Genomic DNA, 72089 nt, shown 5'->3' on the forward strand with positions numbered 1-72089 from the left:
GGTGAGTTTCAATTGTTTACGTTTTGGTTCGTTTTATTTGAAATTAGAAATATTTAACGCGATTTCCGAGAAAATTAAAGTTCTTAAACACGATTTTACTAAAAGATTAAGTACTCATATGCCCAATATCCAAACTCGTTTACCCAACGACCGTAAGAAATGGGAAAATCCCAATTTTACGACTTTTATCCGAAATCTATTTTATCAAGGGAAAAGGTTTAAATATAGTTTAAATCACTTTTAAACATTTCTAAACTATCAAAAATAATTACATTTCTTCAAAATAAAATAAGATTATATTTTATCAGATAAATTTTATTTCAAATAAATTAATATAAAATTAAAATAGATTAAAATATTACTTTTAAAATATAATAAAGGTCTTCAAATTTACGGGATGTTACAATCATCCCTCCTTTTAAGAAGTTTCGTCCCCGAAACTTAGAAGAAGGAACATTGTATATATGTAGGTCTATCTCCTTAAAATCATGTAAACAAAATCTTCAAAATATGGACGTATGAAGTATAAGTGTCTTTTCAATGGAACGGAAAATCCTCGTTTACTGTTCAAGAACATCAACATTCCAAATCAAAGACATAAAAATATATATTTTTACACCAACAAATGAGAAAACCAATTATCGGACGTCTCCAATAACGAGCTTTACCACTCATTGACGTTAAAACCAGTGGAAAACATTAAAACATTTTCAAAATCTTTAGTTCGAAACTCTATAATAAGGATAATAACTCCACTAGCTATGACCAAACTCTAACTACGACTTTTAAACAACTAAGCAAGGACTACTAACGCGGAGAGTATTTAAGAGAAGGAGAGGAACACTCGAAAGGATAGCTAAAACTCACAAGAATTAGATAAAGGAAAGAGGATTACCTCACGAGAAAAGTTCGGGATATTTAGCTAACATAGAAGATTCAGGCTCCCAAGTTTCTTCTTCGACATTTCCACAACGCCAAAGGATACGAACTAGGGGCACAACTTTGTTTCTAAGTTGCTTGTTTGCTCTTTCGAGGATTCGGATTGGCCTTTCTTCCAAAGTCAAGTTAGGCTCCAAATCTGGGATTTCTTCTTGAATGACATGGCTCGGATCACTAATGTACTTCCTCAACTGAGATACATGGAAGACATCATGAACCTTGCTCAAATTCGGGGGCAACTCCAAACGGTAAGCAACGGGGCCAATCTTCTCAAGCACACGGAAAGGTCCAATGTATTTGGGACTCAGCTTTCCTTTCACACCAAACCGTTTCACCTCTTTCATAGTTGATACCTTAAGGAACACTCGATCATCAACCTCAAAGGTAAGTGGTCGACGACGGACATCGGCATAAGATTTCTGTCGGTCTTGAGCGGTTTTCATACGCTCTCGAATGATCTGAACCTGATTGTTGGTCTCAGTCACCAAATCGGGTCCCAACACATGAGCATCTTGGACTTGATCCCAACAAACAGGACTACGGCACTTCCTACCGTACAAAGCTTCATAAGGTGACATCTTGATAGAGGAATGATAGCTATTATTGTAGGATAATTCGACAAGAGGTAAACATTTCTCCCAAGAAGTGTGGAAGTCTAAAGCACAAGCACGGAGGATGTCCTCTAAAGTCTGGATAGTCCTCTCAGTCTGTCCATCTGTAGCGGCATGAAAAGCGGTACTCATCAGTAGCTTACTACCCATGGCTTCTTGCAAAGCAGTCCAGAAACGGGAAGAGAATCTAGGGTCACGATCTGAAACTATATCCTTAGGCACTCCATGGTAGCGTACTATCTCCTTCTCGTAGGCACCAGCTAGGACATCTAATCTCCATGTCTCCTTGATAGGTATAAACCTAGCACATTTGGTCAATCGATCTACAACCACCCAAACCGCATCTTTTCCGCTAGCAGTCTTAGGTAAAGCCATCACAAGGTCCATGGAAATGGATTCCCATTTCCAAAGGGGAACATCCAAAGGTTGTAGCAAACCCCCGGGTCTCTGATGCTCAATCTTCACTTTCGACAGGTAAGACACTTGCTAATATACTCTAGGACATCAATCTTTATCCTAGGCCACCAAAACTGTAATCTCAAGTCTTTATACATCTTGTCACCACCAGGATGAATAGAGTAAGGAGAAAGGTGAGCTTCATCAAGGATCTTCTTCCTCAACTCGGCTACTCTCGGAACATACATCCTACCTTGGTAACGAAGGTATCCATCGCTATCCACCACACAATCCTTAGCTTGGCCAAATTGGATTTTTGCTTGAATGGACTTGAAAGTAGCATCCTCAGGTAGGCAAGTACGGATCTCACGGTAAAAGCCGGGTTCTGCACTCAAGGCACTAAGATAGTCAAAGCCCTTCCCAACAAGGCTTATCCCTAGCTTTTGAAATTCCGTGGTAAGTTCATCAGGTAACACACGGATAGTGCTCAAAGAGTGACTAGTCTTCCTACTCAAAGCATCGGCCACCAAATTTGCTTTCCCTTCATGATTAATCAACTCGGCATCATATTCATTCACCAACTCTAGCCATCTTCTTTGCCTCATATTCAATTCTTTCTGGGTAAAGATACACCTCAAACTCTTATGATCGGTATAAATGCGGCAATGAACTCCAATAAGGTAATGCCTCCATGTCTTCAAGGCATGTACCACGGCGGCTAATTCAAGATCATGAGCAAGATGAAGCGAGGAAAGGAGGTATGAACGGTAACGCTTATGGTCAAAGAAGAAAGGAAATTAGACAACAAGGAAACGCCAGGTACTCAAATCTCAAACAACAACATCAACCTAAGCGGTTCCGAAAACTTCTTAGCAACAAAACTTATAACCACATCACTCCCAAGGATTTTCTCAAAACGCTCATGTTACTTCATCCTAATCTATTCCCTGAAACAGGGTACTCCACTATAAGTGTGATTTCACCACTCCAAATCCTCAAACATCCACAAACAACTTCCACAAGATCAAGGTCAAAGTTCCAACAAAGTTATACTCATATCCAACTAGTGTCAACCATGGGTTTCTCAAAATAGTAAAATCTTCAATCAAGGGTCCTAATTCCAATCTCTAAATTCCCACATTTTAACACCATAAATTAAAACTATGTCCTTCAACTTAACAATTGGCGTCAACCATACCATTATCCTTTCTAGTTACTAAAACAAGTGCTAAGATTTCCCAACAATGTAGCTTAGTCTCACTCTCATTCCATGCCTCAAGTAGTAATCCAAAGTGATTACGAAAGCCAATCGTAAATTCAACTTACTTACTCTCTCAATCTTACACCTTCGATTCCACCACTCAATTCCACCTAAGTCTTTCCAACATCACAACCTCTTAAAACCAGGGTTATGGGTTAACCACAAGCAATCTCCTCAAAAGTCGAATTTTCCAAACCAAGGTCAACGTTCCTCAAAAGAAAGAGTACTATCAAAAAGGCGTTAAGGTAGGATAAGCAAGGAACAAAGGACAAGTTAGGAGGGTACAAGAGTAACTTTCAAGGAAAGAGAAAAGAGAGTTTAGAAGGAGAATAAGCAACAAGAGATAAAGAATAAGACAAGGTACACAAAGAATGAGAAAAATCTTCGAGGAAGTAGGAGCATTCTTCAAAGGTAAACAAATCTTCAGTCCTCGGCAATAGGCACCAAATCTTGATCTTCACGTTGGTAGGTTTACGGTTATTGATACAAGGCACAACAAATATTACATGGCAATCAACAAACATGTTAGAACCTAACAAAGAGCAAACACACAGAGACTACAACATAAGGTCCTAAGTCTACCCATCCTACCCATCTCTCAAGTTTATTATTTTAAGGTCAAGTTATTTATATTGGGGTGCACAAACGTGCGTCGGGAGCAAATATGCTCTGATACCAACTGTGACATCCTCATTTATTGCGGAAAAATAAACACGTAATTCTAGATAAAAACTGCATGGATATGTTTGTAATAGGTTCATTTGGGTAAAAACCTGTAATTTTTAAAACCGAAAACGAAACCTGAACCTGTTATAAAAATATCCACATGGGAAGGTGTCAAACATGCAAGGTCTAAAATGAATCTCATAAATAAAACATCGCTAAAGTCGCGAAACAAAGTTATACAACCCAAATATGAAAAAGGGAGACATATGTCCCTAAAAAGTATATGACATAAAAAGTGTTTAAGGGTCACAATAAAATAAAGTCAATCTAGGTCCCAAGGTTACTTTGCTCGCTAGCTCGTCCATGTACCCCATATATGCATCACCTACCTGTCAATCGCATTTTATACAAATACGAAAGCCACGGTCAGTGGGGAGTAACTCGAGTTCTCCCGACCCACGAAATGTCATAATTAATATAACATGTAAACATAAGAATATGAATATGAATAACACATAGCCTTAGCATATAGATGCTAGACAATCGTACTCATCATGTGAACAACAATATAACAACACATAGTCCTAGCATATGAATACTAGACCGACTCATACTACACTATCATGTGAATCACATAACATCCAGGAATCCAAACTCTATCAACCATAGGCAGCTTGCATCTCACCTTCTATGATTCATAGAATCATCAAACAAGAAAGGACAATATATCTAGAGACAGGCATAAGTTCTTAGGACGGTCAATAGTCACTCAGAACTCGAGTCTATACCACGAGGTAAGGTAAACACCCTAGTCCTAAACTGCATGAGACCTAGCGACATGCGGAAAGTACCGCATCCAAGACCCATGATCACACACATGAGTACCCCTAAGGAGTCCACCAAAGGGTTGGCTAGTACTTAAGCTGACCACATACTTCTAAGAGTACGTTAGGAGGTCATGCCCTAACTTGGATATAAGCCCACCAAGCTAAGACACAAAGGCTATTAAGCTGTGAACATACACTCGTCAAAGACTATAAGGGCCTATCTATGACGAAGGCCGAAATACTCACCTAGGACCTAGTCCCAGCTTGAATACTTTAGCCCACACCACACAAGAGAAGTAGGACACCCAATTAACCATAAGAGGGGCAAAGAGTCCAAACTTGCACACACACAAATGATCATACACACCCTAGCATATGAAAGACTACGCAAGAGCATATTCAGCTGACAATCCAACAATATCTCCAATATCAATAATAATCCAAATTCCAGTTAACCAACAGTACCATAATCCATGAGAACAAGCTAAAATGGCAAAGAGGCAATAAGACTCAAGCATAAGGCATCCAAAGCATCCAACAACCAACATGTGAAATGATAATTACAAATATCAAGGCATAAACATAAAACATCCAATAACAACCAATCTCACCTCAAAGACAAACCCTCGACCCGAGTCCCGCGACGGATCATCGGTCAAATCGAGGCTGACCGGTTTAAACTTAGTTTGACCAAACTCGTTCGGTCAATCTGGCCCAGCTCAGAGTCTTGGCCTACTTTGACCCAAATCACAAAATTCATCACAATATCATTCTCATGCCATTTCCAATTTCTATCATGTGAAAGACTATCAACATAAGAAAATATATTCCAACTTACAAAATAACTAATTCCACAAAATTCTCGCATAATAAAATAGCATAAATAACCGTCTCACACAAGGGTAAACTTTTCTATAAATTTTAATCGATAAAACGACGCCATTTACTCATACGGACTCCGAATTGAGTGATTCAAGTGGCTAAACCACGTAATTTTTCGATGCCGTTCAATCTGTCATATTTTTGGAAACATTGGAAATCGTCTCGGTCCGGTACTGACGCGTTCCAGCCAATACGCGGACTTGTTACAACACATAATTCCTCATCCAAATTTGTTCCAAACAATAATATACAAATGGGTAACATAAATTAAACATAAGCATACTCATCTTACTCCATTCATTCATTTATCAACAAGATCGTCTCAAACAACAACAAACAACAACAACAACAACAACAACAAACAACAACAAACAACAAATACAACTACTAATGTGACATTAATTCGTCGAGTAACTCGGAATAGTTACCTTAAGCTAGCAAAGAGACAAGTAATAACTTGAGAAAGCTTCTAAAACCCAAAATTATGCATCATCTTCTACAATATATGAGTCTCCTAACTCATCTTCATATTCTTCACCTATAAGAACAACAAAAACACAATTATTAAGCTTAAATTCGAAAACCCTAAAAGATGAGCCTTAAACAAAAATTGGGGGAAATGAAAATAAAGCTTACTAGTAGATGAGGATTGAAGAGAGGATTCCGAATATATAATTTTTATGCGATTTGGTGGAGAAATGAAGAAGTTATGGTGGATTTAGGGATTGTAAAGAGGATTTTTGAGATGAATTTGGTGTTTGGAAGAAGGAAGTGATAGAATGAGAATTGAGGAAATGAAAGATGAAGAGGAGACCCATGGAGGATGGAGGGTGCATGGTTTGGGGTAGGGTGTTTGAGTGAGTTTCAATTGTTTACGTTTTGGTTCGTTTCGACAGAAATTAGAAATATTCGTCGAACGCGATTTCCGAGAAAATTAAAGTTCTTAAACACGATTTTACTAAAAGATTAAGTACTCATATGCCCAATATCCAAACTCGTTTACCCAACGACCGTAAGAAATGGGAAAATCCCAATTTTACGACTTTTATCCGAAATCTATTTTATCAAGGGAAAAGGTTTAAATATAGTTTAAATCACTTTTAAACATTTCTAAACTATCAAAAATAATTACATTTCTTCAAAATAAAATAAGATTATATTTTATCAGATAAATTTTATTTCAAATAAATTAATATAAAATTAAAATAGATTAAAATATTACTTTTAAAATATAATAAAGGTCTTCACATTTACGGGATGTTACATGTATGTTATTTGTATCGTTATCAATTGTTAAATCTCAACTTGACCTAATTAATATGTAGGATGCATGTTAATTGAATTAAACATTCATAGGTCATACAAAATCCGACATAGGATTTTAAAATAAACTTCTTTAAAGAATTTAAATGAATTCATCTCATCTTATGACGATTTATCGCTAGTTGAATCGTGCGTGCTTAGCATCCGATTTATTGCACTCGATGACTGGAATAGTCAACGTTGACCACCCCCTTGGGCTGTGTGTATGGTCGTGTGATGCCTTGTTTTTCGTGCCAAGTTTGGCTCGTTCTTTTGTTTTATTCATTTATTTCGGTTTTATTTCAATTGTTATTGTTATTTAATCGTTATAATTATTGTAATTCATTTCAAGCAATGTAATTTGTACTTTAAAATATGGGTCTAGTAAGTCCTTTATTTTAAGTCAAAATGGTTTTACAAAACCTTTACTTTAGTTGGTTAAATTGAAGTATTTAATCAATTAAATCGAAGTAAGCGCGCAAAACGATGATGAGGCCAAGGACGAAGTCCATGTGAGCCATGAACTCACCATTGGCACGTTTTTTAAGGCCTAAGTAGGCTATTTTGTAATGTGAGTCAATTGTCATGTTTAGCAATTGTATTTAAATCGAGTTGTATCTTTAATTCAATTGTTTGCAAATCGCCAACGGCTTCTCCATTCCCATCTAAACCATGTTTGTGAATGCTTGTTAGTATAGTTCAAACCAACCTCACATGCTAAATCAGTTGGACAAAGTAGATTAGATGCATTAAACGATTAGAAACAAAGCTCACATGTTAGGATCAAAATGGTGTTTTGCATTCTCCTACAACGAATCGTAGTCTTGTCCAATTAGCCATCGTAGTCCTTAATAGAGGTCGTTATTGCAACAGGCGGGGGTGGGTGTTTTATTAACGAACTTCCCATCACGTACTTTTGACAACGAACTCAAATCTCATTTATGGTTCCCAAATTTCCTTAAATTTGGTGGCGACTCCAAACGATTTTCAAACCCGTGGATATCCGAATCCCCACATCTACAAGAACCACCCACAATAGCCTGCTTTAAACGAAGACTATACATAATTTTTTCGTCTATGCAGAAGTCGAACCCGCACCTTGTGTCGTAACACAATGCTCTACCATTTTGAGCTAATAGACGCCATATTAAGAAAGTATGATGGTCAATATAACACAGTGCTCTACCATCCTAAATTTGAAACCCATACTGGTTGTTCGCCTAACAAAAAGTACAATAGCAATCAAACATAAAATATGGTGTTTAAAGTTGAATGTAGCAGCAGTAAAATCAGGGGATTGTAAGTAAGAACTCAGAATTATACTTAGCAATCACCAGATATCTTTGACTTAGTTTGTGTATAATGTGCTAGGCTTTAACACACATGAATAAGCAACCATTTTTCCTCTAACTAAATTTCACTATCGCCATCATCATTTCACACAAAAGCCCTATCAACCATTTTGTCTCCTTCAATCATGAACAAGCAACCCGCCAACAGAAACCTTCATTTCCTCTCAATCAACCATGGTAAATTGGTAACACCCAGTGGAAATTGAATCCAACCTGAACTGAACCGAAATGAAATCGAAAATAAAGGTCCATCGAAATAACCTAATCCAAAAGAACCTGAACTGAAACTGATCCGAATAACCTGTTTGCCACCTCTATTTATAGCTGGGGTGAGACTTGATAAAGATAAAGCTAGGAAAAAAGTTAGTACACCATTGTCTCTGCACATTGCTAAAAAGGTTATTATGCTTTAATTGTGACAATGTTGTCCACAGTGTAAACACAACTTCAGTAGCAGGTGCGCTATTTGAATCAAATCAATAGTGCATCAATATTCTTGTTTTGTCATTCAAAATAAAGGCACTACAGTTTGGTAGCACTAAATGAAGAACAATTAACTCCACCAGAAAACAAATACTTTTCATACCATTAACAACGTTTCCCTTTCTTTCCCCCTCTCCTCTAACCGCGATATGATGTCCCTCAACTGAGCACTATCAACCCTCCCCGGAGGTATAGTCTGAATCGCCGGCAAAAAGGCTAAAACTTCCACCAGTGACGAACCTCAGTTTGGTTAAAATAAAAAAACACAAGAAAAACAAGAGGTGCAACAATGGCGTCCGAGTTGACTCAGCAACAGCACACACAAATGGCGATAATTATAGGCCCCGGTCCTGTAATACTACGGTTTTATGTGATGTTGGGTACTCTATCGAGTAAGGCTTACTCTGTCAAGTAAGTGAGTTTTGCGTACGAAACAGTGTTCTGTCTGATGGGTAATCAATCAAGTAGGGGGAACTCGATCGAGTAGGGGCCACTCGATCGAGTAATTCACTTACTCGATCGAGTAAGTCGGTTTTTACGGGTTATTTGCCGGGTTTTGATAGCAACGCGAGAAGGATATAAAAACACTTTTCGTTAGTTTCTTTTCACTTTTTACCCTATTCTAAGTTTCACAAAGATAAAACAAAGTTACGTTGCTCTTCTCTCTCTCATTGCTATCAAATCCCAAGGCTTGTGTCGTCAGAATCCAAAGTTCTTTACGCCGTTGAGACCGTCGTATTGTGGGTATGGTCCTAGTACAGTTTTTATGTTGTTTCGTTGACTTTAGTTTAAGTCCTAATTGGGTGATTTTGGAGTTTTAGGAGTATTGTTGGTACTAGTTTGTGATTGTATGATTATGTGTTGATAGGAGGTGATTTCGTAGAGGAGCACTTTTGATCTGCTGTTGTGACGATTTGTGGTGATTGCTTTCCAGGTAGGGTTTCCTACTCAGTTATTGTTTACATGATTATGAGATGGTTGTTGGTTGTTGGTTAATGGCGTTTGTCTATATCGTAATTGAATTGGTATCGTTGATATTGTAATTGGTTGTGGTTGTTTGTCTGTGGTTCGCGAGGTGCGCCCTCGGCTGAGTGGAGTCACTTGCGGGAGTGGCTTCACGCCCTTGATTCGCCCCTTGTAGAACCCGCCACAAGAGAGGATGCGCACATTAAGGAACATGGGTTTGCGCTCGGTATTGATGAGCGGGGCTTAGGTGGGAACGGCTACGGTCCCCCACTGGCGGTGTGGATTACTGGTTGTGGCCATAATCTGGCAGGACTAGACCTTCAGCCTAGTCAGGTGATTGGTGATGTGACGGTGTTGGAAGACTGTGTGTATTTTTGTTATTGCCTTATCTTATATTGTGTAATCAGTAACTGACCCCGTTTAATTGTTTTAAAAACCGTGGTGATCCATTCGGGGATGGTGAGCAATTATTGAGCAGGTATGATATGGATGCGCGAGGGATAGCTGAGATTGAGTTATCACGAGTCATTTAGAGTCTTCCGCTGTGTTACCAAACTTTACATTTGACTTAGTTGGTTTTTGGTTTTTGAACAGATGTATCTTACTTTACAGTTTTTGGGTTTTAATGTATTCACCTAAACTATTTGTTTAAAGTACGTTCTTTTATGGCCTATTTGATATTCATTTACTCGGGTAATAACCGAGATGGTAGCACTCTCATGCATTAGGTGGTCTTGGTAAGACACCTTGGTGTATGGGGCTGTTACAGGTCCAAGTCAGTTCGAGACTTTTATCTCACACTTAATATCAACCAACAATGACCAACGATCTGAAGCCGAGTTACTCTACAAATAATTGATCGATCAAATCTACAAATAACACTAATTTTGCAACAAATCCAAATCCGATACACAATGCAATTGAATTACACATAAAATCAATCACAAAAAAACAAAATTGATTATATATATAGAGAGAAGTATACCTCTCTTTACCATCAGCATCACAAATCTGAGCTTTAACAACTTTATCATCGACACGAATGCTACGAGTTGCGAACTCAACTCCAATATTTAGATTCTAAACTGGACTCGTTACACGTAAATCTCGATAAAAGGTTCGATTTTCCGACTAAAGTCGGCCCATTAAGACTAGTTTGAATAAGTAAGAGAAAGAATGGAATCACACTGATGGTATAGTAAGTATTGGGACGAAGAGAGAAATAAGAATAGCAGGGGTAAAATCTAGGTCATTGATTTTATTTAATCTCACGGTCCAAATTTGTGAGCACAAACTAGACTCACAAAAACAACTCTATATATAAGTCATAGGACGGAAAGTTCTTCCATTTCGATAATGGAGTAAGCTGTGGAAGCTTTTTGGCAGAATTCTCAATTGATCATGGCTTCCCAAACGTTTCTCTCTCTTCTCATATGTTTCGTCGCGCAACTGGTCTTTTCTTCATCCGGTGAGCCATTAGATGCAATTCAATCTCAATTTCTCATTTCTCAATTGTCCATTTGCTTGTTAACTTATTAATTTTTATCATTGCGCTAGCTAGGGTTTTCAATCAAGTCTCAAAATGAATTTATTGAATGAAAAATTGAAATGGTCTTGGATCATCCTCTTACCCTTGGTTTTTACCTTTCAATCAAGGGTTTAATAGACATACACGCTTCGCGATTGTACTGGTAAAGGTGTGTGTACTGAAGAGGCGAGTCTAGTAAAGCTGTCAAGGTAGATGGATATGATGTTATTGGGTACGGTGAAAATAGGGGAGGCATCTGGACGTTTTTGTAGAAGAAAATAAATTCAACGCTGGAAAAATGGTCCGTAATTATTGCACTGTTAAGATGTTTCATTACAGATGGTCAGTATGAGTCAATGTGTAACTTCTGAAAATTGACAAAGTGGTTGTACAAAGAATGGATTGTTGTATGCCAGTAAGGTAAGGGAGTATAAGAGTATTCGAAGTGCCTCACTTGGTAGTTAATATAGAAGAGCAATATTCGAGGTTTTCTCTTGGTTTAATGCAAATTAGTTTTTTTTGGCTTCTATTCAGGTGAGAAGGTCTTTTTATAGAAATCTGCGAAACTTGTTGTCTTTGGTGATTTTGGATGTAAACAAGAGTAGAACATACGAAGTGAAGGGGTGGGGGGTAATTTAGATTGAAAACTGAAGGGAGACGAACTAAAAGTGCAATAAAATAACTTACAAATTTGAAAATTAACTAAAAAATTTCAGAATTTTGGCCAAAAATAAAGGGTGAAAGTCTGTGTCGTTTAGAAATATTAACTGGTTAGAGTGCCAGACCTGCGTCACAGTCAAAATGGAGTGTTGAACTAGCATACATGTAGAACAACTTTTTGTGTAGTTTCAAGTCTACTTCATTTTATCAACTGTATCCATTGGCAAAGCAATGTATTTAGCTTCTTTAAGGGCTAAGGCCACTGGCCACTACACCTTGCTTCTTTAAGGGTTAAGGCCACTACACCTTTAAGAAATCTAAATCACGAACAATGCTAGGATTGTTTTTGTTTATACCTTTTTCCGAGCAGGAGTTCTCTTCTAGTGCTGCTTTAAAAAGAAAAAGAAAAAAAAAAGAAGCTAGAGTTGACTTATATGCATGTTACTCCCTCCGTTATTCATTAGATGATGTTTTAGCTTTTTTGATTTTTTGCTTTATAAATGTCATTTTAGCCTTTCATTGTAAAAGCTCTCCACTTTCCAATGCTTTGTTACATTAAACCTCTTATGCCGGCCAATAGAATTCCTGAATGAAAAGGCAAGTGGTAGCAATGCACTAATTCACATGGACACTTGCACACAAAATCAATAAAGAAAACAAAACAAACAGATAATAAATGAAACCCTTAATTTGTGTGCATAAACGTAGAATGTCAATTAATCAATAACGGAGGGAGTATGTCATATGAAGATGTTAATCAGTGTTAGATGTCTGTGTGTTAGATTTGAGCATATCATGAAATGTTTTGAGTTTCCAGCTTGAAATGATGTATTTAAGTGTTGTCGGGTCCAAGTTTGGATGTATTTGGCTTGAATACGTGAGAAAGGAGAAACAAGAGTCAAATAACGCTGGAAGTCTATACAACAACAATTACAACAACACATTACCATACTGCCTAATGGGGTCTCTCAAATGGCGGAGTAATGGGGTCAGATGTAAAGAGCGTTGCAGCCTTACCTTTATGTTTACAACACATAGAGGCTATTTGTAGATGACTTACATTATTGAAGTTAAATATGCATAACCAATTTTGACCTGGCCCACGTTCCCATTATGTGCAAGCTTTGATGAATTTAGAAGGGAGAGAAATGGAAGAGATACTAAGAAATTGGCAAACTACTTTTAATGTCTGCTTGTGAAATTTGATTCGGTGGTGATATGCCTACTTTTCTCTAATTTTTATATTGCACACTCTTGTGTCCGAAACTTATGATGAATAATTGCTGATTTTAAACACTATGTACTTACTTCAGGGCAGATTAATTCACTAGATTCAGTTCCTGCTCTTGAGAGGTCTATGTATAAAGTTGTTGATGGGTATCCTTGTGTAAGGCTTCTAAATCTTTCTGGGGAGATTGGCTGTGCTAGTAAGTATTCTTGTCCTGAATGCGTTGGTATATTAAGACAGTGTAGCACATTATTTTTTTTTTTTGGAAACCCAAAGAGGGTTAATTCATTTCAATTAAATCATCCGCCGCAACACAGTCGAGCCTATTCGGGAGTGAATCTATCCAAAATCATCTACTTATAGTCCACGGTGAAGCGTGAGCTAAACCATACACTACTTTGTTATAGTTTCTAGGAATAAAAGAAAACGGAACAGCTTCAAAACAACTACAAAGCAAAAAAAAAATGTCTTCATAAACTAAATAAAGGTCACTTTTTCCACTTCTTCTGTGCTTCAAATCTTCAACGACGGTGAGACAATCACTCTTGATTCCACTTGCGTGAGACACGCCTCTTCTGCTTCCTGAAGGCCCCGGAGCACAAGGCAGTGTAGCACATTCTTGATTATTGCATTATCATACAGATAGTTTTCTTTTATTTTTTTGTGAGTCCCTTTCAAAATTGAGGATGAGACAACCTACTATTTTTTTTTTCCTTTTTCTATTGTACCTGATTTTTGTAATTGTAGAAATGTTATTAATGAAGTACTGGTGGCTGCTCCATTCTTCATGGGTCATCCGCAAATAACCTCTCCATGCTTTCAAGTTTGAACATAGGTTAAGGACTTGAAGAGTTGAAGTTGCGTGTATTCAGCCCTTTTCCGCCATAGGCAGAAACCTTTGAGGCACTTATTTTCATTATTGTTGTAGAATTTTACTTATGTTTCATAAAAGTGCATTCCCTTATATGTAGATCCTGGACGAGAGAAGGTTATTGCTCCGGTTGTGAGGTATCATAATGATCATGCAATAAACCAACTCTCTTCAATCTTGGTCTCTTGGGCTGATATAGGTAGCTTTTTCAATCGGTATGTGCTAATCTTTTGTTTCGATCACTTGTACTTTTGTGTTCTATTTTATTACATTGATGAACAATTGTGCAACAAGTATGACGAGACCTTGGTTTAAAAAAGTGCCCCTTGGGGGAACATAAGCCTAAGGTAGAGTGACGCACTAGCCGGAACGCCTCAGAGTGCCTTAAGTGTGCCTTATACAAGGCGTAGGAAGTGTGCTACAATACAATTTGATATTTATTTCTTCTAGGTCTTTTATTATTTCCTCTTCTTTGGCACATTATCTCTAACGTTTAACCCTTGACATGATAACCCTAATTTAAAATCCAAAAAATAAATATATTGTGCAAAACATTATCTACAAAAGATATATTTATAAATAAAAAACATTGTGCCCAGGTACGCCTCGATCCTTTTAAAGCTAAAAGTATGAGACCTTGAATTTGGTCGTTAGGCCATAAATGCCGCTAAACTACCTCAAAGTGCAATAGTCCTTCAAAACCCTTATAACTTGATCGCGATGTGGTGTCGTAGTTTAGATTTTTACCTCTAGCAAAGGCTTCCCACCTAGCCTTTTGAGCGACCTACTTCCGACAGATCAAGCGATCAAACAAAAAACTTGTGTTACTCTTGACTCTCTGATCCGGTGGTGGTGTGTCGGAGTGTCGGATATGGCTCTTCTATGCAAATTTTTCTCTTTTGTGGTATAAAGTGAAATGTCGAAATGTCGTGTCGGACACGCGACACGGCTGCTAAGTGAAGTGTCGGAGTAACATAGCAAAAAAACCACATTAAATTCTTTCCAAATGCAGATTTACCTTGCACTTTACTTGCATGAGTACTAAACCATCTATCTCCCCTTAAAATATCATCAATAGGTTTTGATTGGCCATTGTTACCTCTGTGACAAGTCCTCAACTGGCCTTGGAATTATATGTTCTATAAGTTACCTTTGCTTTATCCAGAAACCAAAGCTCAACTTAGGCGGCGACTCGTCTGCAAATTCTCCTATGCTTGAAGGATTTTATTTTTCCTTTTAGCTGTAGAAGTGAAAATAAATCCCTTCATTTACCTTATCTCCATCCCTTCCGATCCAATTTGCTGCCTAAACAAGGGAAATTGCCTCCCTCGCTTTCCATCACAATCCTTCCTGGAAATAAGCTGTAAAAGCTTGCGGTTCTGTAGAAGTGTTTTATAAAGGACTTGCTTTCAGTTGTTGCCTGTTCTACAACTAAGAGGAAGTGGCTGTCAAGTTTTCTGGGGAAAAATGTGAAGTTGCTGTAATTGTTGCACTGCCAAGGTTGAGAGTGGCTTTTGCTTGAAACTGAACTTTAAATGTCATGTTCTGTTATATTGTCAGCTTCATAATCATATTATGAAGGGATTTTGCATTTTACTGGTGCAGTGAGGGTACAGTGTTACCAACATATTTAATCTGAAGTAGTGTGCCTTCACAAAGAAATCTAGCAATTCTTTTTAATTGCTGACTATAAGGTATGCAACTGTTATTTCAGTGTTGCAACTGATCCAGGCTTTGCAAGGAAAGTAGCTGGTGTTTTAATCGAGGCAGAGACCAAAACGGACAAGTTTAATGGTTTGTGTAGCATTGATTTTCTCGAAGGTGACATTGGTTATGTGGTATTTTATTATTAAGTTTTTTTTTATTTACGTGTGCCTTTTTTTGGCTGTGCAGGGTTTTCCCCAGATGAGAAATTTCCACAATCCAAATTTTCTCCTTATGATAATATCAGTTACAACTGGAATCCTAATGTATGTGTCGCATTTTTTGCCTTGTTTTCGAACTCATCTATAAATGAGTGGTTTTTGCTTTCAAAATCATATCTCACTTGTACAATAGTGCATTTGGAGTACATGGACATGGTCTGCATAAAGATGCATAAAGATACTACTGAAGCTTGAAATCAAGCATTTTTTTGTGTGAAAACAAGTGACTTTAATTGCCTCCTTTTTTATGCATACCAAATGCCCTTGTTTATTATTTGTTCTATCATCCTTTGATTTCTATGAAATATTGTACTCCGTAGCATTCTTGTGTGTCTAGTCATGAACAATTTTTTTGCAAAAAATAATTTTCAGAGAAATGCAAGGACTTGTACTCATACCCTGTTATTTGTCAGATTCCTTGATCACTTGATGATCATATTTCTGCAACCATAAACATTAACACGAGTTCTAACTGTCCAGAATGACGTACTCCGTATGACATTATGACGTATTGGGACCTTGCACATTACCCTTTAACATTGGCATCTGTTGACTTGTGGTTGTTTGTGCTGTTGTTTGAACGTTAGTCCCAACTGATTTGGTCTTCCACACATAAACAAAATTCAAGTAGAATTATCAATAGGAACAATAACGATAACTGATTGCCTTCAAGTGGCATGCAAGTTGAGTTACCGTTGTAGGTTTCCTGCTTGCTTCCCTGAATAGAACGTCAACAATAGCAAGATATAATAATGTCACTAGTTTTATACCCGTGCAAAAAATGCACGGGTCGTAATAGCAGACGCTATCATTAAATACGTGAGCATATAATGAGCGTGATTAAGTGTTCAATGCTGTGACAATTTAAATAGTCCATATTCGGAAATTCGAATATTAGATAAATATTAGATTTGAATATTAGATAATATATATAACCGTATTTTATTAGAATTATATTAAAGGTATTTGACATGTTAGACCCATACAAAATTGCAAGGGATTGGATATGTAATTGATCGATGGAATGAGTAAATATTGAAGGCTAATTTGCACAAAATATAATTTAAAATTTAAAATTTAAAATAGTAAAACTAATCAATATAAATCAAGTTTCAAAGAATATAATATAAATAATGTAATAAAATTACAAATATTCGAAAAACGGGTTAACGTATGTTTGATTTATAAAATCTCTAACTCATCATCGACAATAGATTGGGTCTTAGTATTTTATTGGGTCTTAATATTTTATGAGCTGAAAGTTTATTAGTAACCCAAAATACGATTAATATTCAGTATCTTACTCCCTCTGTTTTTCTATCTATGACTTTATCACATTTCGAGACACGCACTTCTCTCTTCAATATCTCTCAAATTATATGCTTAAATATAGTGATATGTATACTCATATGAAAGAGTTTTTTATAAGTAATTTAATGGTATAATTTTTATAATTTTTTTATCAAATATTTTTTTGTAAATATTAAAGTCAAAGGCTCATCTCGAAAAAGCAAAACATCATATATTAAAACGTAAAAAGTGGAGGGAGTATTAGATATTACTCCGTAATATATTATGCACTGAAAGTTTATTGTTAGACTAAAATACAATAACCTATTGATTGTCCACCCAAAACAAACAACAAACCCTATGTCGACCCAAAATAAACTCTATGTCCATACTCATCTCCCTCCGCCTCTCACCTACTCTCACTATCACTCATATAACCCCATTCCTCCTAAAAAAATTCCCAGATTTTGCCCCAAAACTCATCTCCCTCATCACCCCATAACCCATCTTCCTCATAACCTCCGATAATAAATAATATTTCTTTGTCGATTTTGTGTTTCGTTCAACATGCAATTGATTATTGCGAGTCCATGATTGATCTAGATCGTGTATGTGTTCTCTGAATAATATTTTCTTGTGTATTATATCCATTACAATGTTATATGGAAATTATGTTACTTTTTTTTTTCTTCTGCTTCTTAAATGAAGTTTTTTTTCTTTTTAAATTCTCCAAAATAATACAGTATTTTAGGAACCAAAATATTCCGATCTAGTTATTATAAATGATTTGATTTTTTTACAGAATAATCTTATAATTCCGTTAAGAGTTTTTTTTTACTGCGATTTTTTTGGCCAACTTTTTTTCATTATTGATCAGATTTTATCTTTTATGAAATTATTTGTTTGAATAGGTTAGATCTAATTAAAAATTTCGATCTAATTAAAAATTTCGATGTTGTGAAATTATTTGTTTGAATAAGCTTTATTTTGCATTATTTATTAGATTTCATTTTTTGTGGAATTATTTGTTTGAATGGGTTAGATCTAATTAAAAATTTCGATTTTTTCTTGTCATTTCCTCGCCAATTTTGTACATACATTTAAATCTGAAAGCAGGTTAAATTAAATTATTTGTTTGATAAGAACGCGATATATAATCATAGTCATATCATATCATATAGTCCCTTAGATTAAATATGAAAGCAGGTTAAAAGAGGAGAGAGAATAATTAAATACCAAATGAGGAGAGAGGGTAATTAAAGAATTTGGGTAGAACGTGGGTTTATTTTTTCCTTAAATCTTGCAGCCAATAGGAAGCTTTTAAAAGCTTCAGCTTTTATAGATAGGGGATTTGGTACTTGACTTTCTTGATGGTAACTTCCATTTTCATTACCTAAGTATGTGTGATATCTACATGTCGGTGTATTTTTTTTATTCTACACTCTTTGAATAACAAGGCTGAAAAGTAGGGTAAAAGATAAGATGCACAATGACGTTTTTTATGCATGAATTTTCATTCAGAAAGCATTTACGTCTTTTTTGCAGGGTTCAGGAATCATGTTGAAACCTTATAGTTTCCCTGTATTTTTACTCTCTCAAGATAGTAATTTAATCCTAAACGAGGTAATTCTCAATTTTTGTCATATTCCCTTCATTGATGTTTTTTGTTGTCATCATTCATTGTCATTATTGTTATTGTTATTGTTATTGTTATTGTTATTGTTACTACTACTACTACTACTACTACTACTGTTATTGTTATTATTATTACTCTTATTGTTACTCTTATTGTTATTGTTATTGTCATTAAACTGCTGATGTGGCAGCATGAGGATCTAGGATTATCAATTTGGAGCTCTCTCATTAATTGGGCAAAATTGTCCATAAACTCGCATAATTAATACACTTTTCTTAAAAAAATAAGGAGCAAACTGTCATTTACTTTTCCATCACCATTTCCCATAAGCAAGAGAACATGGCATGCTTATCGACTCTTTTATGAAGACATCTTCACCATTATTAGATGACAAAATAATGTATCTCCTCTTACAGTTACCTCTTGCAATTATCATCTCCTAAAAACAAAACTCCCCTCTACATCATCATCCTCTTATTAACCCGAACCACCACTTCGTCAAGAACACCACCAGCCAACCATCGTACCAACCACCACCCACCACGAACCGAACCAAATGGACCACACCTTCCGGACCACCACCGCAACCCATGCCCTAACCAACACCAAAATAGCCTAAAACCACTGCAACCTAGCCAAACCACCACCAAAATAGTCCAGAACCACCGAATCATCTCTACTACCACTGTTGTCGTCACCTATGTTACTCAGACTCGTTTAGAAGTATCCGAGACGGGCACGTGTCCAAGTGTCGGACTCGGCTATTTTTATGAAAAATATGCAATATTTTGGTTAAAAATGAGGTGTCCAAGTGTCATACCCATGTCCGAGTGTCGGACACGGATACGCGAGGGAATTAGAAGAGTCGGAGTAACATAGGTCGTCACTCAAGACACCGAAAACGCTACTAATGGATGATATAGATTTAAAGGTAGAAATACCGCAGATATAAAAGGCTATAGGATTATGAAAGTTGGTTAAAGTCTTAAAAGTATCTACTCTGCAAATACACCCACTTCTAAATAGTTAACTTTATATCCCCTTTCGTCTTTTTGTTGCTTTCAAAATCAAGTGGTTGTTCTGTCTATTTACTTTTGCTGGTGGAATTAATTTTTTCTGATAACATCTCCCACCCCCCTCAAAAAAGGAAATGTTGAAATAGTGTTCCCCTAATAGGCTTTCTTTTACTCCTTCATATACGAAACTTACTGTCCAGTGTCAATCAAAATATCATACACCCCCTCTGCTTCTCAATACTAAACTACCCCTTTTAAATGTAGTATTAAATCTCCATCTCAATAATGGCTATCACGTCCAAGTCAATGTTGTTGCATATTCTTTAAATGCATCTCATATCACCTTAAAATCATGTCACAACATCCTTAAAACATTTATGACTCTATTATGATGTTAGGCCTAGACGTAATTAATACCATGTCTTTAAACCTTTATCTTTCATAGTTTCTAATTAAAAAAGTGGTGCATACATATATCCCAAAGGCACTATTCTTCCTTGAAGTTCATTACCGATTCGCATTTTGCTAGATCATCAATGATTTTGTTCCATTTGTGATATGGAATAAACCTTTATCTTTCATAGTAGTGTTAGTGCACTACAAGTTTTCTCTTTAGTTTTATGTTTCGTATTGTTGATCCATTTGTGATAATTTTGTTCTCATGGCGTTATTACGTTTCCTATGATTACAACAACAACATTACCCCAGTGTCTCAATGGCTCCCGCAAATTGCGAGGTAAGGGGGGGTCAGATGTACGCAGCCTTACCCTTGTGGTTGTTTCCGAATGACCCAAGATGAAAATTACATCGAGAACTGCATTGAAGGACCGCTACTTCACAATAGACTTTAGTGACTTAGTGAGCCATTTTGATTTATTCCATATTATAATCCATAACCAAAGTGTAATGAGTCTTTGGCTCCATTGGAAATATGGAAATTACGTTTTCTACGATTGCCACAACAAAATTATTCCAATATCTTAAACGCTCCTATCCGTGGCGGGGTTTAAAGCTGCGGATGTGCTGTACAAACTTATGCATTCAAAATACAAAGAGGTTGGTTCCGATGACCTATAATAAAACTTCAATGGTACAAGTATGAACAAGCTGCTACTTCACTACATAGGGAGTGTACAATTGAGACTTTTAGCGAGCCATTTTGCTTTATTGTGTCTTCTTGTAAATGGAAGGAATTGAGTCGTCACAGAGAAGTTCATCTGATGGTTTCGCTACTTTTATTGTGCTAACATAAATCACATGTTCTATGATTTGACACTAACTTGGTAGGGGTGGTCATCTTTTGCAGTTTTTGTGTCCAGTTGTTCATGTAATGTTTGCTTCTCATGAGTTTTTTCATATCAGCTATGGAATAAGGGTAAGACAGACTGCAGGAGTGCAGGGTTAAATTTGGGGGATGGGGAACATTTTGCTGCTCTTGCTCTAGTATTTTTTTCTTGCTTATTTTTGAACTGTGTTTTAGCCTTGATTTGTACTGGTTCAATTGCAATAATGGGACTTAAGGTTTAAAATGCTTTATGCAGATCGTTGTTAAGAACGAAAAGAATGATGGGTCTTATTGTGAGGATGTTGCTGAGTTTGACCTGGTTATGCAGGTAATACATCTTGTTTTTGTTTTTGCTGATTTGTCGCACTTAAGTAAATTAATTGTTCACAGGACTCTTGTTGAGAATCTGGCCTTATGTGTGAATTAACCATGTTTCTTTCTTCTTTTGGTGTAGACTACTAAGTCCGCCACTCATGATACAAAGTCTTGTTTGAATGCGGGGACTTGTCTTCCTTTAGGTGGATACAGGTTAGGTTCTTGCATCATTGTCCATTCTTCTGAATAAGATGTGTGTGTTTCTTCACTCTTCTCTTATTGGTCTCCCTTCCCTCCTATGTATGTGACTGTTCATTCTTCTAAACAAGATAAGATGTGTGTGTTTCTTCACTGTTCTCTTATTGCTCTCACGTCCCTCCTATGTATGTGACTATCCATTCTTCTGAATAAGATGTGTATGTTTCTTCACTGTCTTGTTGCTCTCCTTTCCCTCTTTTGTTTCTTTTCGAAAGAGGAAGTAGTTGATGTCATGACTGTTAATTTGTATGGCAGCTCTGCTTTCACATGTATATATATGTCTTTGTGTGTTTGCGCGCGCGTGTGTGCGTGTGTATTTAAGTCTTCTCTAATGTACTTTATGAAGGCTGACTTATTGTTTGTTGTTGAAGTTTACGTCTTTTTTAGTCCTAAGCCTATGTTGTCGATCTGAAGGGCAGTGTTTGGTCATCTCTTCCTCCAGTTGACACATCCTCTTCAGATAAGACCAAGCCCATTATACTAGCAATGGCATCTATGGATTCTGCTTCCTTTTTTCGTGACAAAAGCCTTGGTGCTGATTCACCTGTATCTGTAAGATCAAACACATTGTCGTTTATAGTCATAGTCTATAATGTTGATATGCTCACAAGTCACAGAGGTTTTCCCTTCAGCTATTTGATGCTGATGTTTGTTTGAATCTTCCTAGGGAATGCTGGCTCTGCTGGCAGCTGCCGATGCTCTTTCTCATTCAGATTATTTGAAGAGCTTTAAGAAACAGGTCTTAATTCACTCTGAACTTAAGAACCACAAATATTATAATTTGACATTCCATTATAAACACCTTGTTGGATATCTTAGCTTCACGGGCGACTTTAATCCCTGTGGGCTTATTTCTGTGGAACTTTAAGAGTTCACTTTTTTAGTTTTTACAGCTGGAAATATAAATGGTAAAGGATGCCCTTTTTGCTGATGCAATAATTTCTTACTTGAGTATCCGCCCCAGTGAAAAATACTAGGATCAATAGTTCTTGTATCTCCTTTTATTTAGCAATCAAGAATGACCCTTCTTTATATCTTTGTTTTTACTTTTGTTTAGTAAAAACATGTATGTGCTTCAGCGTTCCCTTTCCATTTTTTTGTTCAGTAACGAAGATAGACATCCTCAACGAAAAATTACAATGTGTTTCTTACAAGTAATATGCCACCCTGTATTAAATGAGTTTCACCCTTGTTCTAAATCCTCTTTGCGCTCTGAGTTTGTCTATGCGTTTATGTGAATTGTGAAACAGGGATGAAGAGAGTAAGCTTTGCATGTATATGTATTGTTTTTTAATAAGACAACGAGTCAAACTTTGTGAAGCTTGAAAACTCGTAAATTTTCTATCATTGGCCAATATTGTTGCTTCTTCCAAGGACAATTTCTTAGTTTACAAGGAGCATGCTTTCGGATAAGGCGTATTACTATACAATCTCCACAAATTTTATACGTAGTTATCTTATTATGTCCCTTTCTTTGAGTCATTATTCCTAACTTTTACTCTTTTACATGTTAACCCTCTTTAAAGCACAACAAATGGTTCTATTGCACCTAATCTTATTTTGAAAATATTAGCGTCCCTTGCAGGATTACTGGATTCGCTTGGGTACCCTACCAATCGCGAATCGTTAAGAGCAAATTCTATCATGTCGCTTAATAAAATACTCATAACACACATTCTATAAGAGCGAATCGCGAATCGGTATTGGCCGTATTCATAGCGAATCTGGTAACCATGGTCCCTTGTTTATAAGGCGTGAGCCTAGCTCACGTCTCATGTCTAATGACCACAGGTCTATGTCACCTTGATGCTCCTCGCGCCTTTTAAAACCGAGGACGATTTATATCAAGAGGCTAATTTTACCGTACCGAGGACAGATTCTGTTGGAATTGCAAACTGAGAAACATGTATTTGATGCTCTAGTTGTCGTTGCATATGCTTCTTTATTTATTATTATTATTCAAATTCTATGTTCTTGGTTGCATATGCTTCTTTATTTATTATTATTATTATTCAAATTCTATGTTATTGTTTGCACCCACTTTGGCTTGTTTTTTATGCGGAGCGAGTTAGTGCTTAATTTACTATGGAGTTCATTTAACTTGTGGTATATATGCATTCACTTGTCACTTTTGCAGCTTGTCTTTCTGGTTCTGACTGGCGAGTCCTGGGGTTTCCTTGGTAGTCGGAGATTTATTCATGAACTTCACCTGCAGTCTGATGGCGTCACTGGTCTTAATAAGACCTCAATTGAAACGGTAATATTTTCCATTTGGTACGATTTACTGATTTAGTAGTGGAAATGTCGTAGTTGTTTTCATCAATATTTTTGTGTATACCTACTAGTCTAATAGGTTTTCAAAGGCTAAGCCTGATAGACTAAACTCCATAAGTTATTCCCTGTCTTATCTATATGAGGCACACTATTATGCAATTTTCATACCTTTTCTTCTTGTTCCTTTATTATGCCATGCCCTTGATCACATTATGCTTTAGATTCTATTTCTTTTCCCTCTACGAAATTCAAGAAAGGGTTTTGTTGCTCAAAAATTGATCCTGAATATACAAATTCGTTTACAAAGGGCCTTTAGCCTTGGGGTATGAACGTGCATTTTTATCTCGTTTCTGGTGCCTCCTTACCACAGGTCTCGTTGCCTAGGTGTGAGTCACGCTTCAAAAACTAAGCTGTCTTGTTTGACCATTATGATGGTGTTCAATTTTTTGTTTTGTTTTGGTTATAGTTAACATATTTTCCTTATTATTTCATGCTTCGAACATAAAACCTCACCTTTTAATCTTGAAGCATTGATCGTTTACACAATTTCTAATGGACTTCGCCATTTAATCATAGCGGTTTCAGACAAAGTGCTCCAAAACATTTTTCCAACGTATAGCACGTAAAAAAAACAGGAGGGAATATACACGTAATTAAGTTGTTTATAATGCAACTTTTTTTTAATAGAAAAATAATACTCCTTCCATCCCACTTGGAAGTCGGCATTTCCTTATGGAATCGAGTTTTAGGAGTGTAATAAACTGGGTAGGGGGTGTTAGTGTACAATTTTAGCCCCAAGTGATTCACCCCAACCCATTCGTCTTTCGTGTCTATTAGCCCACCAATTTCAACCTCCCAAAGATCCATCACCAATCATCATGAAGCTCCATTACAACCACTTCCATTAAACCAAACTAGAATAGAAGGTGGGAATGGAGATGGTAACGGTACGTGATAGCATCTACTGTACCAGGAATATCAATGAACCCGATTATTGCAATTGCGCAGGATACCCTTTTTTAGTTTCTGGCATTTGTCAGAGGAGGGCCAACCGAGTTGATATATTAAATGTAAGACTTTAATCTTACAAATTAAGGAAAACGTACAAAATCATGTGCAACAAAGGGAGTATATCCTAAACCTGACTGAATAGTGAGTCTGTGGCTCCTTCAATATGGATGGAGGAATAAACCTTTCTTTTAGTAACATATATTTGTTCTTTAATTGTCATTGTATATTCATGTGTATTTGGTTTTTATCTTTCGGTTGTCCTCATCATGGTGATGTGTGATACAGTATTATATTGTTGGAAGTAATGGGACGGTTTCCTTCCAAGAAAGTTCACGGGTTCAAATATTGGGAGCCTCCAAAAAATCTCATAAGTGGTATTCCAGCACATGGTATGTGTGGGCTTGTGAATTATCCACTCTTCAAGCCCGATGGGCCTTCGAGTGAGGGGTCCTGTTAAGGTATAAGACCATTGATGGGCCTCAATCATCACCTTAAGGTTTTGGTTGAGATGGTCTTCTCACAGTTGGAAATACTATTATGATGCAGCTCGCCAACCAGGCATTGATTCAATGCAATCTCCAAATAGTTATGTTTCATGATAGCCTTGGGGAATGAATCACGATTGATTTCTTTTTTTTTACATGTCATTCTTTTGTACACGGGTGATTTTCTTCATGTCTCTAATTTTTGAATACTTCTCCTTGTTGCTGCAATTTTGTACTCCCCATCTTTTTCATTTAGCCACATGTTCCATTTTTCGTGGAGAAGCTTGCAAACCGGGGCTGGATGGAAAAAAATGGAGTATATTTTTGTCATGGTTACAAGACATACAACTATCAGCTGAGGTTTTAAGCATCTTAGTATGAGTGAGTGTCTCTGTAAGTGCATAACTTAAATATGTCATGAAATGCAGGTTCTGGAAATTGGGTCCGTTGGAAAGGGGGCTAAAGATGGAGTGAAGAGCTTTTTCGCTCATTCAACTATTGTATGGACTTTAATTTTCCGGGTTGCTATCATGATAATGACAGATGTCATATATTGCATCTTGCACGTACCATTACTGTCTTTAAAATATAGAAAGATTGCAAACCCTTTGTTTGCATATTTTAGTATTGCACTCTGTTAAGATGCCTGGACGTAGTCGATAATAGCTTATCCTGCATTTATAAACATTGTACATTACGGTCTTTGGTTTTTGAAAACCCATCTTTATGTATGTGGCACTCCCTGCTCAATGAGTCCTCTAGAGAACCACAGAAAGTGGAGGACGAGTTACATTTAACTTGAAGAAAGAGCATACATGTACGATCTCTTCATTTACCAGTTATGGTACTACCTTCTCGCTAGGAAGTTAGTAGAATTTGAAAATGATAGAGCAAGCATTGTCTTGGATCAGAAGTTTTTGAAGGAGAATATGTTTAAGTATCAAACCTTTCAGTGTTTTAAGTTTCCTTGCCATCAATAAAATCTATTAGAAAGAAAATGCTTTTTCCTGTTGTAACCAGAACGAAACAAATAGTTTATTGTTTGCTGGGGGTGTTTATGATTATAGTTCCCACTATACAGGTAATAATTTATTACTAATCCACCGATGTCTAAGAAATAACAAAAAGTTGATAGTGCTCAAAGTGAAAATGGGTTTAAATGTTGTTTCACGATGATATGGAATTGATGCATCGAATTTGAGTCACATACTCCATGTTTTGCAACATTCTGTCGTGAAAATTCTCTGTTGAAGTTTCTCTAGAGATATGTCTATCCCGTTATTTATTGTTTGCATCATGACTGCAGGGTACACTGGAGATGAATGAAACATTTGGTGCTTTAAACCAAGCTCAAGCTTCTTTAACGTCAGATAACATTCGAGTTGCAATAGCAAACCACTTAAATCCTGGAATTCCTCCTTCTTCAATGATGTCATTTTTAAAAAAGGTCAGCAGTACTGTGAAGTAGAACAGTTGAACGTTATACATCGTTCATTGTGTCCTTCATGTTCATTATGGCTGAAATCCCTTCTCTAAGCATTTCATGAGCACTATTTCACTATTTTCTTCTGAAACATGAAATTTAAATTATCCTGAATGGTCATGCAACACCTATTATGTTATTTTTTTGTTATACAATTCCCTATTTAAAACCACCGATATTTTCGCATCATCAACCGATACACAAAATATCGCTGTTATTGTACTGGTATTTCTGCGATTCAACCTATACTAACCATTATTTTTGGAATAACTATTTGCATAACACGCACAATTGCATATGGTGTGTTTTTATTTGTGAGAAAAAGTGGCTAGAAAAGAGAGAAAATAGAACAAGGAAAACCTACTCAAATTTCATATCTTAATAAGTGAACTAACACATTTGAAAAACATTTTTGAGATTTCAGCTGTACTGACCTTGACCAGATGTTGCATCTAAGATATCCCAAATTCCGATACTGACATTTTGCAATTGTTACCGCTACCGCTACTGCGACCGATTCCACTTGTTATAACATGTCCCTGAAATGTTGCCAAAGTTTAGCATCAGGTTTTTTGCACAAATTCTATGCAGAGTTCCTTATTCAGAGTGAATTATTTAATAGGGGAAATTTGGTATCATACCTCATGATCTATGTCGTTGACGACTTGGACTAATTTAAACGTCTAATTTGTATCTTAGAAAATTTGGGGAAGTCCTATAAAATTCTTAATTTTGTTTCGTGTTCCTCAAATTTTGACAAGTAACCATTCTATTTGTTTGCAGAATCCTCAAATATCTGGGACAGTTCTAGAAGATTTTGATACCGTGTTTTCAAATGAATTTTATCATAGCCACCTTGACGATTTTAGTGAGTATTTAATTCCATCAAGTTGGTTTCATATCAGAGAGACATAAGACTGGTAACAGAAGTACAATCTGAGATATTATTTCCTCTTGCTTGCAGCGAACATCAACTCTACATCCATAGTTGCTGCGGCTTCCCTGGTTGCTCGTGCTCTCTACATACTTGCCTCTGACACTAAGAGCCCAAATACATTGGATCTGGGTTTTATCAATGTTAATACCACTTTGGTGGAATCGCTTTTGGACTGTCTTGTGAAATGTGATCCTGGTTTGTCGTGTGGGCTTGTGAAAAGTTATATTCAGCCAAGCAATACATGCCCAAGCAGTTATGTTGGAGTTATAATGGGGGATCCTTCATCGCCTCCATATCCTGGCTATTCGAGCGATATATCCAGATTTATTTGGAACTTTTTGGCTGACAGAACTTCTCTGAAAATGGAGAATACTAGCTTGAACTGTCAACAAAATTGCAGCAGTACAGACCAGGTGTGCATCAAATCAGAAACTGACCAGAAAGGTGTCTGTGTTCGATCCACTACGAGGTAACACACATTGACTTGTTATGTCTAGGAGTTGAAAGGGTGAAATTGAACATGAGGAGTAATTAGCCATGCTTCAACTATATGCACCCGTTGTTGCTTGTTTTTGGTAGACACAAGAACAGTTTTGATGGTGACAGGTTTCAAACTTAGTTCATGAGTACCACCACTCAATAACTTCACCAGCCAAGTTGTTTTCATATTTTAAATCATGAAAGTGGGTATGAGTGTATGACCCGCACATAGGGAGGAGAGAAAGCCCACTTTATAAGCCTAAGGAAGTTCCATCCTAATTACCAATTGGTGGTAGGAATAAAGCATCTTGGTTTATAAAATAGTGAACTCCCTCCTCATTTTGTCAATGTGAGACATTCACATGTGGGTAAACCACATAATTGGAGCTTCTTGACAACATTGAAGAGTAATTCTATATGAAGGACCTTTACCTATTGCAATTTTTTTCAACGCAATAGCAGTGGTGGAGTCAATATATAGTTTAGGGCGGCGAAAATAGTTCAATTTGAATTTGAGATTAGGGAGCTGAAAAAGCAGTACAATCACAAATACAAGAAAAATAAAAAAAATGTAGGCACTCTAATCAATCATAGGTGTAATTATTTAAAAAGTCGATAGGGGCGACTTCTCCTGCTATTGATATTGATGTTTGCTTCATTTTGCTATTCTTCAACCATGCACACCGTGTGCAACTTGAATCGGTGTATTAGTTATTGGCTGTTCTCATTAGGATGACTGGCGCTCAACAGCTTAAGTTTTACAGATCAGTACACGTTTATTTTCTTCATGAGTGATATGTGATCAAATATTTAGGTACGTCCCTGCATATTCAACCCGTCTGCATTATGATTCTGGCTCGTGGAAAGTACTACCTCCGAATTCTTCAGATCCTATGGGCGTAGTAGATCCGGTGTGGACTGAGAGCAATTGGGACACTATCAGTCTTCGAGTTTATACAGTGCAAAATGCAACTTACAATCGGTGTATCCTGCTGGCGGGTTTGGGGATTACTGGCTTCTCTTATGTTGCTATTGAAATCACCAAGGCAATTGTGGCGAAGACTTTGAAGAGAGATTAATTGATTTTGGTGTGATGACATGGGGAAACATGTATCTGTAGTGAGCACTAATTCTACATACATTTACAGTTAAAAGTATCTTGTAGAGATAATGGCACGTCTATAGATTAATTAAAAGTTTGCCGGAGCTGGGTGACCGACGCCAAGTGTGTGTGATATTGACATGTTAAAAAGTATCCCACCTGCAAACCTAAGCCAGCTCAACGCAACCTATTTTTTAGGTTGTGAATCAATATATAAGCCAGCTCAACGCAACCTATTTTTTAGGTCGCGAATCCCTATATATTGATTCACAACCTAAAACAAAATTGATTTTAGGACTTGTTTGATCCACGATTTGGATCTTAAATTAGATTAAGATGATTGGAAAATGTTTAGTTAATTATCATTTTTGTATTCCAGTTATGGTATTAGGACTAAAGGTTTACAGACTATACATATGATTAGACCTGTCAAATGGGTCGGTCGGCTCATACGGGTCAGGTTGTATACGGGTTGGGTCACATAAGGGTCCAGAAATAATTTTTAACGCCTTTTTTTAGCGATTCTTTTTAATCAAAAAAATATTTTTTTTAAAATGTTGAACATTTAAAATTAATATTTTAATCATATTCAATGTTTATATTAATTATATTCACATAATTATTAAAATAAAGTATTTTTAATAATTATTTTATTATTAAAAATTATAAAAGCTAAATAAAATTAACTTTTTAATTATGTTTGTAATTTTAAGTAATAAAAAAAGTAATTTTTTTAACTATTTTTTCAAATATAATATATAAGTAATTATATTTTTATAACACGTTATTTTAGATTCGGGTAAAACAGGTCGCTGGGTCGAAATTTTTGGGTCAAGACCCTGAAAAAACGGATCGGTTAAGTTAGGCCGGGTCAGAATTTGAAAGGTCTACATATGATTAACCCGATTCGTAAATATCGACGACGTTTTAGTAAATATCGACGATGTTTTTCATAAAAAAGACGATAACTGCCCCTACCCTCTCACTAACTAACTAACAATCCTCTCTAATTCAAAAAACCCAAACAATAACTCACCAATCTACCAATTAACCACCACCACCACCACCAACACTCCACACCACCACACCACACCAACCACCACGCTGCCGCACGCCGCCGCACGCCGCCACCACCTGCCGTCACTGCTTCCATCACCACGACAGCCACTACTTCCATCAAGTGGCAATTTTTTTAATTTTTTTTTTGTTAAATTTAGCTAAATTATTGTTTTTAATTGTTTGTTTCCCTTCCCCTTCCCTTATTGTTGTTGTTAATTGATTATATGACTTTCATTTTGTTTTGTAATTGAATTAGTTAGTAAATTAAGTTATGTGTTAGGTTTTATTAAAATTAATTGAATTATTTTTGAAATAGGTTAGTTTTTCTTGTAAAATTCATGTTAATTAGTTCGTATGATGTAAATTTTATTATTGTTTGTACTTAGGATGATGTTGTTTGCGAAATAGACTAGATTTTGAGTCGATTTTTGATGTTGTTAAATCAGATTTGGGTCGATATTGGGGCAAGACCATGGCAAACGGTGGGAAATTTCGTTTGGCCATGGTCTGAACGTGATTTTCTCACGTTTGGCTGCTGCTGAACGTGGGTTTCTCACGTTTGGCCGTGGTCAAACAGAGAAACATTTGGTTTGGCCATGATGATGACATATTAGTTTTAATTACTTAAGAGTAATTCAAAAGTTTGCGAAAAGAGTTTTCAAAAATACAAAGAATACTCCAATATGATACCGTCAAATGGCTCACTTCAAGAAAGGCCAAATCGATTGTTTATGCGCTAAAGCGTTTAGGCATATGATGACAATTAAACGGTTAGGTAGTCCAATTTCGCAAGAAGTTGAGATTTTGCCACATGTTGCACTCACTTTATAGTAATTCACTCTTACTAAGTGTGTAAAATATCACGAATGACTTGGAGAGAGGTCTTCATAAGATTCATTTTTGCTTGTTGAAACAAAGAGGAATGTGAAAGTGAGTGGGAGTTAAGAAGAAGCTACCCTAGATGTATGCGATAGAACAAGTTGAAGGAGACATATACTCAAAGGATAGGCTAGTTCCACTATCTTGGTATGAGATACCAAGTATGGGTCATTTCTTTGTAAAGAAGTTTACATGAATTGATAAAACATAAGACGTCTAGCATAGGACATTTTTGAATCGAAATGATGCTAGAGTAGCAACGATTTCGATAAGGACAAATGTACCTAAATTTGGTTTTCAAAGAATGTAATCATCTATGTTTAAACATAGAAGGCATCACTCATGTGATTTAAAACAAAAGGTTGTACCTACTGCTATGATAACTTGGTGGTTGGTTTAGACCACACAAGTTAGAGGTATTTTACATTCTTCACGAAAACTAAATGTATACTATCTTGTAGATTTTAAAGTCCCTAATCCGGTTAACCCAATTGATCAAACCTCAAGTAAATTCGTTTAAAACGAGTAAACGAAAAGCACATTGAACAACCATTTGATTGAGAGTCTTATGGTATGTGTGCATGTATTATGTTTTCTTTTGCAGAAAAGAAACACAATAGTGAGGTGATTGACCATATACATACGGATGTGTAAGGCCGATAGTTGGTTATATATATACTTCGTTACTTTTACCATAATGTTAAGTAGATATGAAAACCTCATATCTATTTAATAAGACATAAAAGTGATTTTTGAAACGTGGAATATTTTCAAAATGAAGTAGTAAACCAAGAGCACGACAAGATCAAAATGTTGATCGGAAGTTTCAAAGTAATGACTTTGAAGGTCAAATGGGTAATATCAAGTATGATCTTCATGATCACTAAGAAGATTGTGAACCATAGAGTATGGTGTAGTCAAGAATATAAATCGAACTTTATGAGATATAGTTTGAGGTTTTTCGCAATTTTGTAAGCTATTTTCTCACTAAAAGTTTAAAACCCGACTATAAAAGCCTAAATGACTCCATATGAGATATGGATAGGGAGGGTCCCTAACTTGTCATTTTTATAAATTTGGGACCATAAATGTTTATGTTCAGAACCAATTTGTGTATTTGTGAGGGTTATCCAAAATTGAACCACTTGGTTTTTACTCCTCCAAAACGAGAACAAAGAGTCTGTGGTTCGTAATGCTGTCTTTCTAGAAAGATTTTCATTTTATGGAAGACAATGTAGGAGAAATTTTGGACTTACGGAAGTCCAAGACCCACAAACTGAGTAAAATGAAAGAAGATGTTCTTTATTAAGGCTCAGTGGTTATAAGGAGATAATTTTGCGATAATTTTGCGTTACTTTTCGAAAGTGACGAATCTTCAACCCTCATCAAAGGCTTTTCTATAGTATGAACTCTATGTGATGGCGTGTCACCATGCAATTCGAATTGGTCTTCTTCTACAAGATGTGATAAGGAAGGAAACATGAGATGTTTTCGAGACTTGATTTGGGGCGAATACTTTGCACCAAATTAGGTTACCTTGATCTTGTCATAAAGGTTACATAAGATGTTTCAATTTTGAGTTCGTTACAGAGAGTTTGTGACAACCCAAAAGCCTTTATCAATTCGTATGTTCTTAGCAATATAGCCTCTCATGAGGATGAGATTCGGCAAAAGAATAACGAAATTTTCTCCTTGAGAGAAGTTTTGTTGATCTTGTCAATGCTAAGAAGCCAAGCATGCTTGAAAGATCCATTTTGTGATCTTATATACGTCAAAGAGTTGGAACCTTGGGTTAAATCATGTCATTAATCATAATGGTATTACTCGAGTTGTCGAGGTACCATGATGATACATGGAGTTTACTGGGAGCTAAAGTGAGTTTCTTAGTCTAAATATGTGCTTGACATATTAGTGACTATAAATGTAGTTAAGGTGATGTTTCTTAGTCTAAATATGTGTTTGGCATATTAGTGACTAGAAATATTCTCAGGTGAATATTTGAGAGTAGCATGACGCATCTTTAAACATCTAGATCTAATGAGATAGATCTCCATGGATATTAGCATTATAGTCAAGAGACTTATGTGATAAGATTCTTGACTCGTTTAAGTTGTTGAACTATTAATATGATCTCTTGTGCTTCCGCTGCAGGATCTATTAATATGCTAAAAGCTTCTCTCGTCGGGACTTATCATGTTGAGAATATGAGAAGTCATTACCAACCATTTCCTAGTGAGTGTCACTAGATGATTATCAAGAGCATCCTTGATTACTTGAGAAGCATTGAGGATTTACTCTTGTAGTTTGGAGGAATTAATGAATTTCGTGTAAAAGGGTTACACGATTACATTCCCATGCTTATAAGATGTTATGGGCCTCGTTAAGGAATGGTTAGCATGTAAAAGTGCTATGTGAATAAAGAAAATATGTATAAGAAGTTATACATATATGTATAAGAAGTTATACATGTATAAAGCAGATATGTATGAGGAGTCATACATAAAAGATGTCATATGAAGGATGTGTATGTATAAGTGTTATACGTACAAATCATGAACGAAAGCTAAGTACATTACAACATCCGATGTTGTAAAAGAGATAGTTGATATCCGGAATTTAATGGAACTAGAGTAGTTCTGTTAGCCGAATATCGTCTCCCGAGAGACTGTGAAAACAGTGGAGTGTTTGACTGGCTTTAGAACCAGAGTCTAAAAACTTGTTTAGACATGTACTCAGAAAGGCTCTATGTGATAAAAATATTGCATAGAACAAAAAGAAAAATAGCAAAGGAAATTAGAGTGATGCAACTGTTGCTAATCCTCTAACCAAAGTCGTTGGCATAAGGTAGACATGATGGTTATGTCATCTCAATGTGAATGAGGAATATACCTTAATTGCTGAAGATCGTAATGTAAATATTGGATAGAGTATTAATATTTATGTAAGTCATGATCGCATTCATTGTTTGAGTCTCTTTAAGAACTCATTTATTCAGTTTGACTGAAAACATGAATACCTTGTTTATCCGAATTGGTTGTGGAGACAATGTTGAATCCCAATTCAAGTGAATAGGATGAACATTGTATTAGCCCCTAATCACTTAATGAGGTGACGTCTCGGAGTGACTAGATTGTAAGTCGATTGATGGTAGGTTCAGCACCATAAGGTCATAAGGATGACTAGTCGTTTACATAGGCAGACTGCGGGACACTTTGTCGGGCAGTGACATTTATAGAGTCCCTTAGATCTATTACAGACGCCCGATCGTGGCAGGGACTTCTATGATATTTCTATGAGTCGATTCTTTAAACTGGAGACTATTATCTGAGCAAGTGCAGTTTCCGAGTGACTTTGGTTTTTGTCCTAGGTCGTGCCGTGAAAGGAGGCCAAAGGACATCTACTGGGTCATGGTGATCTGTATTGTGCAAAAGGATAGATAGGGTAGACAGGAATTGTCCACCCACGTTGGGTTTAAACATCTCTAGGCCACTCGAGGAGTTGTGACTGAGAAATGCGTGGCCACGCTCGGAAGTAATCTATGGTAGATTTTTCCGGTCCTGCAGTCACACTCCCGATCGAGAAAACCACTCACGATAAGTTCATGTGCAAGTGCGACCTGAAAGACACCTTGCATTGAGTGGAAGATTGTTGTTAAAACGGACAAAAGAATCGGTAACACGCCCTTGTAGAGTACAAGCAGGATAATGTTGGGATAAGGAGTTATCCACAATTTTGTGTTATAATCATCGCTCAACTTATCTCGGACAAGTGGGAGATTGTTGGAGTTTTGTCCTCCACAATAGTGCGTGATAATATTATTAAATCTCATTAAGGAATATGCATGGGATATTCATTGGCAATACTAGTCAGCTGATCAACGTATATCGGTAACGGTTGGCCAACTAGGGTTTGACGTTACTGTCATGAGACGGCGGTGTTCAGCTGATCCCTTTCGGTCACACCTAAAGGAACGAACCCCAACATGAAAACTAATTAATTGTATGAGATACAGTTTAATTAGTCCCTTGATATATTGACTAAGAGTTAGTTGATTAATTAATTTAGAGAGATATTGAGTTGTGAACTCGAGGCGCGGAAATTATTATTTAATTATGCGATAATTAAATAATAAATTATTTGAGACGGGAATTAATGATTAAGTAGTTAATTGTTAAATTAGTACTAATTGATTAATGTGATTAGTATTGGTACGTAAATAATATGTGTAGCGGTACACGTATATTTACGGAGTGATTTGGACAAAATTTATTGGGAAGCATTTAAACATAAATCGATTTTTAAAGTAAAATTTACACGTATTTGTGCGATAAATATAAGAACCAATATGGACCCGTAAATGGGGCATTGGACCGTGTAAAATAGAGTGTAGTGGATGATTATAAACATAATCATTTCACTTTGCTTTATATTCTTCCATAAGTTATCTTTTGTTCTTATGCATGTCATAAAGGATTGGATAAAAATAAGACAAAATCTACTCCTACACTCCACCCCTCTCAACCGGTTTCCCCCCACCATATAGACCAAAATTTTTGTTCATTTTGACACACTACTCACTTGTACACTTATGCATGTGAATGAAGTTGTTGGTCTTTCTCTCTAAAAATTAATATAAACATTTTACTAAGATTTGTTAGTAAAATAAATATTTACTAAGATTGTTAGTAATATTACAAATATAATCAAGGGTATTTCTAGCATAGTATCTAGTTAATACTTGTTAGATTCTTGGGTGTTGTTCTTGGGTGCAATTTGAGAGGAGGCTTTCTCTTTGGAAGCTTGGGTTTATGGAGGATCTTGCCATTGATGAATAGCTCAAGAACAACCAAGATGGCGATCTTGGTTGTGCCCAAATACTACCATTTTCAATGTAAGGAAAATTATTTTCCTCATCTTTTATTTTAATATGCTTTTATATTGCATGCATGTTACATAGATCACATAAACATAACATATGCATAACATGTGCATCAGTAACGTCAAACCCTAGTTGCATAAGTTGCAAGGATTCATAGGCTCGCATTTCTCACTTTCTCTCTCTATAACCACTTTCTCTCTCTATAACCACTTTTCCTCTTTTTTTTTTTCTTATGTTCTTTTTTACGCGGTACTCTGTCCTCTTTCTTCTCTTTTGATTTCCATGGCGAAAACTCGGAGTCGTCTTGCCAAATCAAGGGTAGGGACGGATGCAGTGCTTGCTAAGGGTCCTTCTGATAGTTCTAATGGCGGAAATGGTGCTACATCGGTGGAGAATTGTCAAACCCAGACGCGAAAATCCGGGACAGTTAATGCGCTGATTGAATCCGCCATTACTGCTCGAGCTTCTCAGTCAGGTAAAAAACCTTCTTCTTCTCATATAATTACTGCTTCTAGTACACCTAATTTGGCCAATTCTGTGGTTTCTCCTAAACCTACAAATGATTCTCAAACTAGGTTGAATGGTACTCCTGTCGTTACTTCCCCTGTTACTCACTCGTTAGTTAGTAACTCTGATCATGCTGCTGTGCCTGTGGTAGCTACTGTTACTACTGCTGACACTGTTGTGATTGTCCCACCCCCTTCTAAATCATGGTCTAATGTTGTTAAAAGTCCTACTAAGGCTGGAATGAGTTTATACTATTGTCAAGAAAGTGCTCAAGCTACTGAAATTGACATAGATGAATCTGATTTTGAGCAAGAGTTGAAACATTGGGAATTTACTTTGATGGGTCATGTTATTGGTGCCAAACCAACTCTGAAAACTGTTCAGGACTTTGTCACTAAGCATTGGAGCCCTATAGCTCTTCCAGTAGTTCAGTATTATAAGAAAGGCTGGTTTGCCTTCAGGTTTGACTCTCTTGAGGCAATGACTTCTGTGCTACGAAAGGGTCCTTGGATGGTTGGTAGTAATTCCCTAATTCTAAAGCAGTGGTACCCTTCTTTCTCTCTGGAAATGGAAAAAGTGGCACGGGTACCAGTTTGGATTCTTTTTCCAGGTCTGGATCCATGCCTCTGGTCTGATGTTGTCCTTAGTAAAATTGCCAGTAAACTTGGAAAATCCCTCTTTGCTGATATTTCCACCACCAATAAGGAGAAATTATCTTTTGCTAGAGTCATGGTTGAAATTGATGTGTCTCTACCTTTGTTTGATTTTGTGACTGTCAATGCTCCTTTCCTGGGTTAGTTCTCTCAGAAAGTGGTCTATGAGTGGGTTCCCTTTTACTGCTCAAGTTGTTGTAAGATGGGTCATAAGAATACCTCTTGTAAATGGCTAAAGCAGGCTGCTCCTGCCTCCCCCAAAGCCAGTAGGGATGAGGCATGTTCTCAGGAGGTTCAGATTGTGTTGGACAAGGAGAAGAGAGATTCAGTGTCTCCCCCTCCTCCTAAGGTTGTCATCCTAAAACGCCCTTCTGTTTCAAATAAGAAAGAGGCTGCCCCTTCTAGGACTCCAGCAAAGCTGACCACTAAGGCTTCTTCTCCTCTTAGTATAGCTAACAAGTTCCATGTCTTGGAGCAAGGGGAAATAACTCCTGATGGATTACCTGTGGACCTTGGTGTTGAGCTAGGTGGTACCTTGGAGACTGTTCCTGAGTTGAGGGTGGATCAGTGGGGGAATGTAGGCTCAGAACTTGGCCAGAGATCCCCTTCTAGTCCATCTTTGATTTCTGTTCAGGGCTCCAAAAAGCACTCAGAATGCTTAGGTTCCCAAATTGTGGCTAGTAGACTTGATGACCCTCATCCATTGCAGCCATGAAAATTGCTTCTTGGAATGTGAGAGGGTTTAACTGTCCCATTAAACATAGTGATGTTAAAGATTTCCTCTGGACTAATCATATTGATGTGTTAGCTCTTTTGGAAACTAGAGTTAAAGAATGTAGAGCTGCCAGGATCACTCATACTCATTTCAGAGATTGGGTCTTTCTCAATAACTATGGTAAACACTATAATGGAAGGATTTGGATTCTCCTTAATCCTAAAACTACTGCTCTTCTGTCTCAAAGGATTGAGGAGCAATTTATTCACCCACATCTTAAATATTTTGAATATAATCTCCAGTTTTATGTGAGCTTTGTCTATGGTAGTAATAATGCTCAGGAAAGGGGGCAGTTGTGGTCTGGATTACATGATGTTAGCACTCCTGATCCTTGGTTAGTCCTTGGTGACTTTAATATTGTTCGAGACCCTGATGAAAAGCTCAATAAAACTCCTCCTGTTCTTCAGGATATGTTGGATTTTAACTCCTGCTTGTCTGCCTGTCATTTGGATGATCTGTCTAGTACTGGTTGTGACCTTACTTGGACTAATAAGCAAGATCATATTACCAGGGTTTGGTCTAAACTTGATAGGGCTCTGGCTAACCCTAACTGGATCTCTACTCTACCAGATTCTTTTGCTCAATTTTCTGAGGCTGGCATTTCAGATCACTCTCATGTGATTGTTCAGATTTCCCATGATAAGAAGATTAAAAAAAGATTCAGTTTCTTAAATAGTTGGATATCTCATCCCGACTATTTTTCCATTATTTCTGGTGCTTGGAAGACTGCTAAACAAGGAAGCCTTATGTTTACTTTTTTTGCCAAGCTTAAGTCTGTTAAGAAGGCTCTCTCAGAGCTTCACAAAAGGGAGTTCACTAATATCTCTTTTCAAGTTAAGCAGGCTAAGTCTAATCTGGTTGATTGCCAATCTAGACTCATTCAGGATCCTTTGTCTGCTGCCCTCATTCAAGAAGAGAAGTCTAAGCTGTTGGAATATACTTCTCTTAAGGCTTCTGAACTTAGTATCCTATCTCAAAGAGCCAAAGCCAAGCATATTCAGGAAGCTGACTCTTGTTCTAAGTATTTTTTTGCTAAAATTTCTGAAAGGAGGCATCAGCAGGTGATTGGAGCCATTAAAGACAAGTCTGGTGAACTCCATTCTGGTCATAACAAGGTTAACCTTGCTTTTCAAGAGTTTTATGCTGATTTACTTGGTCAGAAGACTCCTGTACAACAGCTTGATGAAGGTTTTCTTTCACTTGGCAGTTCTGTCTCCCCTTCTGATAAAGCTTACCTTGTTCAGCCTGTCTCTCCTAAAGAGATAAAAGCAGCTGTTTTCTCCATGGATAACAATAGTAGTCATGGGATTGATGGTTTTCTGCAGGTTTTTTTAAATCTGCCTGGTTCATTGTGGGTGCTGACTTCTGTAGAGCTGCTACTAATTTTTTTCAGACCAATCATATGTCTAAGCAAGCAAATTCAACTGTAATTTCTCTCATTCCTAAAAAGAGTACTCCTGAGTTTGTCTCTGATTATAGACCTATTTCCTATTGTACAGTCTTTTATAAGGCTGTTAGCAAGGTCATTGCTAATAGACTTCAAAGAGTTTTGCCTACTATTGTTGGAGATGAACATGCTGCTTTCATTAAAGGTAGAAGCATCTTTGAGAATATTATGCTCTCTCAATCCCTGGTTAAAGGGTATGGAAGGAAATACATTTCTCCAAGATGTATAATTAAAGTGGATATAAGAAAAGTTTTTGATTCCCTTCAATGGGATTTCATTGCTAATGCCTTGAGGAGCTTTGGCTTTCCTGCTATCTTTTCTTCTTGGGTTCTTGGGTGTATTTCAAGTCCCTGGTACTCTCTCAAGATCAATGGTGAAGTTTCTGGGTTCTTTCAAGGTGGTAGTGGCATCAGGCAAGGGGATCCTTTGTCCCCCTACCTTTTTGTCTTAAGTATGGAAGTCCTTTCTAGATATCTCAGGACTATTTGTGATAAGCATCAGGTTTCTTTTCAACCTAAATGCTGTGCTATCAACCTTACCCACCTTATATTTGCAGATGACTTAATGATTTTTACTAGAGGAGATGTGCCTTTTGTAAATGCTGTTACTGATACTCTCAAGCTCTTTGCTCAACTCTCTGGGCTCACTGCTAATATTGATAAGACCTGCATTTATTTTGGAGGAGTTGCCAGTCATATTCAGGACCTGATTCTCAGCAGCACTGGGTTCTCTCAAGGAGAATTCCCTTTTAGGTATCTTGGCTTGCCTCTTAACACTTCCAGAATCACCATTAGCATGTTTGACCCTTTGATTCTCAAGATTCAGAAAGCCATTCAGCATTGGACTACTCATTCCCTTTCCTATGTTGGTAAGCTGCAACTGGTCAACTCTATTGTCTTTGGCTTGGAGAATTTTTGGTGCTCTAGTATTCTCCTCCCCCAGCAAATTGTTCACCACATCAACCAGATGTGCAAGAACTTCTTTTGGGGCATTTTTGAGGGCAGCAGGAGGTTAGTTTTTAAGAGTTGGAAACACATTTGCTCTCCTTTTGCTACAGGAGGGTTCAATGCTAAAGACTTGGAAGCTTGGAATCTCTCCCTTCTCTGTAAATGGCTTTGGCTCCTCTCTTCTTTCTCCCCTGGTAAGTGGGCTCATAGGATTAGACATTATGTACTTAAAAGTGCTGACATCTGGTCTGTTCCTTGCAAGGAATACTTTTCTTCCAGTTTTAAAGGCATCTTTGCTGCCAGGAATAGACTGGTTCTACTTACAGGGGATCCTCATACTGCTGCAACTCTCCTTAATAGCTGGGTGGTGGGAGGTAAACTCAGTATGAAGAAAGCATATCTTTTCTTCAGACAAGCTCCTACTGCTGGTCTGTGGGCTAAAAACATTCTGCATTCTCGCATAATTCCTAGTCATCGCATTATTTGCTCCCTTGATGCTCAAAATCAACTAGCCACTATTGATAATCTGAAATGTAGAGGGTTCCATCATGTAAATAGATGTGCACTCTGTGAGCTTGCTGAGGAGTCGCATTCCCATCTGTTCTTTCATTATGTGTACTCTAAGGAAGCTTGGAATGCACTGTTGAATTGGATGGGTATCCTACGACAAGGGCATCTACTCATTAATGAATTTAATACTAGCTACCATCTGGGTGGTGCTAAAGGTTGAAGGATAGTCTGGTTCAGAGCTTCCCTTGCTGCTTTGGTGCATAATCTGTGGCTGGAGCGAAATTCTCGAATTTTTCAGGGGAAATCTCAGCCTGTTTCTCAGTTTGTTCAGAGAATTCGTTTTCAAGTTATTACCAGACTACTCATGTGGAAGCAAAACCCGGATTATAATCAGCTAGTTATTGCCCTTTATACCTAGTCTTTTTGCTATTCTTTTGTGGTTGTATACTCTAGTGGTTAGTCTTTGCAAAATTTTGTAATTTCTTTTCTTTTTAAGAAATGAAATGATAACTCTTTTGCAAAAAAAAAAAAAATTATGAAAACATATTAGATTAAGCATGAATCATTCCCCATGTTGGTTTCCCCTAATTCCCCATTAACCCTAGCTAGGAGACTACTCACTCATTATCAAATTCAACATGCTAATAAGATTGTCAATCAAACTAACAAGGCTTAACATGATGAACAAATGAAAGTGATTAACAATAATTAAAGCAAGGGTAAAGAGAATTATACCTATGGAGATTCCAAAATAATAATGCAAAGAATAATAGAAGTACTTGATGATTGATGGAAGGTTGTCAATCTCCCAATAAACCCAAATGATCTTCTAATTACCCAAAATAAATGATGAACAATAGAGAAATTGAGAAGAGATTAATATTGATAAATTGTATTACAACTAATTTGAGAGTATTAAGAACTAATTAAGGATGGATTAAAATCTAATTAGGAGGTGGTTAAGAGAGCATGCTAATCTAGGTAGCACAATGTGGTATTTATACTAAAGATTAGGTACAAAGATTAGGGTTACTAAGGGCTTAAATGACTCTTAAGACCCTAAGAAAAGTTGAGGAAATGCTCATCTCGAAGGAAATGAGCATATTCTCGTGCTAGTCCTGCCACGATCCGTGCGTCTTGAGCTGTGGCACGGGCTCTCTGACTAAGGATACGCTCGGATTGCCTGGAAGACGCTCGGCTCCATGGGCTGCAATCCGCTCGTCTTGGCCGAAAGATGCCCGGATTTTGATGATGGGAGACGCCCGGATCGTGTCTGATCCGCTCGGATCCCTGGGCAGTCAGCTACTCTTCTTTTGGCTCCTTCACAATCCGCAAGGATCACTTCGGGGATGGAAGGATCCTTTCATCATTGCCCATTTCACTTTATTATCTACTTAGGCCTCTAGTGTTGGTCTTCTCTTTGATGCTTGGTCATTACATGCGATCAATTTAGCTCCATTTCGCCATGTAAATGCAAGGTTAACACTCCTTTCCTACCAAAGGGACAAAACCTCAAAGAATATGCAAAATAGGAAACTAAAGATAGTAAATGACCCAATTATGTGCTATAAAGCATGGGAACGAGGTTAATTCGGGGACTAAATGTGCTCAAATATGAGTCACATCAGCATGCCATCACAAAATTCTTGGCATCTTGGAACATGGTAGGCCAATAGAAGCCGGATTGCAACACCTTTGAAATGGTCTTGGATGGTCCATGATGACCACCATAAGGAGAAGAATGACATTCTTCTAGCACACCTTTCACATCCCATTGTGGGACACATCTCCGGAATAGCCCGTCGGAGCAATGTTTGAATAAATAAGGATCATCCTAAAGAAAGAACTTGGCATCGTGCATGAACTTTTTTCTTTGTTGATATGAAAGGTTGGGTGGCAGCTCCTTTCCAACTAGATAGTTGGCTATGTCGGCATACCATTGTGTATTAGATTCCAACACCATCAAGGAGTCATCGGTGAAAGAATCATCAATAGGTATATGAATACCTCCATCATCATACTTCAATCAGGATAAGTGATCGGCAACAACATTTTCGGCCCCCTTCTTGTCACGAATCTGTAGATCAAAAGCAAGATCCATATTATAAGCCTTGGCTTGGAGATGCTTTAAAGCGACATGACCGGTATGAAAAATGACTATGGAACCAATCAAGTAAGAGCGGAATTTGTCTAAGGCATAGACAATGACAAGTTTATCTTTCTCCGTGGTGGCATAGTTGATTTGAACCACATCCAAGGTTTTGCTAGCATAGTAGATAGCATGGAGCACCTTGTCTTTTATTTGTCCTAGCATGACACCTACTGCATAGTCACTTGCATCACACATGAGTTCGAAGGGCAAGTTCCAATCCGGTGATTGGATGATAGGTGCGGAGATTAAAGCCTTCTTGATCTTATTAAAAGACTCAAGACAATCGTTAGTAAACACAAATGGAGCATCTTTTAAAAGAAGCTCCGTAAGGGGTTTGGAAATCTTAGAAAAATCCTTGATAAAACGGCGGTAAAATCCCGCATGGCCTAAGAAACTCATTACACTTTTGACATTTACCGGTGGGGGTAGTTGTTAAATAACTTGGACCTTAGCATGGTCCATCTCAATACCTCTTTCAGAAACAATGTGACCAAATACCACTCATTCATTTACCATGAAGTGACACTTTTTCAAATTCAATACCAAATCAACCTCTTCACAACGCTTCAAAACTTTAGTTAAGTTAGCCAAGCATGCATCAAATGAAAAACCATAAACGCTAAAATCATACATAAACACCTCCATAATAGATTCAATAAAAAGATTCTTATCATGCAACGTTGGAAAGTAGCGGGGCATTACAAAAACCAAACGGCATCCTACGATAAGCAAAGGTATCATAGGGACATGTAAATGTGGTCTTCTCTTGGTCATCCGGGTTAATGGGTATTGCAAAAGTACTTGTGACATGCCAACCTCTCCAACATTTGGTCAATAAAGGGTAATGGGTAGTTGTCTTTCTTGGTGGCCAAATTTAACCCCCTATAGGCAAGGCACATGCGCCATCCTATCACAATTTTAGTGGGATTAAGTTCAGTTTTATCATTTTTGATTATGGTGGTTCCTCATTTCTTAGGAACCACTTGGACCGGACTAACCCATTTAGAGTCGAAAATTGCATAAATGATTCCCGCATCTAACAACTTAATGACCTCCTTTTTAACCACTTCTTGCATGTTCGGATTTAGTCGTCTTTGACCTTAGACACATGTTTATGATCTTCCTCAGGGTAAATTCTATGCATGCAAAATTCCGGGCTTATGCCCTTCAAATCATCAAGTTTGTATCCAATGACTTTCTTATGAGTTTTCAAACTTGAAGCAATGAAGTTAATTGACTCTCACTCAAATGAAACACTAACTATGACCGAACACATTTTCGACTCATCTAGAAAAGCATACTTCAAATTAGTGGGGAGGGGTTTAAGTTCAGGTTTTTGTACCTCAAGGTCTTGAGGAGTAGAAACCAAACCTACAAATTGTGAGCTTTTTTTCCAATGATAGCTCTTCTCCATCCAATGCAACCTCCAAAGCATCCACTTCCTCACTTCCAATCTCATCATCGCCTGCAAATGATTTCCATAACAAAAGTGCCTCTAAGGGATCTTTAGCCAAAGATCGAGGTATAGAGTCTTCTATGACAACATCAACAATATCTAAAATGTCAATAGAATACCAAGACTCTTCTAGCATTGGACTCTTCATGGCACTATTCAAATTATATGTGACCTTATCGTCATCAACTTCCAAAGTAAACTTACCATTCTTGACATCAGTTACCTGACCCGCGGTATGTAAAAAGGGTCTTCCCAAAATGATTGGGATTTGGGCATCTTTGGCCGTGTCAAGAACAATGAAATCGACCGGAATGAAAAACTTACCAACTTTTACGAGTACATCCTCCAAAACTCCCAAAGGGCGTTTTATAGAACAATTCGCCATTTGCAAAGTGACACTAGTACATTTTAAGACTCCCATGTTTAGTTTATCACAAATAGAATATTGCATCACACTCACACTAGGACCTAAATCACACAAAGCTTTATCAATAGTATAGGTGCCAATGGTGCATGGAATAGAAAAACTACCGGGATCTTTTAACTTAGGAGGGGAATTATTTTGCAAAAGAGCACTACACTTGGCGGTGAATGCTATAGTTTCAACATCATCAAAAGTCCTCTTCTTCGTTAAAATATCTTTCATGAATTTAGTGTATGATGGAATTTGAGTAATTACCTCGGTAAAAGGAACGGATACCAATAAATTCTTCACCACTTCCATACCGAATTGAGTTTCCTTTTGATGCTTGGCCAATCAATGAGGGAAAGGCACATTGACTTTTTTCGACACTTTAATTTCAACATCTTTCTTTGGAGGAGAATCCTCCACATCTTTCTCTTTCTCAACATTGATGGATTCATCCACTTTCTTGGGAATAGCTTCACCTTTCTTTGCATTAGGAGAAACCTCCATCTCAACAAGTACCTCCTTACTTTCTTTGGGCATAGGGGGCTCATCATATTTGGTACCACTTCTCAAAGTAATAGCAATAACGGTATCATGTGGTTGCTCACCTTAGGGTGGTAGTTGACTCGTCTTCCTTTGAGAGCTAGATGAGGCTAGTTGAGCCATTTGATTCTCTAGCATTTTGATGGTGGTATTATGAGCAGGGGCGGATCCAGGATTTAGAAGTAGGTTGGGCTATGTTGACGTCGGTGGTGGTTAGACAAGACAACTGAAACTCGCAAATCATATAATTGGAGTTGCATGTAGTGTACCGACATAGGAATAATGATGAAGCCTTTTTTTTGGAGAATTACAATATAAATCATTACATTATAAAAATATATGATTAAATAAAATGTGTACTTGTTTACAAATATTTTTTCAGTACAATTCATAATACAATTTCCGTTAAATTTAACAATCATTATAAAAAAATGAAGACTAGGAATCTCCATCTTTTTTGAATACAATATTTTTCTATTCTCAAATAAGCGGGTGTCTCAAATTTGTTTTAAGTAAATTTATCAATGATCAAATTATTATGTGCTCCGTTTTACTTCTCGTGTTAACAATATACTATAAAACATTATTAAGATTTATGAGGGAATGCCAAACAAAAAACCAAAAAATATGTAACTAATGGGATTTGAACCCCCTCCCCCGACAACAAAGATGGGAGTTCTTCATGTAACTACTCTTGCCAACTGAGCTAGGATGAAACAATGAATATTTAGTGAAGTGAACTGTTTATATTCCTAAAAACTAGTTGGGCTTAAGCCCACATAGCCTCCTATGTAGATCCACCCCTGATTGTGAGCTTGATCACTCTTTTGCATTTGAACCAATAATTCGGATTGGATCTTAGCCATTTGCATCACCAAGGCTTCAAGTTTGCTCCCCCCTTGGTTATTTTGTTGGGAAGTTGAGATTGACCTTGGGTTGGTTGGAAGTTTTGTTGAGGTGGCTTTTGATTTTGATTTTGATTTGGATAACCCGGTGGATAATTGAACCTTTGTTATGGGACAAAGCTATTTTTTTGTTGAGGCACAAAGGTTTTTGTGGTTATTGGGGCACAAAGTTATTTTGGGGTTGAGGATTTAGCACATTATTGCTTTTGTAAGACAAATTCGGGTGGAACTTTGTATTAGGATTGTAAGTATTTGAAAAAGTACCCGGTGGAAATGAACTTTGTCTAAAGCTTTGAAAAGCATTTACCTCCTCAATGGTGGCTTGACATAAGGCAGTGCAATGTCCCGCACCCCCGCAACCTTCACAAGCAACAATTTGCCAAGTAGTGGACATGGCATTGACTTGTTGAAGAGATGAGACCGCATTTTGAGTCTCCAATTTTTGCTAAAGCAAGGCAATTTGGGCCTTCAAAATGGTTTTATCGGAAGCCTCCTCTTTAGTCTTTTGAGGCGTACATAGGGAATTGACATATTGTGAGTCATGAATAGCCATGTATTCAATTGTGGCATGAGCAATATCGGTGTCAATTTGATCAAACCACCCATTGTTGGCGGAATCTAGAACTTGTGGGACTCGGCACAACATCCATTATAGAATGTACGTTATAGAGAGAAACCAAGGATCCAACCCATGATGTGGGCATTGTCTTTGCAATTCCTTGTATCTCTCCCAAGCTTCGTAAAGGCTCTCTAGCCCTTGTTGACGGAACCCCGTTATTTGGCTCCTCAAAGTTTGAGTTTTCTCCGGTGGAAAATAGTTTTGGTAAAAAGAAAGAGCCAAAGTCTCTCAATTGGTGATCCCCATGGCGGTTCTATCAAGGCTACTGATCCGTAGCTTAGCCTTGTCCTTTAATGAAAAAGGGAAAAGTATATCCCTTATTTAAGATTGTGTGACTTCTGTTTGCCTAATCATTGAGCAATAGTCACAAAAGTTTTGCACATGAAAATTGGGATCCTACAAAGAACTTCCCTTTAATTGCCTTCTCTCCACAAGGCTAATAAAATCCGGTTTGATCTCAAAGTCCGCGGCTCCAATTTGGGTAGTAGTGATACCCCTTGGAAGCATAGCTGCGGTGGGCTTGGAGTGATCGGAAAGTTTTAAAATCTTCTTGATTGGAGATGGTGGTGGCGGTGGAGATGATGAATTAGAACCTTCTTCCTCGTCACGAATGAGATAGTTGGTATGATTGCGTCCCAAACCACCGGGACTAGAAGATTCGGCAAGCTCCTTGAAATAATTGAGTCGGCTACGGAAAGTTTTCTCGGGCTCCGGATCAAAAGAAATCAATTCTTCGGTACGAGAGGACCTGTGCATAAGAAAACAACTACAATAAACTTGTAGGAATGGTCTCAAGGAACAAGTTCTCCTTAAGACAAAAGAAAACAAGATAGAAATCAACAATTCAAAATGCAACAAAACCGCGCTCTCCGGCAACGGCGCCAAAATTTGATAGGCTATTGCACACCTAACAAAGATACCCTAAACTTGGCTAACAAATTAATGTAGGAATTAGGGGTTGAACACAAGGAGACGGGAATTGCGTAGTGAATTGCTATGAGTAGAATTCTATCTAGGTTGGTTCGATTGTTTGTTTGGTTTGGTTTTGATAAGCTTGTAAATAAAATGATATAAATTAATATGATAAAAGAGTCTAGGGGAGTCGGGTTACACATGCAAATATATAGATGCTCATGCTCATGCTAAACTAGAAATAGATAATATTGTCAATGGTTTAGGTCTTATGACAACCACCTCTCGGCCTTATTGTCAACCATAGAACAGGTCCTAACGAGCTCTCGCTATGGCTAGGTCGGTCTACTAAAACATGCTTAGTCTAACTCATTTTCGTGCCTCCCGACTTATAAAAGTGAATTAACAAATTAATCTAAGATAGTGATCAATTACCAAAGATTAGCAAATAAAAAAAGCATGTGATAGAAACTTATCAAACAATATTATATCATCCTAATTTAACATTTACAAATATTATTCATGCATGACTTCTCTAATCCCTAGACAAAACGGACAACTCACTCATATTAGAAATTAAACTAATAATAACATATGAATTAATAAACATGATGATAATAAAATTATAACTAAATGAAATTATAAGGATTATAAATATGCTAAATAATGATAACATATGAATTAGTGAAACTATTATGATAGAATATAAATATGAAATGCTATGAATTATGATGATAATAACTTGATAATTAAACGTATCAAAGTAATATTAGATTGCTAATAACGTAAATGTAAACTACGAAATGAATCAACAAAATAAACAAGAAATGAAATTACCGTAACAAGAGAATTTGGAACTTGAACAAGAAGAATTCAAATAACAAACCCAAATAATCTTGAATGGAAAGATTCTATTATTAAGAACAAATGCTTAATTTAAATTGTTTATAAAAAAGGAAAGCTAAAAGAAATGTAAAATAATCTGAAAACTAAGAGAATTTTGTGTGCTTAAGAGTATAGAAAGGTATGTGTAAAGATGATAAAAGATATCCCATAATGATAAAGGGTGAAACGCAAATATCATAGGCTAAGGTGACCTCGATCGTGGACGAGTGTTCCTCGGTGTAATGCTATTAATCCATGATTAATTAGCATATGGCATCCAAAGTTGCATATTAATGCTCCTAAATTCCTCGAGTTAGAGCATCATTTGGCATCCTATGCTTGCTAGTCCACTTGATCTCTTGGACTTTTGTTTGGGCTTTTTCTTCATTTCTTTTCTTGCATTAACCCATGTTCATTCCTTCCATGCTCGGGATTTATTTGCTCGGAATTATCCAAAACGCCCTTCCATTTGCATGATCTCATTTCTTTTAGCCTCGTGAACTTTAGTGCTTGCACATTTGACACGAAAAAGCTACAAATGTTTCATTTCCTACAAAATACAATGAAAACAAGCAAAGACACCTAGAACACGAAATTATGTCACAAATACACTAATAAAAGTGCAATAATCAAATGAAACTGAGCTAAAATAGGGAGTAAAATCGTATATAAATTAGACACATGACACGTCTGTCGCGTACCTGTCAAAAATACCAACTGGCTCTAACTAATATAGCTAGGGAAGTCGGGTCGAATCCACAGAGAGGTAGGAAATTGTAGCTTAATCTAAGTTCGTCAAGGTAACCAAATGGGGGGTTTTTAAATGTGATATTCTAAACTAATAAGAATAAGGAAGAGGAAACTAAAAGGAAGGAATCAGGCAGATAAGGAGAAATAGCTAAGACAAACGGTTCACCATAATCATTTAGTCAAGTAATCTAGGTCTCAGGTCAATGCAAATACGATCTAAGGGGTAGCGAACGTCACCTTTCGGTCCTTAATTCACCCTAAAGTGTAAACAGCTTAACTTTCGCCCTCACTGCAATACCCTATTGTTCGCTACTAGTCTCGCCTTTTCCAACCTTTCGGTCCAGGTCAAGGATCACTAAGAAATAAATGTCTAATTGCGTCGACTCAATTAGACGGATACAGTTAATTGTAGCATTTAACCAACAAATACCTTACTAGCATTAACCCAATAAATCGATTACTATTCCCTCATACTTATGGATCCCCTATAGTCTTAGCGTAAGAAAATTAGCTACTCATGATCATTGAATTATCAATAACAACAAATAGATAATTAAAACTTGACGTGGTGATAAAACTAATAAGGATTCAATTATAGCAATTATGATAACAATTAAAAGAGGGAAAGAATTAGAGCAATGAATAAGATTAAGAATAAAAGCAGAATGATAATACCAATCGCAAAAATCCAAATCCGAGTAGCAAAGTGTAAAGGAAGAGTAAAATCCAAAGAACAGTGACAAAGTATATGTTCCAAATCCACGAACGAGAGAAGAGAGAGATAACGTAGTTCACTCCTTCAGTCTTATACTAAAAATCCATCCTATAACCTAATCTATGGACTAATTACAAAAGCCCATAAAGTAATTAGGCGGAAAAAAGCTGTAGAAGGGTAAACCACTCGATCGAGTGGAAATAAACCACTCGATGGAGCAACTGTGCATCAATCTCCTCGATCGAGTAGAAATAAACTACTCGATCGAGTATTCCTTGCTTTGCTCCCTCTTGCATGTACTCAAAAGTGGTCGATCGAGTAACTTAGGCAAATAAAAGCATTCGATCGAACAGTAAATCACTCGATCGAGCTGTTTAAGCTCGTTAGACCTTGAAATACTTCCCGAACCCAGCTCAAGCGTCTTCCGAGTGTTAGATTTCCAAGCTCCGGCTCCTTATTCTCCATGAATGCATGCAATTGGGACAAATTAGGCTCGATTTAGATCCTCTTCGGTTAATTCCTGCAAATTACATAAAACGAACCAAAGTAGGATATTCGGGGGCATTTGTAGCCAGATGCTACATAAAAAGTACAGAAATGCATGTAAAAATGAGGTGAAAACCTTATATAAAAGACACGCATCAAATCTCCCCAAACCAAACATTTGCTTGTCCCCAAGCAAAAAGAGAATGCAACTAAGGAAAAACAGTGGAACGAGACCAACGCATCAGCTACAAATTACCCACTAAAACCAATTTAATGCAATAACTGACAAAGTGGCAAATGAGAAGTGCAAACGAGTTAAATCAATGTTTCAAACTTACTGAACCGTCGACCTTGCAAGACTCGAAAGATGTCGGACTCTCACGGGCCGCTCGTCACTCAAAATTAGGCACAAGGTAAGTATATATGTGAGAGATAGAAAGAAGTAGAGACACTCACCTAACTCGACCTATAAGAACATGCATGCAGTTAACATGAATAAAGTCTCTACAACCGTACATATGCATTCCAACCATACTAATGACCAAGACACATGCCGAGGACTTACATTTGGGTAAGTGAGGTATTGGGTAAAAAGGGGCTAAGATGAATTTGGATGTGTGGAGTTAATAGCCAGGCTAGCAACAACGGATCCAAATATAAACTGCATCCCAACTTCGTACTCAAAATAGCAAGATGAAACGGTGCAAAAATTTATGCACTAAACTCACAGAACACCAAGAATCGTCAACTCCCCATAAGATATAAATAAGACATGGGAGTGTGAATCATTGTACAATTCTCATTTTTTTTTTTCACATATGATTTTTCTTTTCTTCTTCTTTTCTTATTCCATTTTTTTTCGTTCTCTTTTTTTTCGTTTCATTTTTTTTTTGCAACAATTCCTTTTTTTTTTTATTTTTTTTATTTTCTTCTTTTCATTCCCCTCAATTCTTCCACCATCTTCTGAAATCAGATAAAATAACCATATTGCAATAAAACATTCCAAAAACTACTCGTCACTAGCTCGGCTAGGGTAGGAAGTATTATAGAAAGTAGCTAATAGGACAAAAAGGCAATTTGGCTATGTGGGGCTCATTGGTAGAATGAAATAAAGGGAACTGCCTCTCCTAACATGTGTCACCATCCACAGACCGAATGCATACAGGTATTAAGAAGACTAGACTCATGCTTATGCAAATTGATGTTACATGCCTTAAAGAGAGTATTACTCACATCCTAAATGAAACCGGTCATGAATGTCACCAGTTTATAAAGCTCTAACCTCAGAATGTAAAGTAGCTTGCGTCAACAATGAATCAAGTCTATTCGTTCAGATAAGAGAGAAACAAAAACTCGTAGATTATGCACACAATCATGCCAACTAAATGTCAAGAGTATGCAAGGCTCAAGTAATGATTCAAAGTAGCGTCAATGTTCAACGTTTCGACTCAATTTAAACATGAAATTTTTGAAATTTTATGGTTTTTATATGATTTTTGGAATTAATTTAAAACAACAATGCATGCGGAAATAAGTAAACGTGCAAGCAAAAATGCAAGAAAACATACAGACACAGATATGGATGCATACCTCCCCAAACCAAACCGTACAATGCCCTCATTGTACCAAAAATAGGGAAAGAAATGCAAACTGAAGAGAAAAGGATAAGTGGAGTCGGAAAACTTACAAAACGTCATAAGGAGGGACCTCCCCAAACCGACCATGAACATGAGAGGTCAAAGAAAGTCAAATAGTAGCTCCATAGACGGAAAACATCAGCTGGGAGTCAAAACTACTCGATCGAGCATTTAGAATAGCTCGATCGAGTGAACTGGTGCATGGAAGGACTCGATCGAGCAGAAAACCGCTCGATCGAGTGAACGTGATTTTGGAAACGGTCGATCGAGGACAATTATCACTCGATCGAGTGAAAACTATCCCAAAAAGTGCTCGATCGATCTGAAAACCGCTCGATCGAGTACTTAGACCTGCAAAACACGCAATTAAAGCAAGGAAATACATAGGGAGTTCGTAAAACAGCGTATAAAGTTCAACAATAAGCCAAGGAAAAATAAAATGTTTAACAAAAGTACAGTAAAACAGTCCGGGCTGCCTCCCGGAGAGCGCTGGTTTAAGAGGTCCCGCACGACCTTTCTGGCATCAATTAACTGGCGCGTCAAGCTCGTCGAAGCGCAAGACTTCAACACGATTGTCTGCTTCATTCGCCTCGTGGTAATGCTTCACATATTGGCCATTCACCTTGAATCTATGACCCTCGGAATCTTCAAGCTCCACGGATCCAAATTTGGTAACAGTTGTCACCGTATAAGGACCACTCCACCTGGACTTCAGCTTGCCAGGAAATAATCTCAACCGGGCATTAAACAGCAGCACCTTTTGCCCAACATGAAACTCCCGAGGTAAGATTCTCTTGTCATGCCATCTCTTCCTCTTTTCTTTGTAAATGCGCGAGCTATCATAGGCATTAAGCCTAAACTCTTCCAACTCATCTAGCTGCAAAAGACGATTCTGACCACACAACTTAGGATCATAATTAAGCTCACGAATTGCCCACCAGGCCTTATATTCCAATTCAACAGGTAAGTGACACGATTTCCCATAAACTAGCCTATAAGGTGATGCACCAATTGGTGTCTTAAAGGCAGTTCTGTAGGCCCATAATGTGTCATCTAACTTAAGACTCCAGTCTTTCCGTGATTTAGAAAATACCTTTGACAAGATCTCTTTCAGCTCGCGATTAGAGACCTCAACCTGACCACTAGTTTGGGGGTGATACCCCAAACCACGCCGGTGTTGGACACCAACTTTAGACAGAATAGAAGTGAGTTTCTTTTCTTTAAAATGCATTCCCCCATCACTAATGACGACCCTAGGGACACCAAATCGGGGGAATATGATCTTTTTGAACATCTTTATCACGGTCTTAGCATCACAATGGGGTGAGGCAATTGCCTCAACCCATTTCGACACATATTCTACAACCACTAAGATATACCTGTTACCTTTACTGGATGGGAACGGTCCTGGGAAGTCAATGCCCCAGACATCGAAAACCTCAACCTCTAAGACACCGTTCTGTGGCATCTCATGTCTCTTTGAAATGTTCCCTGATCGTTGGCAAGCATCGCAAGCTGAAACAAAAGACCTAGCATCGCAAACAAAGAAGGCCGGTAAAAACCGGACTGAAGTACCTTAGCCACGGTGCGCGATGGACCGTGGTGACCACCATATTAAGAGGAGTGACAGCCTTCCAGGACTATTTTGGTCTCCCACTGCGGAATACACCGTCTGTAAAGACCGTCTGCACATTCCTTAAACAAGTAAGGGTCATCCCGAAATATCGCTTAGCGTTATACAGAAAACGCTTCCTCTGCTGATGAGAAAGGTCAGGCGGCAGCTTGCCACTGACAACGAAGTTAGCTATATCTGCATACCAAGGTTCCTCGTTAACAATAGATGAAATAATAGCAATTAAAGTATCGTCAGGAAAAGAATCATCTATAGGTAGAGAATCTTCCCCTTCTTGTCGCATCAGTCGCGACAAGTGATCAGCTACAACGTTCTCAGCCCCTTTCTTATCCTTAATCGCAAATCAAACTCTGAAGAAGGAATATCCATCTCGAGCCGTGGTTTAGCCTCCTTCTTAGCAAGGAGATGCCTCAAAGCTGCATGGTCGGTAAAAACGGTGACTTCGACCCAACTAAATAAGTACGAAACTTCTCTAAGGCATAAACTACAGCTAGCAGCTCTTTCTCAGTGGTAGTGTACTTCACTTGAGCCTCATCCAGAGTTCGGCTCGCATAGTAGATAACACTCAAAGCTTTGTCCTTCCTCTGGCCTAGCACTGTTCCTAGTGCATAGTCACTCGCATCACACATAATCTCAAACGGCAAGTCCCAGTCGGGAGGCTGTATGATTGGCGCAGAGACTAAGGCCTGTTTTAACCTGTTAAAAGCAGAAAGACAATCATCAGTAAACACAAAAGGGGCATCCTTAAGTAGCATTTGTGTAAGTGGTTTAGCAATCTTTGAGAAGTCCTTGATGAACCGGCGATAAAAGCCGGCGTGACCAAGGAAACTCCTCACCCCCTTAACATTAACGGGGAGGTGGTAATTTGAATCACTTCCACCTTTGCTTTATCAACCTCTATTCCCTTATCAGAAACTAAGTGCCCTAAGACAACTCCCTCGTTGACCATAAAATGGCACTTCTCCCGATTCAAAGACAAGGTTAACCTCAATACACACTGCAACACTTTCTCAAGGTTAGACAGACAGTTAGAAAAATCACTTCCATATACACTGAAATCGTCCATAAAAACTTCCATGATAGACTCAATATACTCTGAAAATATCCCCATCATACACCTTTGAAAGGTGGCAGGGGCATTACACAAACCAAAAGGCATCCTGCGATAAGCAAAAACGCCTTGAGGACAAGTAAATGTAGTCTTAGCCTCGATCGTACGGGTGGATAGGGATCCGAAAGAACCCCGAATACCCGTCTAAATAGCAGAAAAATTTATGAGAAGCTAACCTTTCTACCATTTGATCAATAAAAGGAAGGGGAAAGTGATCTTTCTTGGTGGCGGCATTAAGCTGTGTATAATCTATGCACATCCGCCAACCAGTCACTACTCGAGTAGGTATTAATTCATTCTTCTCATTCTTAACAACAGTTGTCCCTCCTTTCTTCGGGACCACCTGTACTGGACTCACCCATCTAGAATTACCGACAGAATAAATAATACCTGCATCCAGCAGCTTCATTACCTCACCCATCACAACATCCCGCATCTTCGGTTCGGTTGGCGACCCCTGTCTGCAAGGTTTGTGATCTTCCTCCAGCTCTATCCTGTGCATACATATATCGGGACTAATCCCCTTGATATCATCCAGTGAATAGCCCATTGCCTTCCTGTTTTTCTTAAGTACAGCTAATAAAGAGGTTAGCTGATCATCATTAAGCTTAGCACTAACAATGACTGGATATTGCTCTGTATCGTCCAAGAAAACATATTTAAGATGAGGAGGGAGAGGCTTACGTTCTGGTACCTTTACCTCAATGGAGCAAAGAGTGCTAATCATTTGTTCCACTTGCTCTCCTTCAGCTTCATCGAAATCATCAACTAGCAATTCCAACACAACATCATCGTCGTCTGGGCTATCTGCATACTCATCAAAAAGCATAAGAGCTTCTAGTGGGTCCTTCATAAAAGAACCCGACCAGAAGTCATAAATAGACTCGTCAATAATATCAACCGAATAGCAAGTATCCTCTATCATTGGGCGAGCCAAAGTACTAGGCAGACTGAAAGTGATAGCGTCATCCCCTACTGCAAGAGTCAAACGCCCTTGTCTGACATCAATAACGGCCCCAGCTGTACAAAGGAATGGTCTTCCTAAGATAATTTGGGTCCGGGTGTCCTCAGCTATATCTAAAACAATGAAATCTACTGGGATAAAGAGCTTGCCTATTTTCACAGGCACGTCGTCTAAGACACCTAAGGGCCTCCTAACAGATCTATCAGCCATCTGTAGGGTAATGTTAGTCACTTTAAAATGACTCATGTTCAGTTTCTTGCAGACAGGAAGGGGCATGACACTGACACTGGCACCTAAATCGCAAAAGGCCTTGTCAATTGTTGGGAAATGTGTCCTCAACAATAGTGCGATCACATGATTTAAATATCATTATTAAATCTCATTACAAGAATACGAAAGGGATGATACATTACATATATAGTCAACTGGTCCACACATATCGGTAATGATTGGTTGACTAGAGTTTGACATTCTTTGTCGTGCGACGGTGGTGATCAGTTGATCCCTTGAGGTCACACCTAAAGGACAATTCCCTTAATTGAAAAGGTTAATTAGTTGTATACCGATACAGATTAATTAATTCCTTAAAATTGAACAATTCGATTTGTGAGAGAGAATATTGATATCTTATTGTAATGGGATTAAATAAGATTTATTTTAGTAATAAAATGCTTTGTTGCTAAAATTATTTATTGTTTGAGAAACAATAAAAGATAAGAATGAATGGTTAATTATAATTACAAGAAGTTGTGAATTATAACTATATGACCCATTTTATTTATGTGATCAAGTATCACTAGTCAATTTGTTGTATGAAATTTAATTAATTCATAAAATAATATTTATGTGATAAATATGCATTAAATTAATTAATAACATGTATCATGCTACATATGACATATTGTGTGACAAATGACAAATTGACAAAATAAAATGGTAGTCCATTTTAAGTATATGGACCGAAAATGGAGGGTGTGTTAGTGGGTTTTGGTTGTTTTATTTTATTTGATAAAACAAACATAATGATGCCTACCTACTACTAGTCTTACACCTCTTACACACCTACTATTTTGAGAAGAGTAAAAGGAAAAGAAATGATGCCAATGTTGGCTATTCCAACCGTGACACTCCCTCTTTTTGTGGGTTGTTGGTTATTTTATTTTCCTTACACACATTCATATGATGATATAATTCATTCTTACAAAACATGCAAAATGGTTCATGCTTTTCTCTCTTCTCTCTCTTTAATCTTCATCAAAAAGGTGAGATTTTAATCCAAATTTGTTCAAAAGATTACTAAGATTACTAGAAGTAGTATATGAGTATTAGTAATAGATTTTAAGGTAAACTACACTACAAACATCTAGTACATGTTAGTTTGTGGGATTAAGGGATAGTTTTGGGTGCTACTAATTGGAGGGCTTCTAATTTGAAGTCAAGTATGTTCATCCATTAATGGAAAGCTCAAGAACTAACAAGAAGGAGATCTTGTTGGTGCCCAATATGACCGAATTTCATATCGTGAGAAAATGTTTTCTTATCTTCTTTTATTTTAGTTTGCATGCATAAAATCCAACTTTAATTTTATGACAAATTAATTAAACATATATGAGTATGTTAGTATGTATAAAGATCTACATTTCCTTCAATTGGTATCAGAGCCACGGTTGTTTGCATGCAAATCGGTTAAAAGTTTTTCCGAGTTATAAGAATAACAAATAAAACTTGTAAAATTTGTGTTATTATGATATATCACGAAATTAATTCATGCATGTTAATATTTCTGGTCCTAAAATGTTTTAGGATATTTTGGTTAATTTTACGGATTTTTATTGTTCATATTATACAATAATGGCATTTAAATATGATTTTATGAGTAAAAATGTCATTTTTGGACTAAAATTATCTATACTTCGAATTTTGGGTTGATTTTCGGATATGTTGTCACATATATTATTTTGAAATAACCTGTAAATTTTCATAATTTTTGGATTTGTTATGCTCGAAAAATGAATTTTTCATTATTAAATTCGGATTTAAGTGAAAAATAGGTTAATATGAGTTAAATTTCGAATCTGGTTATAGAAAATTAATATGTTGTCACATGCAATTTTACAAGATGTGTGTAAAATAATTGGCTATAAAGAACTCTTTTTGCATGATTTATGAATTTTTGAAGAAAAATAGCATAAATAGTGACATTATTAGTGGAAAATTAATAAAACATAATCTATGACTTAGGAAAAATGTCTAATGTTGTATTTTATTATCTTTTTCAGATCTGAAATTGAAAATTTAGTGAAAATAATTTTTCCATGTTTTTATGATTATTTTATTAAAATCGATAAACCGCAACATTGTTTTTCCGGAAAATTTTCGAAATTTTTAACCTAAGATTTTGAACATTATGAGTGTCATGGAATTTTTTACAGAATGTTCATGAATTTAAATTTCAAATTTCAAATTTATTTGAAATTTTGTGATTTATTTGAAGTTTAATAGCTTATTTTTGTAATTTTGGTCCATTTATGAACAATTTTGAAAATATGGGTTAATTATGGTCAAATAATTAGTGAAGACTAAATTTTGAGTCCTAAGAGGTTAGGGTAATTAACTTATGCATAAATATGAGTTTATGTATTTTGTGATTATAAAAATGTTGAAATCACGCAAATCCGTAAAAACCGAGTAATATACGATATTGGCTAATTAAAGGCGATTTAGCATAAAATTGGGCATGTTCATACATATTATAATGCTGCATTTTTCCTTTATGATTGTCATAATTTTAATTTATGTAATTTTGAATTATGTAATTTTACTTAGTATGGCCTTAGATTTTAATTGGTATTTCCCGAAATGTATGGGAATATCGATTCGGTTGTAATTTTTGTGATCTCGTATCACCGTTTTGTAATTTAATAGATTTATTTTATTTTAGTTACAAATGTATAATAGGAAATTATGTAATTTATTATGTAATTTTATTCATTCCGGAGTTCCCAAAGACGGATTTCTTCAAGAATGGCGATACATAAAGACGGTGTTACCTCGAGATGCGTGCCACAACCGAAGTTCAAGGGACCAATGGAGTTGGTTTCCGAATATGTAATAGTTAAATAGTTTTTCTATTTTAGGAAAGGCCATACTAGGATTTATTTATCTTTATGCTTGCATTTTATTTTATGTCACATGCATTGCTAAATCGCCATAACTAAACATGCATTGTCATTTTATCGAGTTTATCGACCGTGTCAATTAGAATTATCGTAGTTCACCGCTTTAGTTCACTTAAAACGTGATAGATAATAAATTGACATGACCTCTCGCTAAAACAATCAATTGAGACATAACCTTACCAAATAGTAGAAACCATGAAAACCTATTTCGCGAGGGAGTGCGCTCGGCCCCACCGGGGTACAAACCTTGTTACGTAGTGGAAGTGGGTGATGAATGTTAATCCACCGAATTCATGTTGATAAGGGATGTATCGGCCACACCGTGCCCAAGTTAATGTGGGTTTGGATCATGGACACATTTATTCGAAATTTGGATTGAACTCAACAAAAGTATTTGATAAGGGATGTATCGGCCCCACCGTGCCCTTGTCGATGTGTTTTGGGCTATAGATAATTGTTAATGTAATATTATCGACCAAGAGTTCTAAAAGTAGAATCGATTAAACGTTAATCCACCGAGTTATATTGATAAAGGATGTATCGGCCCCACCGTGCCTAAGTCAATATGAATTTGGGTCTTGGAATCATTTATCATAGTTGGGTAGAGGTCACTATGTAAGCTATACTTGTTTTTCAAGTATTAATAAAACGATAAATGTTAAGTTTTCCACTATTCCGTTTTTACATTGTTCTATTTCTTTACCACAATTCATATACGATATCATTTCGATTTTGATAACGAATCTCCATTAAAACATCGTAACTAAAGACAAAATTTGAATTTGCTTCTAAAACCTCAAACGAACCATTGCTAAGGATCTCTTGTAAAGAGTATAGATTAAAGTTATTCATTATCAAACAGGTTTTTGATTCTAGACTAACACATCTACTTACAATGGATTATTTTTCATGTACTTAAATGAATTAAGTACCTTGAAGCGATAAATTGTTTTGGTAATTAGTTTTGTCAAGAATTCGTAATTGACCAAAATAACGCAACCACTTCAATGAAAGTTTTAAGACTAAAACGAACAAATGAAGAAGTGAATCTTCATGAATTCAATTTTGCTTCTCAAAGCAAAGACTCATTGAATTAAGTGGGAGCATTCTCTTAAACCGTTAAGATAAGGACGAGGTTCAAGAAGTAAGGATTATAATGGAATTGATACAAGGTAATGTTAAAGGTAAAGTTGTTGAGAATGACGATACTAAACCTATCAATCCCGACCGATAAAGTTTCCATTGTCCTAAATGTTGGACACAAGAAAGGAAACTACCCCAAATTATTGAAGAATCAACAAGTTAGTTGTGGGACATCTAATGGGACCTTCTTCGTTAAATGTTTATTTGATTAAACATAATTTTGCTAGTATTACTTCGTCAATATTAGAAACCGGTGGTGGTTTTCATCATTATGTTTGATACATAGGATGATTAGAATATGACGACTAGCAACAATGAAGTCAAGAGATAGAGTCATTGTGTACTAAATCTAGTTTTCGGGTTTGGAGTTGTACTTAATTGTGACTATTAAGTACATAAACTCTAAATAAGAATACAATTTGTTAAAGATACAAAAGAGGTTTCACTTTTGTGACCCTATACACCATGATTTGATGTATGGCTAGCCCATCATCAAGGTGATTATATTCTAAACCAAACTAGAATAATATATCATGAAGATGATGCAAGACTCAAAATTGGTAACCCAAGATTAAACCTTAAAATTTTGGAATGATGAACGCAAAGAGTTATCGAGTACTCTTGAAACCACTAGATTGTTAATGGTATATGCGTATCTTGTATTCAAAGCAAGATGTCTCGTGCCTTTTGGTTGAAAAGGAGATCGAGGTTATAAATCATTGATCCATAATAGGTTGATCATTCTCTTTTACCAACGATTTAAGTTGACGCTAATGTGTTAACTTAATAAGGAAAATAGAAAATCTTTAAAGAAGTTTAAAGAGTTAAAGAAATCACGATTTAGTCGTGATGGGATTATCAAAGTGAAGACTTTGATATAAGCCAATGGAAATGTGATCTAATATCACAAGTTAATCTCTCTTAGCACGCATTATGAAATAATGTGTGATTGGATAAGAAATCAAACGCTATTCGATATGGTTTGGACTTCAATCAAGTTACTTTGAGTTACTTGATCCTTTTGGGGATTTTATCATTTTTGTCTAAATTATTTTTCCACTAAATCGAATCATATGAGATATGAAATGGTAAGGGTACCATGGTTGTAAGTTTTTCACAAGAAACAAATGCTCATTTTTCCCTTGCAATTATCACGAGCACGACGGGTTTGCGGCTCATGAAGCTGTCTTTCTAAAATACAAGTTTATTTTTAGAAGACAGAGTGGGAGAAATTATTCAAGAGCCACAAAGAATGCCACAGAGAATGTTATGTCGCAAGAAACTGGTCTTTCTTGGCTACATGAGACGTTTTGTGTAAGACATTATACATTGTTTCTTGAAAACCTAGGAGGTTAAATTCGTCACTTGTTAAAAATGATGAATTCATGCTACTTTTAAGAAAGTAAAGAGCTTATAACTTACAAAAGAAATTGTTTGATTCAAGTTGATTACTTCTAGAAAGTAATGAACATATGACTTACATAAGAGTGTTTAAGTCACAACTCAATACAAGGCTTAGAGCCATGAAAATCCGAAACGAAAGGGCTTGATTAGTGACAAAGGGTTTTGCACTAATAAAGAGATATTTCAAGCAAGATTGGTTGCAAAGGGTTTTGCACTAATTGAAATGATTAAGTCTATTTGGATCTTCTTAGGGATTGCGTTTCATTATGAGGATATGCATACAACAAGTGAATCTAAAACCCACTTCTTCAATAGAAGGAATGTATTCAATACATGTCATGAGTTTTATAGATTCTTGCAACCCTAAGATAATGTGAAACTTAAGAGAGAATCTTAAGTAGGACATCAATGAGTTGGAGTCAACATTTTGATCATGTGATAAAACTTTTCTCGATAAGTCGAGAAGTTGTGTTTATACATGGAGTTTAGTGGGAGTTACGGAATTTTTAATTAGTCCGATATGTGGATGACATATTGATCATTGAGAATGATTTAAGACTTTTGGAGTATTATAATACATCTTGAATATCCGGATTTATGAAGATAAATCCACATGATATTAGCGCCAGTAAGGGGTCTTATGTTGATAAGATTCATGACTAGTTCAATTAAATTGAACATATTTGATTGGTTTCATTTGCTTCCGCTGCCGAATCAATTAAAAAGAAATGATGTATAACACTTCATATGCCTTGAGCATGATGAGTTGTTTTCAAAAATCGAATTTAAGTAATCTTTACCAAGTAAGCTGTAAAGATTACCCTTAAGTGCTTGCAGAAGCATTGAGGAAGTAAAGCAAAGTGTTTATGATGCAATATTGTGTAAGGGTGTTACACAAGTGACAATTGACAATTGAGACTGCGCATGGTTTCCGACAAAACCATAATCAAAACACACTAGGATGGTTAAGATACCATTGTGGCAATGTTAATGAAGAAGTAGATTTTCTAGAATCGTTCTAGGCAATAAAGAACAATGAGAGATATTTATAACGGAAATTGAGTACACTTGCGATCATGAGATGTGCAAGAAGGATGAGTCCCGCACACTGTGAAAACAGTGGGAGCTATTCTTAGGCTAGAGGGCCTATGTCTTGATTGGATCTCGACACGTACTCAGAAAGTTTTGTAATGCAAATGTATACATTACAAAGGAAAACGAGTATGTAGTGAGGTTGAGTAAGATACAAGAAATTGATAAAACCTACTAACCAAAGCCTTCTCAAAGGCTAAACATGATGAGTCATGTCATTTCAATTGAATTGAAATGAACAACTACGTACAAGATCAAATTAGATTATAGAACATGAAATAGTAATCAGGCATTGACTATTCATATGTGAAAATCGCATTTGTCGTTCGAGTTTTACTTTAAAACTCTTTTATTATACTTTGTTACATCCAAACGGGTTGTAGAGACAATTGAACCCCGTTAAAGTGAACACGGATTAGCATTGTATTCGCCCATAGTCACTTGTATGAGGTGACGTCTCGAAGTGACTAGAGTGTGATGCGATTGATGGCAAGTTCAAGTGCCATAGAGTCATGTGAGATGACTAGTCGATCACATAGGCAGACTGTTAGGAACACTTTGTCGGGCAGTGACCGCTTATAGAGTTCTGGCAAATTTATATAGCCTGGTCGTGGCGAGAGCTACTATAGTATTCTAATGAGTCGATTCTTTTGACTAAAGACTGTTCACCTAAGATGGCACAGTTTCAGATTAACTTTGATTTGTGTTACTACGACCTTCGTAAATGGGGTCAAATGGGCATATTTTGGGTTATGATGGTGTGGCTAGTCGAAGGGAATAAGTGCGATAGGAATTGTCCACCCCCTTGTCGGGGTTAAAACAATATCTCAGGGCCACTCGAGGAGTAATGAATCGGAAATACGTGGCCACGCTCGGAAGGTATCTATGGTAGATAAATTCCGGTCAATCGATTATTCTCCGGATCGAGGAAACCACTCTCGATATGATCACTTGCAAGTACGACCCGAAAGACACCTTGCATTGAGTGGGAGATAGTAATAGGACAAGAGAATTGGTGACGCACACTTGTCGAGGACAAGTGGGAGATTGTTGGGAAATGTGTCCTCAACAATAGTGCGATCACATGATTTAAATATCATTATTAAATCTCATTACAAGAATACGAAAGGGATGATACATTACATATATAGTCATCTGGTCCACACATATCGGTAATGATTGGCTGGCTAGAGTTTGACATTACTGTCGTGCGACGGTGGTGATCAGTTGATCCCTTGAGGTCACACCTAAAGGACAATTCCCTTAATTGAAAAGGTTAATTAGTTGTATACCGTCTGATTAATTAATTCCTTAAAATTGAACAATTCGATTTGTGAGAGAGAATATTGATATCTTATTGTAATGGGATTAAATAAGATTTATTTTAGTAATAAAATGCTTTGTTGCTAAAATTATTTATTGTTTGAGAAACAATAAAAGATAAGAATGAATGGTTAATTATAATTACAAGAAGTTGTGAATTATAACTATATGACCCATTTTATTTATGTGATCAAGTATCACTAGTCAATTTGTTGTATGAAATTTAATTAATTCATAAAATAATATTTATGTGATAAATATGCATTAAATTAATTAATAACATGTATCATGCTACATATGACATATTGTGTGACAAATGACAAATTAACAAAATAAAATGGTAGTCCATTTTAAGTATATGGACCGAAAATGGAGGGTGTGTTAGTGGGTTTTGGTTGTTTTATTTTATTTGATAAAACAAACATAATGATGCCTACCTACTACTAGTCTTACACCTCTTACACACCTACTATTTTGAGAAGAGTAAAAGGAAAAGAAATGATGCCAATGTTGGCTATTCCAACCGTGACACTCCCTCTTTTTGTGGGTTGTTGGTTATTTTATTTTCCTTACACACATTCATATGATGATATAATTCATTCTTACAAAACATGCAAAATGGTTCATGCTTTTCTGTCTTCTCTCTCTTTAATCTTCATAAAAAAGGTGAGATTTTAATCCAAATTTGTTCAAAAGATTACTAAGATTACTAGAAGTAGTATATGAGTATTAGTAATAGATTTTAAGGTAAACTACACTACAAACATCTAGTACATGTTAGTTTGTGGGATTAAGGGATAGTTTTGGGTGCTACTAATTGGAGGGCTTCTAATTTGAAGTCAAGTATGTTCATCCATTAATGGAAAGCTCAAGAACTAACAAGAAGGAGATCTTGTTGGTGCCCAATATGACCGAATTTCATATCGTGAGAAAATGTTTTCTTATCTTCTTTTATTTTAGTTTGCATGCATAAAATCCAACTTTAATTTTATGACAAATTAATTAAACATATATGAGTATGTTAGTATGTATAAAGATCTACATTTCCTTCATCAATGACCATGTTGCCTATAATACAGGTAATAGAAAAGCTGCCCGGGTCCTTCATTTTAGGCGGACTCTTATTCAAAAGCAAATTACTAGACTCTTCCATAAATGAAATCGTCTCAAATTCACTCAAATTCCTCTTACGCGTCACAATATCTTTCATAAATTTAGCGTAAGTGGGTACCTGAGTAACAAGTTCGGAAAGAGGGACAGTTACCTGGAGGTTCTTCACGATGTCCACAAACTTACCGTACTGTTGCTCGATCTTTGCGTCCTTCAGACAACTTGGGAAGGGCACTCTGGTAGCAACGAGTGGACCCGCAACTTTTTCTTTACCCTTATCAATGCGTGACGTCTCCACAGCAGGGGAAGATGACACGGTGGCGGTATTAAATAGTAAATTAGGATCCCCGCCACTTAAAGTACTCGATCGAGTACTTTTATCAGTCGATCGACCATTTTCTTCTTCTGTTTCACTCGATCGACCAGTTTTGTCACTCGATCGAGTGATTTCTGCAGCAAACTCATTCGATCGAGTAATAATATCACTCGATCGACCAACAACAAATTGTGCACCACTCGATCGACCAGTAATTTCACTCGATCGAGTGATAGGATGAATTGATTCACTCGATCGAGTAGAGAAATCACTCGATCGAGTATCTTGATTACACGCTGCAAGTATTTCGATTAAGAATTCATCTAGATCATCCTCGGGGTATCTTTGACTATCAAAACCTCGTCTTCTTCATGAGTAAGGTCATTTTGAAAATTCATTGCAGACCGATTGGATCGCATATTGGAAGAAGCTTGGTTTGGTCTTTCGCGAGTGTTAACTGCACGACTTGTTCTTCGATTCGATATGACCGTTTCTGATTGCCGTGATATACTCATCATAATAGATTTTAATTCGGCAATTTCTTCACTTGCAGAAGGAGGAATCGATAGCGGGGCTGGCGTGGAAAGGGTAGAGACATTCTTTATTTCTTCATATAGCTGAGAGAAAGGAATTCCCTGCTTGTATTTCTGATAGGCAAGAACACGCTCTACACTTTCCATGCATAAGATAGGGTCATGCCCTTCCATGCCACATCTACCACATGGCTCTATATGCTCCGTGATCGTAGGCATCCTGGCAATTAAACTTTCAAAGCAACAACTAACCTGCAAAACTAATCAAAACTTTGCAAAAAATGAGATCAGCCTCAAGGAATAAATTCCTTGAGACAAGGGACAAACTTAATTAAAGCAACAAAATTACGCCACCTCCCCGGCAACGGCGCCAAAATTTGACACGTCTGTTGCGTACCTGTCAAAAATACTAACTGGCTCTAACCAATATAGCTAGGGAAGTCGGGTCGAATCCACAGAGAGGTAGGAAATTGTAGCTTAATCTAAGTTCGTCAAGGTAACCAAATGGGGGGTTTTTAAATGTGATATTCTAAACTAATAAGAATAAGGAAGAGGAAACTAAAAGGAAGGAATCAAGCAGATAAGGAGAAATAGCTAAGACAAACGGTTCACCATAATCATTTAGTCAAGTAATCTAGGTCTCAGGTCAATGCAAATACGATCTAAGGGGTAGCGAACGTCACCTTTCGGTCCTTAATTCACCCTAAAGTGTAAACAGCTTAACTTTCGCCCTCACTACAATACCCTATTGTTCGCTACTAGTCTCGCCTTTTCCAACCTTTCGGTCCAGGTCAAGGATCACTAAGAAATAAATGTCTAATTGCGTCGACTCAATTAGACGGATACAGTTAATTGTAGCATTTAACCAACAAAGACCTTACTAGCATTAACCCAATAAATCGATTACTATTCCCTCATACTTATGGATCCCCTATAGTCTTAGCGTAAGAAAATTAGCTACTCATGATCATTAAATTATCAATAACAACAAATAGATAATTAAAACTTGACATGATGATAAAACTAATAAGGATTCATGTAATACTCCGTATTTATGGTCTTGGGGGTACTCTATCGAGTAGCCCTTACTCTGTCGAGTAAGGGTATGTCGCAGAATAAAATAGTTTCTGACCTGTTGGGCACTCGATCGAGTAGCTAGGGCACTCGATCGAGTAGGGGGGTACTCGATCGAGTACCTTGGGTACTCGATCGAGTGTCCGGTTTATCGGGGGTTTTTCTCGGGTTTTGTTAATTACGCGATTAAGGTATTTAAATCAATTCGTCTTTATTCTAAATCACTTTTTACAAAACCTAAAATCTGCTTAAGAGAGAAAGCAACTTGTCTTCTTCCTAATCGCGTTCTTGACAATTCCCGGAGTTCAGACGGTCGGTTTGCATCATAGTTTGTGTCGTTGGATTCCTTGCGTCGAGGGTAAGCTTCTAGCATAATTTTTATAACGTTTTGGTTAAGATTAGTGAAACCCTAATTTAGTAATTGGGGGTTTTATGAATGGTGTTTGAATAGTAGTATCCGTGTGTTATATGTTAGGAGGAGAATTCATAGAAGAGGCGTTTTGAGACATTTTGTAGATACCGTCTGCGTGTGTGCTTTCCGGGTAGGATTTCCTACTCAGTATTAGTCCCATAATGGGATATTGGTGATGTGCTGTAGTTAGTTAATTGATTTGATGGTTGTACTTGTGTTTGTGATTGTGGTTGTGTTGTTGATGGTTCTCGAGATGCGTTCTCGGCTGAGTGGGGTCACTTGCGGGAGTGACCTCACGCCCTAGTTTTGCCCTTAGTGGAACCCGCCACGAAAGGGGATGTGCACATTAATGGACGGGGTTATCGCTCGTACGATGAGCGGGGCTTAGGTGGGAACGGCTGCGGTCCCCAGCGGCGAGGTAGTCCAGTGGACGATCGATGATTGAGACGGTTGGTTGGATGTGTGCGTGTGTGTGGCGATTAATTTTGTCTGTTTGTCTTATTATTGTTATCTGTTTTGATTGTGTGATTAGTACTGACCCCGGTGTTGTTTTGTAAACCTGCGGTGATCCATTCGGGGATGGTGAGCAGATATTGAGCAGGTATAGAGATGATACGGGGATAGCTGGGATGGCCACGACATGACGATAGAGTCTTCGCCGTAGTTTAGCATTTATTTATGTTTGATTTGAGTAGACAGTTTGGAATAATGTATCTTGCTTTGAGTTTGGTTTCAAGGATTGTTTTCATTCATTAAACTATTAATAATAAATGTTGTTTCTTTATCATTTGTTGTTTGATTATCATACCTCGGGCAACCGAGATGGTGATGTCTCCATACCTGAGTGGTCCTGGTAAGGCACTCGGAGTATGGGGGTGTTACAAATGGTATCGAGCGACGATCCCGAAACCTCGTAACCAATGAACTTAATGAACATAGGGAGTCAATTAAAATGAACCCGGGTAAAAGTTGTAGGAGCTAGTGCAAAGGCTTGGGAGACGTCCTAAAGTCGCGGGGATCGCCCTACAACTTTGAACCGGTCACATGGGAACGTATTTGTTGAGTTGTGCGTGTGATTGTTTAACTTGTGCAGCAAAGTGAAGAAGTGTGTTGATTGTTTGGTGTTGAAATAGGAAGTTGAGCATGTGAAAGAGAATGATATGTGGAACATGTTAATGAGATGATAACATGTTGGATGTTTATAATGTGGCTTTAATAACATGATGAGTTGATTTTGTTGATTAGTAGAATAGATACGTAGCCTATTTGTTAGAATATAATGTGGTTTTATAAAGTTTGGCATGTTAGCATACGAAGTAACATGCGGGTAGCTCTTACGTATTGGGGGTACTTGATCGAGTGAGACTGACTCGATCGGGTAGATTTTTGGCGAATATGAGACCAGAATCGAGTTTTGGGGCACTCGATCGAGTAGCTAGGGGTACTCGATCGAGTAGGGGTCACTCGATCGAGTAGCCTAGATACTCGATCGAGTGGGTTAGAGATCGAAGGCTGTTTAGTTACGGAGTTCGGGTACTCGATCGAGTACACAGGGGCACTCGATCGAGTAGCCCGTTACTCGATCGAGTGGGTCTGGATACTCGATCGAGTAGGTGTCGGGCAACGCGTGTTCGTGTTTTGAGGTTTAGTACGCGTGTTTATGTTTACCCCTTTCTTCTATAGCTTCAAGATGCCGCCAAAGAGAAATGCCTTGTACGCGAGAGCCGAGCTTATGACTACGGATGACATCGTTAAGATGTTGGAACACCAAGACGCTCTTACGGAGACCCGAAGAGAGTGAACGAGGACAAGGATAAGGGTAAGGAGAAAGAGGTTGACCATGCTAAAGTCAGCCTCTATATCGCGAGGTTTAACCCGAAGGAGTACAAGGGGGTTGAGGAGCCTAATCACCTTGATAGTTGGCTGAGGGAGATGGAGAACATACTAGATTTAGTTCGTTTCCGATGAGATGAGAGTGGATCAGGCTGCATTCTATCCGAGGGAGGCGGTGGCAAGTGGTGGGACTCGGTGAAAGTGAGTGCCAAGGAGATATATACCAACCAGGGGTTACCCGCTATACCTTGGGAGGAGTTTCGTAGGGCTGTGAGGAAGGAGTTCGTGCTGGAACATGTGAGGAGTAAGATGAGGGAGGAGTTCGACAAGTTTAAGATGACTATTTGAAATGTCCGTGGCGAGTACTACAGCGGTTCAATGAGAAATCCGGATATCCGAGGACATGGGTTTGAGTGAGGAGAATCTTGCTTTGAGGTTTGAGAGAGGGCTAACCACGACAATTATGGATAAGTTACCCGTGGGAGTCCTTTGCGATGTGAAGGAAGCATATGAGAGGGCGGGAGAGCCGAGAGGCTAGTGGAGATGGCTAAGGAGAGGTTAGGTGGAGAGAAGAGGAAGTCGGAGAGCGAGGGTGGTGGCCAATCTAATTTCAAGAAAGGCAACCACAATCAGTCTAAGGGGCTTTCTTCGGGTCGGGTTCGATCGGAACTTCCTTTGGGAGAGGTCGTGGAAGTGTGAGCAACACTGGGAGTGACTGCTTTGGATGTGGTGGCGTAGGCCACAAGAGACATGAGTGCACAAGTGCACCGGGATCTTTCCGAGACTGCGCGAGCTTCGCGAGCAACAGAGACCGGCGGGATCATGGCCAAACCGTGGAGGTCGAGCTACCGAGTGGAGGCAACCGCAACGGCGGTAATTCTTATCAGAAGACACCGATGAACAACAACAACAATCAAGGGTCGGGTGCTAAGCCGACCGCATCAGCCAGTACTGTCCAGGGAGGTGGGCAGAAGACAAGTGGCAAGCTGTTCATGATGGACAAGAAGGCAGCTGAGGAGGATGAGCACGTTATCACCGGTACATTTCTTGTTAATGGCGTTCCTACGTTTGTTTTGTTTGATTCGGGGGCTTCTCAGTCGTTTGTGTCTTCGAGTCATGTAAAGCAGTTGGGTTTGAGGGTATATGAGTCTGTTAGGGAGCAAGTTTTCATACCTTCAGGTGAGTCTGTATCGTGTGGGAGGTTGTTTAGGGATGTGTCTTTGATAGTTGGGCAAGTCGATTTCCCTGTAGACTTGCTAGAGTTTCCTTTTAATGGTTTTGAGATGATAGTTGGGATGGATTGGTTAGGAAAGTACAAAGCCAAGATAGACTGTCATCAAAAGAAAGTGTCCCTAAGAGGTCCTAAGGGTGTTAGTGTGTCTTACCGTGGGTTTCTAGTCAAACCCAAAGTTAAGTTGATTGCAGCTGTCACTTTGAAGTCGTATCTGAGGAAGGGATGCCCTCTGATTTTGTGCCATGTGAGAGATGATCGGATAGAGAGCCCGGCAGTTGAGGAGATACCAGTGGTGGGAGAGTATGCAGATGTCTTTCCAGAGGAGATTCCGGGGTTGCCACCGAAGAGGGAGATAGATTTCACCGTTGAGTTGAAGCCAGGGACGGGGCCAATCTCTAAGGCACCGTACCGTATGGGTCCTAAGGAGATGGAGGAGCTTAGGAAGCAGTTGGATGATTTGATAGAGAAGGGATACATTAGACCAAGTGTATCGCCTTGGGGAGCACCAGTTCTGTTTGTGAAGAAGAAAGATGGAACTTTGAGGTTATGCATAGATTATGGGGAGTGAACCGTGTGACGATAAAGAACAAGTATCCTTTGCCAAGGATAGATGACTTGTTTGATCAGTTGAGTGGTGCAACGGTCTTTTCTAAGATCGATTTGAGGTCGGGTACCATCGGTGAAGATTAGAGATGTGGACATACCGAAGACAGCCTTCACGTCGAGGTATGGCCATTATGAGTATGTGGTGATGCCGTTTGGGTTGTCCAATGCGCCGGCAGTGTTTATGGATTTGATGAATAGGATCTTTAGACAGTTCTTGGACCAGTTCGTGGTGGTGTTTATCGATGATATCTTAGTCTACTCAAAGACTAAGGAGGAGCATGAGGAGCATCTGAGGATCGTGTTGCAGACGTTGAGAGATCATGAGTTGTATGCTAAGTTGTCCAAGTGTGAGTTTTGGTTGGAGAAAGTTGCTTTTTTGGGGCATGTGATTTCTAAAGATGGGGTAGTTGTGGATCCGGCAAAGATTGAGGCGGTGACAAGGTGGGAAGCAGAAGAATGTTCTTTGAGGTAAGGAGTTTCTTGGGTTTAGCTGGATACTACAGGCGGTTCGTGAAAGATTTCTCCAAG

General features: G+C 37.5%; 1 protein-coding gene and 1 non-coding gene across 2 annotated transcripts; both read left to right on the plus strand.

Moving 5' to 3' along the window:
• Positions 1 to 10885: 10885 nt before the first annotated feature.
• LOC141611860 (nicastrin) lies at positions 10886 to 29586 on the plus strand. Its single transcript, XM_074430509.1, has 16 exons — positions 10886 to 11153; positions 13187 to 13300; positions 14073 to 14187; positions 15687 to 15766; positions 15866 to 15942; positions 18733 to 18810; positions 21381 to 21452; positions 21579 to 21652; positions 22117 to 22249; positions 22365 to 22436; positions 23835 to 23954; positions 25896 to 25967; positions 26774 to 26914; positions 27734 to 27818; positions 27915 to 28356; positions 29182 to 29586. Exons 1-16 carry the CDS (start codon positions 11087 to 11089, stop codon positions 29444 to 29446), a joined length of 2007 nt encoding a protein of 668 aa, XP_074286610.1. The 5' UTR covers positions 10886 to 11086; the 3' UTR covers positions 29447 to 29586.
• Positions 29587 to 47276: 17690 nt separating this feature from the next.
• LOC141615765 (small nucleolar RNA R71) lies at positions 47277 to 47383 on the plus strand. Its single transcript, XR_012530167.1, has one exon. It is a non-coding gene; the product is annotated as a small nucleolar RNA R71 (small nucleolar RNA).
• Positions 47384 to 72089: the final 24706 nt, after the last annotated feature.

The sequence above is a fragment of the Silene latifolia genome, chromosome 11, assembly GCF_048544455.1.
Source record: "Silene latifolia isolate original U9 population chromosome 11, ASM4854445v1, whole genome shotgun sequence".
In the NCBI taxonomy this organism is placed as follows: domain Eukaryota; kingdom Viridiplantae; phylum Streptophyta; class Magnoliopsida; order Caryophyllales; family Caryophyllaceae; genus Silene; species Silene latifolia.

What these genes read in the sequence shown, in the direction of transcription:
- LOC141611860 (XM_074430509.1), top strand. Translation starts at nt 11,087, where the DNA reads ATGGCTTCCCAAACGTTTCTCTCTCTTCTCATATGTTTCGTCGCGCAA. An exon ending in ATAGGTAGCTTTTTCAATCG is followed by an intron (nt 14,188 to 15,686) that starts GTATGTGCTAAT and finishes CTGTTATTTCAG; the next exon opens with TGTTGCAACTGATCCAGGCT. An exon ending in GTAATTTAATCCTAAACGAG is followed by an intron (nt 18,811 to 21,380) that starts GTAATTCTCAAT and finishes TGCTTTATGCAG; the next exon opens with ATCGTTGTTAAGAACGAAAA.